Here is a 70,027-nt window from a genome sequence, read left to right as displayed (position 1 = left end):
GGAGGTGATCCTGCCCCTCTACTCTGCTCTCGTGAGACCTCACTCAGAGTATTGTGTGCAGTTCTGGTGTCCTCAACATAAAAAGGACTTGGTACTGTTGGAACAAGTCCAGAGGAGGCCACGAGGATGATCAGGGGACTGGAGCACCTCCCGTATGGAGACAGGCTGAGAAAGCTGGGGCTGTTCAGCCTGGAGAAGAGAAGGCTGCGTGGAGACCTCAGAGCAGCCTTCCAGTATCTGAAGGGATCTATAGGGATGCTGGGAATGGACTGTTCATCAGGGACTGTAGTGACAGGACAAGGGGTAACGGGTTCAAACTTAAACAGGGGAAGTTTAGATTGGATCTAAGGAAGAAATTCTTTACTGAGAGGGTGATGAGGCACTGGAATGGGTTGCCCAGGGAGGTTGTGAATGCTCCATCCCTGGCGGTGTTCAAGGCCAGGTTGGATGAGGCCTTGGGTGGCATGGTTTAGTGTGGGGTGTCCCTGCCCATGGCAGTGGGGTTGGAACTTGATGATCTGAAGGTCCTTTCCAACCCTAACTATTCTATGATTCTAGGTAACGCCCCTGCCCTGCTTGCACCCATTACCCTGTTCTTTCCTCCCATGCTCACCACTTACTGAGGACTTCCAGCAGCATTTTCAGGCTCTCCCTGTCTCCCATGTTGACAGTCACTTTGTAGATGCCACTGTCACTTTCCTGGACACCCTCTAGCAGGAGGGATCCATTGGATGGATGGAAAACAGCTCGTCCTGCGTAGGGCACGTGGATGGCTGGGCTGTGGGACCCCCTGTAGTACTGCAGGATGGTGTGGGAGCTGGTGCCATTGAGGTATTCCCACTGCATGGAGTAGACCTGTGTGATGTTACCCAGCCCAGGAAGCAGCACTGGTGATCCCACAGCAGCAACTTTACTCTGGAAGGGTTCCAAGACTTCTGCAGCCTGTTGCAAAGGCACCAGCAGCCCTGGAGTGCAGGAGAAGAGAAGATGAGCTGGGGAGATGGAGCAGGTTGGCATGGCTGAGGAGAGGCTTTGGTACCCGGATGCCACGGACACACACGTGGTACCTGGGCTACTTGGTCACAGCCTCTCACAAAGCCATCTCCCATCACACTTCCAGGCAGGGAGACATTCCAGCTGGAGCACATACAGATGCCGAAACACAGCCCAGGATGCTTGGAGCTCTGCTTGCAGCGCTGCAAGCTTGTTCTACTCCACTTTTGTGCGTGTTTTATGTGGAGTTCCCTCCCAGTCCATGCCAAAAACAAATTTTCTAATTCTGGCCTAGTTTCCATGGTTCATTCCCAATCCCCAGCCTCTTTGAGGCTGAAGGTGTCCATCCACTCCCAGAAGAGCTGCCTCCCCCAAATCACAGGGTGATTTCTGGGCTTGTCGTGACTTGGGCTCTAAGAGGCACTTGGGGACTTCAGGAGGAGTAAGTCATAGTGTCCCCCTCTTCGTTTCTTGGCCCCCCCTCCCAAAAAAAAAAAAAAACAACAAGAGCTTTCTAGAAAAGCCAGGCAGAATCACAACTAAAGCTCTGGTTTGGGAAAAAGATACATGTTTTAAAGGGTGAATGTAAAGGGTTTAAAGCAAGGAGCCAGCCTCAAGCAGAGGAAGCAGAAGGAAAGGTGTTTATCTGCACAGGCAGTGGTCCAGCTACTTGCTAGCAATGTTCCTGGTGCTCCTGGGGGGCTGCTCTGTTGGAGTGCCAGGATTTCTCCTAAAGCTCCTCCTCTCCCGTGTAACTGCTCCACGGGAGCATCAGCTCCGAGGCTCACAGAGACAGGGACCAGCATCAGCCCATCCCAGCCCCAGCCCCAGCCCCGCAGCCAGCCTTCCCGCCGGGACACAGGCTCCAGCAGCGCTGGGACGCTGGGCCGCTGGGGCACGGCGCCCTGGCTCCCCACACACCCTGTTTGCTTCCCGGTGCCCCCGTTTCCGCCTCATCAGTGGATGCTCACGAGTGTTTGCTGCCCGTGCAGACAGCCCGAGAGCGGCCCCTGCGTCCTGCTGCTGCTCCCGGCAGCTCTGCAGGTGGGAAAGGAACCAGTGAATCCAGCTCACCTGATGCCTTCCATCTCTCATCCCCACAGCATCGAGAGACGGCTCCTGCCGCTACCCGCTGTTACCCAGCCTGAGAGGAAGAAACAGCCTCATGGCTAAAGGTCCCCTCGCTCTAGGAAAACACTCTTCATACAGAACATGCGGCACCACCAGCAGAAGGGAAGAGGAAACACTTCATGGCAGGCAGCTTTCACAACTGCAATATCCGAAGCTCATCCGATAGGCACTTGGAGCTCACTAACACCACAGCATCAGAAATCTACGTACATTCTAACAGGCTTCTTTTCTCTTTTAGATGCTCACCCTGAAAACTCTTTGTGCCTGTGCACTTCAAGGCAGCCACTGCATATATAAGGCCCACACTGAGGCTTCTCACATAAGTAAAACTGCAATAAATGTTGTGTTATTACATACATCAGCCCCAGCATAAATCTGCAGCAGGCTTCTAGCCTTGGCACTGTACTTGGTTCTTGGGCTGCTTCTGCCTTCTCTGTCTTTGCACAGTGAAGCAGACATCCTTCCCTTTCAGGTGAAGCATTTGCCCCCCTAAAAAGCCTCCTATTGACCGCACATCCCCCTGCTCATCTGCAAAGCTCTGCTGAAGCCTCAGGCTCTCTGTGGGCTTGCACCAGGCAAGGATCTGGACGCAGACAGCATCAGCACCCAGCCCAGCCTGCGGACTGCTTACCTGCAAGGAGCACCCAGCCGGCCCCCAGCAGCTCCGTAGGATGACACGTCAGCATCTGCCAGGGAAACATGGCTCAGAACTGCCCTGCTTTCCCAACAGCCCTTCAGGAGTGCCTGCTCTGAGAACAGCTCAGGCTGTACCGGGAGAGGAGGTCCGGTGCTCCTGATGCAGCGCTGGGGGTAATCCCAGCCTGTTTTCCTGACGACTGCTCCTCTCCTCCCCTGCCGCCTCCTCTCCCGCTCCTCTGCCTGGGGACGCTTCCCGGAGCCTTCCCAGTGGCAGCTCCCGGCTCTTGCCCCTGCGTCCTCTGATGCTGCTGCAAGTGGGAAAGCAGAGCTGCCTGATCCCTGCCCACACGGCAGCGGGGAGCCGCAGCTCCCGGTGAGCAGATCCCAAGGCTCTCCCTATTGGTCAGGGAAGCCCTGGGAGCAGCCCCCACGGAAGGAAATGCTGAGCTTGATTGACGAGGCCAAAGCAAGGAGAATAACCCACCTGCTTCCAGGAGAGGTGCCTATTCCAGTTCTTGCAGCAATAGAGACTACAGGTGATGTCCCTGATCACTGCCCTGCCCTGAGGTCAAATGAGCACCCATGGCATGAGAAAGCACAGAATCCCAGCCTGGTTCGGACTGGAAGGGACCTTCAAGCTCATCCAGTTCCAATCCCCGGCCATGGGCAGTGACAACTTCCACTGGAGCAGCTTGCTCCAAGCCCCTGTGTCCAACCTGGCCTTGCACACTGCCAGGGATGGGGCAGCCACAGCTTCTCTGGGCACCCTGTGTCAGCGCCTCAGCACCCTCACAGGGAAGAGCTTCTGCCTCAGAGCTCATCTCAGTCTCCCCTCTGGTAGGTGAAAGCCATTCCCCTTGTCCTGTCCCTACAGGCCCTTGTCCAAAGCCCCTCTCCAGGTTTCTTGTCAGCTCTTTTGGGGGACCACGGCAAGGGATGGATGAGGGTTTGTGAGACCTGCAGCAGAGCATCTGCTCACCACGAGTCTGAGCATCACTCCCCCACCCCGCTGGCTCTACCTGGGGAAACCCTCTGGCTGTGCTGGAGCTGGGACCAGACATGGAGTCCCTCCACCTCCTAGGCATCACCTGCAGCTTGGGGGCTTCATTTTGGGCATGTCTCCTGTGCCATGCACTGGGTGGCCGTGCAGAGCAAGCACTAATGGGGAGGTGGGATGTGCTGGGGGCAGTGAGGGCTGTCGGGGGGGGGGTTGCAGCCGTGGGGCAGAGCCTCTGCCTCAGCTGAGGAAGTGAGGAGGTGAGAGAAGGTCAGGGAAGTTTTAGCCTGGCCCAAAGCGCTGGGGCAGGAGGGGCTGAGCTCCATGTAACCACTGTTATTTAATTTGTTTTTTCTAAATAAAACAAAGGAAGGAAGTTAATAAATAATGGAAAGTGGAGAATGCATTAATGAAAGAGAGAACGAGGGAGAGAGGGGGAGAGAGGAAGGGACAGGGCAGAGGGAGAGCGCGGGGCGGGGGAGAGATATTCCTGCCTGCATCGATGGGAACCTCATGCCGGTGCAATAGGAGGGAGAGGTGCCCAGTGCTTCTCAGGAGCTCCGGCCAGGCAGCTCCTCTTTGGCTGCTCTGAAATCTTGATGTGGGGCAGCGGGGGCAGACGCAGGGGAAACACCGTCTGGTGCAGCCCCAGCAACCTGCTGTTGAGGCTGCCCTTGCTGCCCGCTGCCAGCATTGCTGGCAGGTGCTCTGCCGCTTGCCCACCGCTCCTCAGTGTGTGCTGAGTGCCTGGGGCCTTGCTGCTGTTGGCTGCACGGACAGTGTCTGTTCTTGTTGAATTATGGGAGATGTCCTTGTGCTTTTCTGCATGTTTGTTCAAAAGTCTTACAAAAGCCACCTTGAGTCAGGTTTATGTTTCAAGCCTTGCCTTTGCAGGGCTGAAATTTCAGGCCTGTAGTAAGTACAGGCAAGAATCACAATGGGCTGAGCATCAGCATGAAAAGTCCTATATTTCTGCTGCTTTTTCTGATGTACAAGTGTCTAAAACAGCCTTAAACTGTCATCCTAGATACCCTGCCATAAAACGTCAGGTTAGGAGCAGCCTTGAGTAGGTGCTTAGGAGTAGGTCTCCATCCCCCATAGTCTGTCTCCATCCTCCAAGGTAAGATCAGCTATACTTAGGTCACTTGTTAACATCTGGAGAATTTCAGTACTTTGAGAGAGATTCCATACCATCTCCAGGTGATCTGTCCCAAAATGAACTATTCTTAGTGGTGGAAGTTTCCGTTGGTACCTAATCAGAAGCCTTCAGGATGCACTTTAAACCTATTACTACTTCCATCCCCATGAAAGAGATCCTTTCCTTCCTTCTTGTAGCAGCCATTCCTCTAAATCAGAGGGCCAAGTGTGTACCTTGCCCTCTTCATCTCATCATCTAAAAGGTAGGTTTGCAAGTTTAAGCCACCTATATGGGCTCCTCTAAGTCATGCAAAGAGCCAAGCTGGCTCATCCTCTCAGAGCTGAGGTGAATCACTTGTTGAAGGTACTTGTTCTTCGGATCTGTAAAGGGAAACCCAGGCATCGGAAAGAAATCCTACAGGGGTAGTGAGATTGTTTCAACTCCAGCCTCTAGGCAGATAATAATGTGTTTAAGACTCCCATATAAATTTGGCTGTAGTAAGTACTGTTGTGTTGTGGGCTGCCTAAGTTATCATCAGCAGAGCTTCAGAGATCTAAGGAATTCATTGTGTTGATGGGTGACAGGTACAGCCTTGCAGCACTGGTACTTTAATGTATGTACAGGTTTTACTGTGTTCTTCCTTCCATCAGATCATCAAAGATGGGGAGGAGCACGATGATCTCACTGAAGTAGCAAAGCTTTTCAACATCCACGAAGACTAAACTCTGGAAAAGAAACACCACAATAGGTGTGAGGAGGGCAGCGGGGGCCACTGTCTGTGTGCACCCCTTCCCCTTCAGACTCCTTCCTCTGAGTACATGAGAATATTGCCAGTCAGCTACAGTTCTGATCTTTGCAGCAATAAAGTCAGACTGTTCTAAGTTAAATAACTTTGTCCTCTAGCTGTGCATTGCTGGCTTTGAAAGGGGAGTATGCTGCACGCTGTTGCCAGGTTTTCCCTCATGTCAGTAGTGGAGAAGCCTGCGGAGCAACCTCTTTCCTTGCAGCACTTCCCAGCTGATGAGCTTGCAGTCCTGCTGGCTCTTGGCAGCGTGTGCTGCCCATGCAGGAAAAGCGCATCCCAATGGGATGAAACAGTGTGTGATGGAGTGGCTCCCACGTCAGCTGGCTTTTGAAGCCTGCTGCGTGCTGCAGCCCAGTGACCGGAATGAGAGGGATGCAGAAGGGATATGAGAATAAGGAGCGAGGCTTGGAGTTACTAAGGCCAGAGATAAGGAACTAAATTATGGGAGCAATGGAGGAGGTGCACTTGCACGTGTTTGGAAAGCACAGGCTGAACTGGGTGGGGAGAGCCACTCACGGGAGGTGCTGCACCCAGAGGTATAATGATGTCAGGAGCATGTTATCAGCACTCCAGCCCCCATGTAGGAACTTGGGATCTGTTATCTCGGAGCTGTTGGCTGTGCATGCCAATCCAGCAGGTGCTGTGGCAGGTTGCGTTTGACATGCCAGCCCCTACCCTGCCCCTGCTCCCGCTCCCGCCAGCACTGGGCTGTGGGAGATGTGGGCTTGGGGCCCAAAAGAGCGTGACAACACAGGAGCAGACACTCCGTCTGCCACCGTTGGTGACAATGGCACCACTTCAGTCAGAGAGAGCTGTCAGCAGGTGCTGCAGGCTGCTACCTGTGATGGGGAGCCAGGGACCCCGCTAGCAGCCAGCAGCACGGCCGGACCCAGCACACAGCAGGGCTCCAGGGGCACAAACAAGAACAGACGCTGTCCGTGCAGCCAACAGCAGCAAGGCCCCAGGCACTCAGCACACACTGAGGAGCGGTGGGCAAGCGGCAGAGCACCTGCCAGCAATGCTGGCAGCGGGCAGCAAGGGCAGCCTCAACAGCAAGATGCTGGGGCTGCAGCAGACGGTGTTTCCCCTGCGTCTGCCCCCGCTGCCCCACATCAAGATTTCAGAGCAGCCAAAGAGGAGCTGCCTGGCCGGAGCTCCTGAGAAGCACTGGGCACCTCTCCCTCCTATTGCACCGGCATGAGGTTCCCATCGATGCAGGCAGGAATATCTCTCCCCCGCCCCGCGCTCTCCCTCTGCCCTGTCCCTTCCTCTCTCCCCCTCTCTCCCTCGTTCCCTCTTTCATTAATGCATTCTCCACTTTCCATTATTTATTAACTTCCTTCCTTTGTTTTATTTAGAAAAAACAAATTAAATAACAGTGGTTACATGGAGCTCAGCCCCTCCTGCCCCAGTGCTTTGGGCCAGGCTAAAACTTCCCTGACCTTCTCTCACCTCCTCACTTCCTCAGCTGAGGCAGAGGCTCTGCCCCACGGCTGCAACCCCCCCCCCCGACACCCCTCACTGCCCCCAGCACATCCCACCTCCCCATTAGTGCTTGCTCTGCACGGCCACCCAGTGCATGGCACAGGAGACATGCCCAAAATGAAGCCCCCAAGCTGCAAGTGATGCCTCGGAGGTGGAGGGACTCCATGTCTGGTCCCAGCTCCAGCACAGCCAGAGGGTTTCCCCAGGCAGAGCCAGCGGGGTGGGGGAGTGATGCTCAGACTCGTGGTGAGCAGATGCTCTGCTGCAGGTCTCACAAACCCTCATCCATCCCTTGCCGTGGTCCCCCAGAAGAGCTGACAAGAAACCTGGAGAGGGGCTTTGGACAAGGGCCTGTAGGGACAGGACAAGGGGAATGGCTTTCACCTACCAGAGGGGAGACTGAGATGAGCTCTGAGGCAGAAGCTCTTCCCTGTGAGGGTGCTGAGGCGCTGACACAGGGTGCCCAGAGAAGCTGTGGCTGCCCCATCCCTGGCAGTGTTCAAGGCCAGGTTGGACACAGGGGCTTGGAGCAAGCTGCTCCAGTGGAAGATGTCCCTGCTCATGGCTGGGGTTGGAACTGGAGGAGCTTTAAGCTCCCTTCAACCAAACCAGGCTGGGGTTCCGCGATTCCCACAGTAGTCAGGTATGTCCCGGCAGTCCAGGGATGCTCCCCACAGCTGCTGCTGGTCCATGCTGCCCTGCCAGGGTGGGCTGAGCTCAGGGGCTTGCCTGGATGGGGGCAACCCCAGTGTCTGCCTTTGTGCCAAGCATCCTGACCACAACACCCCTCTGGGGTCACTCACTTGGACAAAGAGCCCCCAGGCTGCTGAGTCACATTCCTCTGCTCCAAGCGGGACCCAAGGGGCCACGGAAAGCCTGGGGCAGGGCCATGCTGTGCTGCAGGCAGTGGGAAAGTCAGGTTGGAAGGGGAAAGGGGCTGTGCAGCAGCCAAAGCAGTGACCCTGGGGTGAAGGGTATTCCTGGGGCAGGGGGGAGCTGAGGGGAGACCCCAGGGATGCCCAAGGGGGACGGAGCCGGGAGCAGGCAGAGCTCCAGAATCCCTGCTCCATGAAGGAGCCATAGGAGAGCTGCGGACACGAGACATGGGTCACAGTGAGACTCCAACCCTCAGCTCAGACTCAGGGAGCCACTGAGGTCCTGGGTTGAATGGGCCAGTCTCTGTGTGGCTCCCACCTGAATCACCACCTCCTTCCACTCATCCCAGGGAGCCCCTCTCCCCCTTCCCAGATTGCTGCCCTGGGCAGGAGGAGCATTCACCCAGCACAGGGGGGAGGCATTGGCTGTGTCCAGGCTCGCCTGCCCCTGTCCCCATGGAGGGAAGGGGACGGTGCAGATGCTGCCCCATCACAGAGTGTCTGTCCCTCCAGGGGAGGGACCCCATTCTCATTTTCCCAGGGGGGGTGATAAAAAAAAAACCAAGAGGGAAAGGAGCGGAGCTCGCGCAGCTCCTGCGTTTGAGTGTGGGATGAGGAATGTCGGACAGAGGTGGGGGAGTGGGCTCCTCTTCTGTGGAACGAGATCGGTGTGCGTGCTATGGGGAGTTTGCACATTGGAAGTGAGACTGCCCTGGTGGGGGGAGCGCCATGGGGTGGCTCCGGTGACTGAATTGGAACTAGACTGACAGGGACCTGGGGAATCTCCTCTAGCAGATACACTGGTTAAATTAAAACTAGGGACTAGAGGAAAGAAAGTGGAATTTTAGTGGGTACAGGAGCAACGTATTCAGTGTTAAATCAGAGAGAAAAGAATTTGTTACAGATGTGGGAGCTACTGGCCACCAAGAAAAAGGAAAAATGTTAGAAAAGAAAAGAAAAGAAAAGAAAGGAAAGGAAAGGAAAGGAAAGGAAAGGAAAGGAAAGGAAAGGAAAGGAAAAGAAAAGAAATCGCAGCCCCTGATTTCACAGTGGGTTCAGTGGGTAACTCCGTGGAGGTCTCCATCCAGCGAGGCGGTTGAGTCCCTGCTCAAATCTCCCCACAGATTTCTTCCCTCATGGCCTCAGCCTGACATCTTTAAGCCTTAATTCCTGCTGGTTTCATAGAATTATAGAATCCTAGAATGGGTTGGGTTGAAGGGACCTTCAAGCTTGTCCAGTTTCAACCCCCTGAAAGGGACAGGGACACCTTCCACTGGAGCAGGTTGCTCCAAGCCCCTGTGTCCAACCTGGCCTTGAACACTGCCAGGAATGGGGCAGCCACAGCTTCTCTGGGCACCCTTTGCCAGCACCTCAGCACCCTCACAGGGAAGAAGCCCTTCACCGCAACCCTTTGGATTTCAGCCATGCTTTGGGTGTCTTTGGGCTCAGCCAGCTTTCTGAGGGAATGCCCGTGGGGCACCACAACCTCATGGACCTCAGGCAACTTCTCTTTGTCCAAGCCAAAACCATCCTGAGATACAGTGGAACCAGTATCGCACCCACAGCCATTTGTAGGGTCTTGTTTTGTCTTTGGGCCATGCAAGGTTTGGCACAGAGAGAGGCCACCGCAGCCCTCGCTTCTGCCAGGCGTGTGGGGCACCAGAGCCCCTGGCTCCAAAGATGCTCAACACCTTCCTCCTCCTCTCCCTTCCAGGTCCTTTGAAATGTCCCAGCGCAGCAGCAAGGATGCTCTTTCCACCCATTAGAGGTGGGTCTGGGTGTTTCTCACTTGGCTGAGTCAACCCCATCTTCCTCCCAGGTTTAATAGGCTCTCAGTTTCAGTGGATTTCAGCCTCTGGAATGCCTGCAATAAATGGCAAAGAAATGAACTCATTTCTGCCTTTTGTTTTGAATAACACACTACCAGGGAGGCCAATTGCACTTTTCTCCCTTTCTTTCTCTTTAAAAGCAGCCCCTAAGTAGAGAAGAGCCGTCAGGAATAGCTGCGGGACTCACCCGACCCTTCCCACTTTTCTCCCTGCTCCCCGGTGCAGATAACTTCAGTGCATGGTGGTTTTTTTGGGAGGGTGTTGGGGAGTGTCAGGTTCTTTCCCCCTGAATCCACAGGCCTATGTGCTGCATGCCCCCATTAGCACAGGGCAGCATCCCCAGGGGACTGCTGTCCTCCAGATATGAGGCTGGGGGGATGGGGGGGCAGCAGCTGATTTGAGCCTTCTCTTTAACCATGCAAATCCCTCTGGGCAGCCCTGGCCTGTGCTGGGTGCTCTGGCATCATCTCCTGCCAGGAGGGGCTCTGCAGTGGAGGAGAATTGCGGTGCCAGGGGGGGTAGGGTTTGGATGCTGCCTGTGGCTGGGTGGGGAGGGCTCACTCTTTGGGCTCAGCAGGAAACTGAAACCTTATGAACTCTATTGTGGTCCTTGTTTTTTTTCCTGTCTGAAAAGGCAGAGCCACATCCACACCCCAGCGCTGCCTCCCTGCGCACCGAGAGAAGCATTACTGCTGGGCGCCCAAAAGGGCCGACGTGGGCTCAGTCAGCACCTCAGCACCACACAGCCATTTGCTCACCCCTTCATGTTCCTTGCCCACTTCTGATAAGAAAAGTCCGATAAATAAAGTATAAGACTACTACTAACGATAAGGGAAATAACAAGAGGAGAGAATACAAAACTAAAAGGGCAAAGGAAAAAAACGATCAAAACAAGTGATGCACAGTACAACTACTCAGCACCCGCCGACCCATACCCAGCCCGACCCAAGCAGCAGTTAGTCCCTTACAGGTAATTCCCCCCAGTTTCTATACTGGGCATGATGTGCTGTGGTATGGAATATCCCTTTAGCTAATTTGGGTCAGGTGTCCTGTCTCTGCTCCCTCCTGGCTTCTTGGGCCCCTCCTGGCTGGCAGAGCATGAGACTGAAAAGTCCTTGATCAGGATAAGGGCTAATGAGCAGCAACTGTGTGTTATCAGTGTTACCTGTGTTACCAGACTGAAGCCCAAACAAAGCACTGCACCAGATACAAGGAAAGAGAAAAAAATAACTGTTTCAGCTGAACCCAGGAGCCAGAGGTCCAGAGGATGGGGATGGGCTGGAGATGCTTCCTAGAGCTGAACTGTGTCTCATGGAGTGGAAAGCTGAAGGTCTAGGTGGCTGCAGCAGCGGGTGCAGAGGGAGCATCTCTGTGGGTGGTGGTCCCATTGCTGAGGCTGCGGCTGAGCCACGGGACAGAAACGGGATCACCGCAGCTTCCCGAGTGAAGCCAGCGGAGGGAGCGCGGAGGCTGCAGGGGGCATGGAGCAGGGTGGTCCCTTCACACACACGGCGGGAGCCAGACGCAGGCTGCCCGCCCGCTTCCGCTCGCCGCAGAAGCGGCGGCACAGTCCGGGCGCTGCAGTCAGTGTTGTGTCGTGTGGCAGGGGTTGGCTCCGGGCTGCAGGCCCAGGGGAGGAGGGGCCGGTGGCCGGTGGGGTGGTGGAAACAGCGGCTGCACCTGTGGGGCTGGGGCCTGGGGCGGTGGGGATGGGAACTGCAGCGATAGGGATGCCGACTGAAGCAGTGGGCACCGAGGGATCTCCCCCTCACCCCCCTGCTCCCTGCCAGGAGCTGCTCTCTGCTCCCCAGGCACAGCTTCCCCCTCCTACCCAGTCCCAGAAACATGAACTCAAAGGCAGGCAGGCAGGCAGAGTCATCGTAGGCCCTCAAGGTACTGTTCACACAGCTCCTAAAGAGCCCTCATTCTCCCCTCCCCAGCCCTTGGGCGGGGTAGCCTTTGCACGTGTAGTTTGGGGTACTCAGTCCCAGGGCTCTGATGAGCTCCATTCACCCTTTACTGCAGGATGGGGAGAGCATCAGGCAAGGCCAGGGCGAGGTCACAGAAGCCTCTGAATTAGCTCCTTATTGGTCTATGAGGAAGGTGGTTTTCTTGGTTTGCTCATTTATCCCTGACAGTTCAGGGCCAGGTTGGATGGGGCTTGGAGCAAGCTGCTCTAGTGGAAGGTGTCCCTGCCCGTGGCAGGGGTTGGAGCTTGGAGGAGCTTTGAGGTCCCTTTCAACCCAAACCATTCTATGGTTCTATCATGATTCTACAGCTGTGATGGTTTCCCCAAGCTGTTCTCCAAGCAACCTTTTTGCTCAGCCTGTGCTGCTGGTGGAGATGCCAGTGCTGTGGGGACATGTGGAGAAGGTTCCCCCATCGCTGCACCAAGCAGCCTTCACCTTTCCCAATCCCTGTGTAGCAGATGCCAACAGTGAACCCCTGTGAAGCAGATGCCTTTCACACTGTTCTTCAGAGACCCGGCCACAGCAAGATGTGTCTGGAGCAGCCACAGCAAGAGCCCCTCAGTGCAGAGAGCGTTCATCCCTTATGCTGGTCTGAAGGAGCTTTCAGGGCTTCACCATGTTACCCTGCCTGCTGGTGGACATCATGTGCTGTGAGTATGAAAAGGGACTTGTGTGGGGCTTGCACTGGCCATGCACCAACTTGGAGAGCTCATCCTTGCAGCATTCCTGTGCTTTCCTTCCCTCCCTGCTCCATCCAGGCTGTGGCAGTGCTGGTGAAGGTTTCTCCTTTGGGGAGCCATCCTGGTGAGTGCCTCCTTCCTCCAGTGCCGTACCTGGGTACCACCACCTCTTAAAGCAGCTTTCATCCACTTCATCCTTAGGGATTGCTCCCTGTGAGTCTCTTCTCTGCTCTCAGACCTTGCCTTGAGCTTCTTCACCTCCTCTCCGTCATCTTCCCTCTTTGCTTAGACTAGTTTTCCTTTTGGTTTCTGCTCTTTTAGCTTGTTTACTCTTCAGGAACCAGCACAGCCTTTTTTAACATGCTAAAAATATCTCCAAGGTGACGGTTCTGTCAGATTTAGGGGCTGGAAATATTAGATGTGACTTTCCTCTTGGCAAGTCCTTTTCTGCCAGTGGGGCTACAACAGGGTTCTCATGCCTGGGTTTTGTACAGTGCATTTCAGGGTTGCACTTGCAGCCTGGCCCTGATGCATAAGGTCACTGGGCATGTAGCTAAGTGGGAGCAGCAGCTTTGCAGGGTTTAACCTCTTCTCGAGGAGGGGGGTGAGACACACAGGCTGACTATGCCTGCTGGTTCTAGCAGTGTTCAGACAGGTCAGCTCTCACACACCAAGACTGTCAGCAGACTTATTTAGCAGCCAGGACTTCAGAATTCCAACAAAGTGCATCTCAGAGTTTGTTTTCCAAGCAATGCTCTTCTTTTCAGGTGCTGAGACCCAGGGGGGAGGTCACTCTGAGATAGCACCTGCTGATGTGCTTAAAGCCCTAGAAAGTCCAGATTTCCATCATTTTCATCCCAAAGGGCAAAACGTCATCTTAACCAGCTAAGAAGTGGTTTTATTACACAAACCAACAGTTTTATCTTGCCAAAGGAGGAAAGGAATCAGGCATGTGGTTTAACAGGTGTCAGGAAGTCAGTTGAAAACTTGTGGCAAGAATAAGTAAGATAAAATAGGGTGTACAAGGAGATGAAATTGCTCATTGGTTTTTGCTTCAAAACTAACCAGCTCTGGCATCTCTCCTGTTTCCAGACCTGTTGGTGATTTGGCAGGGGTCCTCAGCAGTGGGGAGAATCACAGAAAGGAGACTTGCAGCTGAAGGATCCGATGTACTGATGCATGCGCCGGATATCAAGAACATGAGCGGGAATATATAAGAAACACCACATCTGAAATCATCCTGCAGCACTATGCAGATGAGCAGTCTCCAGCAGTTTACCAAGGCAGAGTGATCATCTATCCAAAGAACAGCTCGATTCTTCTGCAGAGGGTACAAGAGGGAGACAGTGGCATCTATAAGCAATGGTTGATCTGATGCATGATAAAGACAGGACAACCCTCCTTGCAGTTATCAGTAAGCCAAAGGTGTTGAGAGGATGGTTTTCACAGAGATTCACCAGTCCGTGCAGCAGACAGCTCATAGAATCACCGAGTGGTGTGGGTTGAAGGGCCATTAAAGCTCATCCAGTTCTAAACCTCTGCCACAGCAGGGGGGCAGAGACACCTTCCACCAGAGCAGGTTGCTCTAATCCCTGTCCAACCTGGCCTTGAACACCTCCAGCTCCACAAGATGGAAACCAGAATAGTCATAGTATCATGTAGTATCTTGAGTTGGAAGGGACCCATAAGGGTCACTGAGTCCAACTCCCTGCTCCTCGCAGGACTACCTAACACTAAACCATATGACTAAGAGCATCATCCAGATGCGTCTTGACTTCAGACAGGCTTGGTGCCATGACTTCCCTGGGCAGCATGTTCCAGGGACTTACGTCCCTCCCAGTATAGAACTTTTTCCTCTTACCCAGTCTAAACTTGCCCTAACACAGCCTCGTCCCATTTCCTTGTGTCTTATTGCTGGTCACCAGCTCCCCCCACGTAGCTCCAGACTTTGCAGACTCTTCCTTCAAAGCAGCATTGCCATTCTCTGTCTCTGAATTTCCTTGAAAACTAAACAGAAACAAGAGCTAACCCTGTTTTGAACTGCCCTTTCCTAGAGCTCTGCATCACCACAGGAGCATACCTCATGTAGGACATTCAGGGACGAAGGAGCTCAGGCGCATGGTGTTGCTATCAAGTGGAAGTCCAGATGTAGTTAAGAGCAGGTACTTAGGGGTGAGCTGAGGGATGGAGCCAGTCCTCCTTCTGCAAGGGCAGGGGTCTCCAGCATGCCAGGCTTGCTTCTCTGTGCTCCAGCCCATATGGGGCTGAACCAGTTTAACTGCAGGGAGCAGCAGTGTCCCACGTTGCTGCTTTTTGGCAGAACTTCATGACTTCTTTGCCCCCTCCTATACTTTCCCCTGTCACTGCTGCGTGGGAAAAGCCCTCTCCTCTTGGGACACCCAGTGACCGGCAGTGTCTGGAAAGTTCCTGTCACTCCTTCCAGGCATAATCCCAACTGGCATCTCTTTTAGGTCAGTATCTGTGCGCCCAGGGTGCTGTGCCTCATCCCCAAGCATTGGTAGTATCCATCCTAGGGGCAGTGGGGTGGCAGGGATGGGAACATCTAATTTCTGCTTGAACTTGGTGGATGTTTTCCTGCTCCTGCAGTATCTTCTCTCCCTCCAAAACGTCCAGAAGTGTAAATTGGACCTGCTCATTCCCAAGGGGCTCGGAGTTCCTGCATGTTGTCCAGTTTTCAGGTCCAAAGCAAGGAGCAACTCATGCTCCCAGGAGTGCTACCATGCTTTTCAGAGCCCCAGCCTGAGCTTCAGTGCAATTTGAACCTGGCAGGTTTACCCATCGAGCTGGTCTGTGTGGTGGGAATGGTGGCTTCCGTATCCTGGAAGAAGGATGGATGTCTCCTTCCCCCTGAAAAGCACTTCCTGCTCTCTGGAAACCTCACTGAACTGCAGATACGGAATGGAGAGAAGTTGGACTGCGGCTCCTACTCCTGCAGCCTCAGCAAGCCCATAAGGTGGAAGGAGGCAGCTCTGAACCTGGTGGTCATAGGTTAGCCTTGGCCGGGCCGGTGGTTGTCCTGTTGTCACATGTCCCCCTTGCAGGGTACAACTGTCTACCATGGGTTTTCCCAAGCCAGGAAGACCCAGGGCTCATCCCTGGAGTTTTCCAGTGTTTTGCTGTTTCCTGGGATAGCTGATCTGGGTGTGGGGGTTGTCCCCAGCATGGGGTTTCCCCCCTGCTCTTGAGGTCTCACCTTGCAGGTCTCATCCCTCCCCTACTTAACATACATATGGCTTAACATACATATTCATTACATTTCCGGTAAACAACATACATATTCATCAGTTTTCCAAGAACAATTTCACATAATTGCACACCCATTTTCACATACTCAGTAGATAAATGCTTATGCCAGCTTAACTGGTTCGGTAACACATATGTGGATGATTTCTTCCTGTCTTTCTACTTACCAGTTAACTGAGCTACAGCACATCCTGAACGTCTGCTAGTTTTAGATACTCTTTATCTACGTGTTCTGTTTTGCTTACAATTAATATTGTATGAAGATCATAAGGTTCTAAAACTGTGTCAGCTACAACAATTTATCTTATACAAGGATCCTTATTATGTTCTATGGTTGGGCTTTTTAGGTTTGGAAAGTTCTGCTGTTATGTCAGCAACCACTAGTCTGGTTCTGGCTGATTCTTGTGATATATTTACCTAAGATACTTTCCACTGCTGTTGTTACAAAGCCACCAAGCTTAACATCACTTGGAACTGAATTTACTTATTTACAAAGGATTATATTTCATTTTGTACTTGCTTGTCTCAATTTACCACTTCTTTGGGCAACCTGTGGCAGTGCCTCTATCTTTCAAAGCAGAATCTCCTCCTGCTATCCCCCACCACTCTTTCTTGGCTGTACTCGCAGTTATGCTCTTGATTGGTGCTGAAAGGGGTTGTTGCTCCCTTGTGGTGCCTTTTGCCTCATTAGCCCCCTGCCGAGCTGTGAAGTGGTTCTGGGTGGGGACATTGCCGTCTGGAGGAAACCCCTTGCTGGTATTTGTTCGCTTCCTCCTCTTACTGTGTTTTTTTCTGGCACCAAGTCACCAACCCCCTGGAATAATGTCCTCTTTCCTTTCTGTTTGTGCTAGGGGAGACGCTTGTGGTCCCTGCACAACTTGGGCTTGGAGCCAGCAGCTCAGCTCTCTCTCAGCTTTCCTAATGTCTCTTAATCTCTTGTCTGTCAACAAGACCGCTCACTACTGGTGTCCCCCAGGGCGTGGTATTGTGGCAAGTGTTGCATAATTTCTTCATTAGAATCATAGAATCCCAGAACCAGACCATTGATGATGGGGGACGTCACTGTGGGGATCTGTTACGGACCGCCTGATCAAGAGGAATCTGTGGATGAAGTCCTCTATAGGCAGATAGGAACAGCCTCACGCTCACAGGCCCTTGTTCTCATGGGGGACTTCAACCACCCTGACATCTGTTGGAATGAAGGTACGGCCCGGCACAAGCAATCCAGGAGGTTCCTCGATTGTGTGGAAGACAACTTCCTTCTGCAAGTAGTAGAGGAGCCGACAAGGAGAGGTGCCATGCTTGACCTCGTGCTCACCAACAGCGAAGGGCTGGTTGGAAATGTGACGCTCCAGGGCAGCCTTGGTTGCAGTGATCACGAGATGGTTGAATTCGAGATCCTCGGGACAGTGAGAAGAGCGTGCAGCAAGCTCATTGCCCTGGACTTCAAGAGAGCAGACTTTGGCCTCTTCAGGAGCCTGCTTAGTAAGGTTCCATGGGATACAGCCCTAAAGGGCAGGGGGGCCCAAGACTGTTGGTTGTTATTCAAGGGTCACCTGCTACAAGCTCAGGAGTGTTACGTCCCAACTAGAAGGAAGTGCAGCAGGAAGGCCAGGAGACCTCCTTGGATGGATAAGGAGTGCTCAGGAAAATTCAAAGGAAAAAAGAGGCTTATAGAAGGTGGAAGCAGGGACAGGCGGCCTGGGAAGAATACAGGGATGTTGTCGTCGCGCACGGAGGGAACACATGCACAATCAATATGATTGATAAAAGTGATCCGTTTATTGTGCTCAAATAATGGGTATATATAGTGTCAAACTGCCACGTACACACAGCTTCCCGTAGTGATTGGTTGGCATATACAGCATTGGGTACATTCCAGGTGCATTTCGGTGATTTTCCCTTGCTCATATACACATCCTCCTCTCAAGGTCTCTGCTCCTAGTTCACAGACAATTTTTAGCTACAAGGTAGGCCAGCTGGTCTTCTATCTCTATTGGTTAACTTCCAGGGTTTTTCCACTGCTGGTAACTGTACACAACTGGTGTTTTTTCTCACTTTCACAGAATCTGTGCTTAATTAAGCTCAGACATGGGAACATGACCTTTGCTTGCTAACCATGTCTCCACAATTCCCCCTTTTTCTTTTTGAGCAAGTTAGACGGACGCTACACTTTTCTTAAGCATTGATATCACACATCGCAGCATACAACTTGCTATTAATATGAATAAGACTATTGCACATAATATAGTTGCACCTTGCATAAGCAAATCTTTAAGCCATCCAGAAATTCCCCATCCTCTAAAGAGTTTTGTCAACCAATCCAAACCATCATCCTTCATTAGTCGTTTGACCCCTTCTCTTAATTGTTGTATACTTTTATAGATTGATTCCGAATGATCTGACAAATTCATACAGCACATCCCTTCAAACTCTGCACAACCATGTCCTTGTGCTAACAACAAAAAATCTATTGCTGCTCTATTCTGTAAGGTGGCATGACGAATACTATCGACATCAGTTAAAAGTCCGCTCATAGCAAGTGAAGTAGCATTTGTCTGTCTTGCAAGCCAACAGCCTAGTTTATTTAATGTTGCTAAAGCTTGAGCTCTAGCTACTTTAGGAGCTAAAAATGAGGCAGCTATTATTTCACCCAGGTTCAAAAAATTTACTTTGTCATCACAGCTCAAATAAAAAGCATGCTTTGACCTTCAAGAACACAATCCTCTTTTGTATATTATCATAGTGCTATTAGGGATAAACATGCCTAAGATACCTACTGTACATGGGCAATTATATGGGACTTTATATGGGACAGCTAACCTCCTGCCAGGCCCGATCCTGTGGCAACTAAGGCACTGACTCCGTTTCTGGCTACAAACAAATCCCTTATTGAGTGAGCTTACAGGCTTTTATAGTATTCTGCCTAGCGGTTAGTAGTGGGTTAGTTCCTTTGGTACTTTTCCATCATGAAACAATCTTATTGATCACGCACTTTCTCAGCTAATCACATTACTGTCCACGCAATTTTGCTTGACCAATTATTTCTAAACATAGTTCTTTGCCATCACTACTCATTATATAGAAACTTTCACTTCCCCTTGACTACACATTCTTTATCATGTCTTAAGCATCCTCCTGTTTCCAAATTTACAGTCCTCAGAAATTATCTTGCTGTTCTCTCTTCGGTTCCACCCGATGTTCTTTCTCCGGTTCTTCCCAACTTGTCCCTTTCACTTCTTTCAAGGTTTATGGTTGATAACAGTCCAAATGTTCAGGATCTCGTCCAGGTCTACTGGTGCAGCTTCTTGTGCTGCACGTTGAAGACGGCTTTTTTTTTTTTTTTTTCACCCTCTTTATTTGTTCCATTACCTGCTTTATAACACTACCATTGTATTACAATCTTTCTAGTTTTTGTCTTAGCATTTTCTAGTATCTGCTGCAAATTTGCATGCTCTAACATCTTTTACAAGTAACAAATCCACACAACACAAGGTATAGTTTCTCATTAGTAACTGGCTAGTAAATACAGGTGGTTTTATACACAAAATCACAGCCTCTAATAATAGCTACGTTACAAGCACACATATTCAAGTTATTACTTTTCAGTTACCCCCAAGTGATGTCCTGCAATCATTTATTTTTCTCTTCCTCTATCTCATTCTGCTCGGGGTATTTACTGTCAGCTCCTATAGCTGAGGTATCAGGTTTCTCCACTTGTCTGTCCAGCTTATGGTAAGGGTTAACAAACTTTGCAGGTAGCCACCATGGATCTGTAGGTAGGAGGATACAAACATAGCCCCTCTCAGCTCCTGAGAAGGAGCTGGGTTAGAGTGATTCAAAGGCATTCTGATGGGAAAGGAATGTGAAGCTACAGCTGCCTGCCTGTTTAGCAGCAGCCATAAATACCTGCTAGCAACCACACTTTTGCATTAACCCTTTCTTGTCCAAAATGTTAATCTGTTACCCATTAAAACTTTTACACAAACCCAACAACAAAAAATACACAGAACACTGTCTGCCCTCAACACACACACACACACAGACACAGACACATGGGATCCCACAAGCACACTCCATACAACTACAATATTCAAAACACAAAGCCCAGACAATCATTACTTCCACTATACGGTCCCTCATATGGAACGTGGCGTTAAGGACCCTGTCAAGACAGTCAAAAATCAGCTCCAAGCAGCATCATCGCAGTGTGAGGTGGCAGGCTGAACTTCAGCGGGCGTCCCCGCAGAGGCTCTGCCTCCCCACATCGCATGAGCCTTGGGCTTTTACACTGACCAAAATGCACACTCATTCCGATGCAGGTGGCCAGCCTACATGGGAAGAAGTGGTCAGCAATATCCTTAAAAAGTCTCCAAGGGCTAATAGAAACACAAATATACATGGATATATATTTCCCAACTTCTAGTACATGTGGATAACAAAGAGACTATCAAATGAGTTGTATATGGGGTTTTAAGTCCCCAGCCTGCCACAATACTCATATAACATATTCAAAAGGCTATAAGGGCACTCTTTTTTTTTTTTTTTTTTTCTTTTCTCTGTAGGGGCCAATTTGTCGTCAGCAGGGAGGATTCCCCCAGGGTAGGCTTTGAGGGTTGCTGTCACTCGTTGTGGGGAACCCCCCTGTCCCTCGCCCTGTCGCACAAAGGGGAGTGTTACCAGGACTCCACTTCGCGTTTTCCTGCTGCTGCCGTTGTTGCTGTTGCCGTTGCCGTTGTTTCTGGCAGTCTCGCTGCAAGCTCCAGCACTGCCCGCTCGGCCGCATGGCCCGAGAGCTCCGGCCTCGCCTCCAGGGGCACCTTCCTCCACAGCTCCCGCGCAAAGCTCTGCACCCGCGGCTCCTCCACTCGCAGCGCTCCAGCAGCTCCTGTCCTGGAGACAACTTTCTCGATAGCACCCCACGTCTCCTTCCATAATCAAAGAGGGCAGTAAGCCCTTTTCCTAGATCCCACTTCTCTAAGAAGCACTTAAATAAATCAAAGGCCGCTTGTCTTTCCATTTTTCACTACTCTCTCTCTTTTTTTTTTTAAGTTTTGGTACCAATGCAGCTCACCAGCAAGCAGGCCAACTTAGCAGGCGGCGGAGGCTCCTCTTCGTCCTCCAGGCTCAGAGGCTCCTATTCTCTTTCAGGATTGACCTCTGTCTCTTCTCCGGGCTTTACCTTAGGACTACTTAGTAGTCCGATTCTTTTTTTTTTTTTATCATAGGCTCCTCTTCTCTTTCAGGATTGGCCTCTTTTTTCTTAGGCTTCTCTTCTCTTTCAGGATTAGCCTCTTTTTTCTTAGGCTCCTCTTCTCTTTCAGGATTAGCCTCTTTTTTCTTCTTTCACTGCCCGTTCTCTGCCCGGCATCTTCGACCAGCAAAACCGAGCATTTTTTTTTCTTTCAGCCCTCCGGATGCTGCTTCTCCGGTGCTTTCCCGCTCCGTGCGCAATTCTCCCAGCCGCTACGGGTACCTGGGTTCCTCTGTTGGTCCCTGTTCGGGCGCCAATATGTCGTCGCGCACGGAGGGAACACATGCACAATCAATATGATTGATAAAAGTGATCCGTTTATTGTGCTCAAATAATGGGTATATATAGTGTCAAACTGCCACGTACACACAGCTTCCCGTAGTGATTGGTTGGCATATACAGCATTGGGTACATTCCAGGTGCATTTCGGTGATTTTCCCTTGCTCATATACACATCCTCCTCTCAAGGTCTCTGCTCCTAGTTCACAGACCATTTTTAGCTACAAGGTAGGCCAGCTGGTCTTCTATCTCTATTGGTTAACTTCCAGGGTTTTTCCACTGCTGGTAACTGTACACAACTGGTGTTTTTTCTCACTTTCACAGAATCTGTGCTTAATTAAGCTCAGACATGGGAACATGACCTTTGCTTGCTAACCATGTCTCCACAGGATGTTGTCCGGGAAGCTAGGGACCAGGTTAGGAAAGCTAAGGCACAGTTGGAATTGAACTTGGCTAGGGATTTGAAGGATAACAGGAAGGGATTCTATAGTACATAGCGAATGAAAGACAGACTAGGGGCAACATAGGCCCCCTCCGGAAGATATCGGGAGAACTGGCTACCCTGGATTTGGAGAAGGCTGAGGTTCTTAATGATTTCTTTGCCTCGGTCTTCACTGGCAACGTCTCTGACCGCACCACCCAAGTCTTGGAAGGCGGACGCATGGACTGTGAGAATGAAGACCCTAGGCCCACTGTAGGACAGGATCTGGTTCGAGACCATCTTAAAAACCTAAACATGGGACCTGACGAAATCCATCCGTGGGTCCTGAAGGAGCTGGCGAATGAAGTTGCTAAGACACTGGCCATCGTATTTGAAAAATCATGGCAGTCAGGTGAAGTTCCCAACGACTGGAAGAAGGGAAATATAACCCCCATTTTCAAGAAGGGGAAAATGGATGACCCGGGGAATTACAGACCAGTCAGTCTCACCTCCGTGCCTGGCAAAATCTTGGAGCCGATTCTCCTGGAAGGCATGCTAAGGCACATGAAAAACAACAAGGTGCTTGGTGACAGCCAGCATGGCTTCACTAAAGGGAAATCCTGCCTGACCAATTTGGTGGCCTTCTATGATGGGGCTATGAAACTGATGGACGGGGGCAGAGCAGTTGATGTCATCTACCTGGACTTGTGCAAAGCGTTCGACACTGTCCCACACGACATCCATCAATTTGATGGATGGACCACTCAGTGGCTAAAGAACTGGCTGGATGGCCGCACGCAAAGAGTTGTGGTCAATGGCTCGGTGTCCGGCTGGAGACCGGTAACGAGTGGTGTCCCTCAGGGATGGGTGTTGGGACCGGTCTTGTTCAACATCTTTGTCGGTGACATGGACAGTGGGATTGAGTGCGCCTTCAGCAAGTTTGCCGATGACACCAAGCTGTGTGGTTCGGTTGATATGCCGGAGGGAAGGGATGCATCCAGAGGGACCCTGATACTCTTGTGAAGTGGGCTGATGCCAACCTCATGAAGTTTAACCATGCCAAGTGCAAGGTCCTACACCTGGGTCGCAGCAATCCCAGGCACAGCTACAGGTTGGGCAAAGAAGAGATTCAGAGCAGCCCTGCGGAGAAGGACTTGGGGGTGTTGGTTGATGAGAAAATGAACATGAGCCGGCTGCAGTGTGTGCTTGCAGCCCAGAAAGCAACCGTATCCTGGGCTGCATCAAGAGCAGCGTGACCAGCAGGTCGAAGGAGGTGATCCTGCCTCTCTACTCTGCTCTTGTGAGACCTCACTCGGAGTATTGTTCTGGTGTCCCCGACATAAAAAGGACATGGAACTGTTGGGACAAGTCCAGAGGAGGCCACAAGGATGATCAGGGGACTGGAGCACCTCCTGTATGAAGACAGGCTGAGAAAGTTGGGGCTGTTGAGCCTGGGGAAGAGAAGGCTGCGTGGAGACCTCAGAGCAGCCTTCCAGTATCTGAAGGGGTCTATAGGGATGCTGGGAATGGACTGTTCATCAGGGACTGTAGTGACAGGACAAGGAGTAACGGGTTCAAACTTAAACAGGGGAAGTTTAGATTGGATCTAAGGAAGAAATTCTTTACTGAGAGGGTGATGAGGCACTGGAATGGGTTGCCCAGGGAGGTTGTGAATGCTCCATTCCTGGCGGTGTTCAAGGCCAGGTTGGATGAGGCCTTGGGTGGCATGGTTTAGTGTGGGGTGTCCCTGCCCATGGCAGCGGGGTTGGAACTTGATGATCTGAAGGTCCTTTCCAACCCTAACTATTTTATGATTCTATGATCTAGATGAGAGGGTCAAGTGCCCTCTCAGTAAGTTTGTGGAGGACACCAAGTTGAGTGGGAGTGTTGATCTGCCGTAGGGCAGGAAGCTCTGCAGAGGGATCTGGACAAGCTGCATCAATGGGCTGTGGCCAGTGGTATGAGGTTCAACAAGGCAAAATGCTGGGTCCTGAACTTGGCTGGGAGCATCCTGGCCTGTATCAGCACCGGTGTGGCCAGCAGGACCAGAGCAATGATTGCCCCCCTGTACTGGGCTGCCCCTCGAGACCTGTGTTCAGACCTGGGCTCCCGCTACAGGAGAGTCATTGAGGTGCTGGAGCTGGGCCAGAGAAGGGCAAAGGATCTGGTGAAGGGCCTGGAGCACAGGTGTGATAAGGAAAGGCAGAAGGACTAGAGGAGGTTTAGTCTGGAGAAGAGAAGGATCAAGGGGGACCTTATTGCCCTCTACAGCTACCTGAAAGGAGGCTGGAGCCAGGAGGTGCCTGGTCTCCTCTCCCAAGGAACAAGGGATAGAACAAGAAGAAATGGCCTCAAGCTGAGCAAGGGGAGGTTTAGACTGGAGATCAGGAGATCACTTCAGGTGTAGTCAGGCATTGGAACAGACTGTCCAGGGCAGTGCTGGAGTCGCCCTTCCTGGAATGTTCACATGCTGTGTAGACGAGGCCCTCAGTGCCATGGGTCAGTGGTGGCCTTGGCAGTACTGGGGAACGTTTGGACTTGATGATCTGAAAGGTCTTTTCCAACCCGGTTGACTCTACGATTGCCTGGAGCAGCCCTGGTGTGCCCAGTGCTCATTGACACAATGGAAACGTCTTCCCGACCCCACAGAGATGCTGACGGGCGGGCGGCGGGTGCAGGAGGGAGCAAGCTGAGCCCCCCGTGCCGTGCCCCGCAGGCTGCTCGGGCATGCCGCAGGGGCTCTGGGCAGTGGCCGTGGGCTGCGGGTGGCCAGCCCTCTCCCCAGCCGGCTCTGGGAGCAGGTGGCAGCTGCCTGTGGGGCTGAGTCCTGCCCTGGGGCTGGCAGGGGAGCCCAACTGCCTGAGCTCAGCCAGCTGGGTTGCGGGCGCAAGGGACACCATCACACAGCCTCTCTGCTCGGCTTCTTTTGCAGATGGGCAGCCTTGGGCACCGAGTGGTGCTGTCCAGCACCAGCGGGTTGAGACAGGAGCAGACACTCCATCTGTCACCATTGGTGACAATGGCACCCCGGCCGCCACCTCGCTCAGGGAGAGCAGTCAGCAGCTGCTGCAGGCTGCAACCTATAACACCAGCAGCCTCTGCGGCTTCTGGCAATGTGAGCAACTCGGCTGTTGGCAGCGCAAGCAGCAACCAACAGCAGCTTCTCAAAACTGCTGCCCAGCTGTGCCGTGTCCCCCGTTACGGCAGCAGAGATACATGGCCAGAGACCTGTCAGCCTGCTCTAGGCAGGTCCAAAGCCTCTGCTCCCACAACTAAGAACTCAGGCAGCACGAGCACAGTGCCGCACAGGTACAGCACTGGGAGCCAGGGACCCCACCAGCAGCCAGTTGCATGCCAGGAGCCAGCACAAGGCAGGGCTGCAGGGACACAAGCAAGAAGAGACACTATTCGTGCAGCCGACGGCAGCAGGGCCCCAGTCACTCAGCCCACACTGAGAAACACTGGGCGAGCAGCAGAGCACCTGCCAGCAATTCAAGCGGCACGCATCGCTATGTGCAACAACAACAACCTCCTCAGTGTGCACTCCAGGCCTGTTGCACAGCATCTGCTCTCTCTGCCCAGCAAGATCAGGCCTTTGGAGTAGATGAACAGGAGCTGCCTGGTCAGAGCTCCTGAGAAAGAGAAGCACCAGGCACATCTCATTCCCATGGCACCGGCACGGGCTTCTAATAACATTGGCAAGAAGGAGGCAGCACCAGAGAGACAGAGACATGCACCTGACCTACAGAACGTCGAAGTCAGGGACGCAGCTGTGCAGGTCACGTCCACGTTCAAAAAGATGAAGCCACTGCTCCCGCCTGTAGCTGTGGTCCAGAGAACCACCAAGAAGCAGGAGGAACAGCAAGAGAGAAGCCAAAGATTGAATGTGGCGATGGCAGCGTTGTCACATGCAGCACTTAAGGACATGGAGACTCCTATGGCTGCAGAGCCTCGAGGAAAGCCCAGCTCAGCCCCTTTCGCCCCACCAGCAGATGAGGCTGGAGAAGACACGGTGTCTCCCGTGTCTGGAGACCATCAACAGGAGGCCAGCAGAGCCATTGTCTCCCCAGCACAACATGAGGAGGAAGTTCTGGCTTCAATGACAATGATCCCTGGGGCAGAGTCTGGGATACCTCACCTTGCGCCTGGAGCCCATGATGAAGGTGAAGCAGCAGCTTCACCTTTGACTCAGGGCTCTCAGCCCCAGGTGAGTGACACCCATGTGGCCGGCACTGGAGATCCCAAGGTGCTGGAGGCAGCCGCGGATCCCAAAATGCATGTGCCAGGGACATTGCTGGTGCTCCCTGGGCCATCGTGCTGAACATTCCCTCCCTCCCATGCCTGTGCTCTTGCTCTCCCATCTGGCACCCCTCCTCTGGAGCAAAGGCACTGAAGGAGAGCAGCCCGGGAGGGACCTCCCCAGTCAGCAGTCACCAGCAGCAGCCCCAGAGCCCAGGTGACGGGCCAATGCACCACCCAGCCCTGGTGCTGGTCACAGGGCAGCAGGGGAGAAAGCAGCCCACGGCACAGCACCCACACAGCTACCTGCAGCCCTGGGAGGGACAGGGCTGGGGAGAGCTGGCAGCTCCTGAAGTTCTGCTGTGTGTTTACAGGAGGAGCCAGCAGCCTTCCCTGAGGAGAAGGATGAGGAGGTGAAGGAGGAGTTGGAATGTGTTAGTGACAAAGAGCTACCCCAAGGGGAAGCCGTCACCATGTACAACATCTGCGTCAGCCCTTTGGTGCCAGAGCTCTTCCAGGACCCCCGAGCGGACATCCAGGTGGGATCCAGCATCCGTAGCAATGTGGGCACAGATGCGACATCAGAGGCAGCTGGAGACCTGCAGAGCGTGCCTCCTGTCCTGGCCGGTCCCATGGACACCGAGCTGGCAGCTCCTCCCCTGGCTGGAGCTGATGAGGAAGAGCAGCACCGCGCACCTCTCGCTTCCGTGGAACAAGAGCAGAAGGAGGCACCGGCACCACCTTCCCCTGGCTTTGGCGAGCAGGAGGCAGAAGCAGAGGCCCGGAGAAAGTCATTTGCTCTGCTCAGCCCCACTGCCTACGAGCTCTTTATGCAGGAAACAGCCAGGCGCTTTGTGATGAACGTTGTCCTCAAAGCTATGTCTGCCATGCAAGAAACAGATGAGCAGCCTCAGGAGAAGGAGGATGTGGCCCAAAGCCATGTGGATGTGTCAAAGACACCAGTGATGCCACTAACACTTGAGGACATGGAGACTCCTATGGCTATAGAGCCTCGAGGAGAGCCCAGCTCAGCCCCTTTCGCCCCAGCAGCAGATGAGGCTGGAGAAGGCACGGTGTCTCCCGTGTCTGGAGACCATCAACAGGAGGCCAGCAGAGCCGTTGTCTCCCCAGCACAACATGAGGAGGAAGTTCTGGCTTCAATGACAATGATCCCTGGGGCAGAGTCTGGGATACCTCACCTTGCGCCTGGAGCCCATGATGAAGGTGAAGCAGCAGCTTCACCTTTGACTCAGGGCTCTCAGCCCCAGGTGAGTGACACCCATGTGGCCGGCACTGGGGATCCCAAGGTGCTGGAGGCAGTCCCAGATCCCAAAATGCATGTGCCAGGGACATTGCTGGTGCTCCCTGTGCCATCCCGCTGACATTCCCTCCCTCGCCTGCCTGTGCTCTTGCTCTCCCATCTGGCACCCCTCCTCTGGAGCAAAGGCACTGAAGGAGAGCAGCCCGGGAGGGACCTCCCCAGTCAGCAGCCACCAGCAGCAGCCCCAGGGCCCAGGTGACAGGCCAATGCACCACCCAGCCCTGGTGCTGGTCACAGGGCAGCAGGGGAGAAAGCAGCCCACGGCACAGCACCCATACAGCTACCTGCAGCCCTGGGAGGGACAGGGCTGGGGAGAGCTGTCAGCTCCTGAAGTTCTGCTGTGTGTTTACAGGAGGAGCCAGCGGCCTTCCCTGCGGAGAAGGATGAGGAGGTGAAGGAGGAGTTGGAATGTGTTAGTGACAAAGAGCTACCCCAAGGGGAAGCCGTCACCATGTACAGCATCTGCGTCAGTTCTTTGGTGCCAGAGCTCTTCCAGGACCCCCGAGCGGACATCCAGGTGGGATCCAGCATCCGCAGCAATGTGGGCACAGATGCGACATCAGAGGCAGCTGAAGACCTGCAGAGCGTGCCTCCTGTCCTGGCCGGTCCCACGGACACCGAGCTGGCAGCTCCTCCCCTGGCTGGAGCTGATGAGGAAGAGCAGCACCGCGCACCTCTCGCTTCCGTGGAACAACAGCAGAAGGAGGCACCGGCACCACCTTCCCCTGGCTTTGGCGAGCAAGAGGCAGAAGCAGAGGCCCAGGGAAAGTCATTTGCTCTGCTCAGCCCCACTGCCTACGAGCTCTTTATGCAGGAAACAGCCAGGCGCTTTGTGAGGGACATTGTGTGCAAAGCTATGTCTGCCATGCAGGAAACAGATGAGCAGCCTCAGGAGCAGGAGGATGTGGGCCAAAGCCATGTGGATGTGTCAAAGACACCAGTGATGCCACTAACACTTAAGGACATGGAGACTCCTATGGCTATAGAGCCTCGAGGACAGCCCAGCTCAGCCCCTTTCGGCCTGGCAGCAGATGAGGCTGGAGAAGGCACGGTGTCTCCCGTGTCTGGAGACCAAAAGGAAGCCAGAAGAGCCCTTATATCTCTGGCAGAAGACAAGCAGGAAGAAGCAGCTGCCTTGACACAGATCCCTGGGGCAGAGGGTGAGAAACCCCACCTTGCCGCAGGAACAGATGAACAGACAACATCTGTGGCACAAGAGCAGAAGGAGGCACTGGCATCAGCCTCCCCTGGCTTTGACGAGCAGGAGGCAGAAGCAGAGGCACAGAGAAAGCCGTTTACCCTGCTCAGCCCTACTGCCTCTGAGCTGATAAAACCGGAAACAGCCAGGAGCTTTGTGAGAGGCGTCCTGCGCAAGCCTGTGGCTGTCATCCACGAAACGGACGAGCAGCCCCTGGAGCAGCAGGACATTGATGAAAACCATGTGGGTGCACCAATGGCAGCAACGAGGCCTGCAGCAGTTGTGGACACGGAGTCTTCCGCGGCTGCAGAGCTTCAGGCAGAGCCCGGCACAGCCCCTCTTGTCCCAGCAGCAGGTGAGGCTGGAGAAGACATGGTGTCCACCGTGTCTAGAGAACATCAAGAAGAGCCTGTAAAGGCAGATGTCTGTCCAGCCGCTGAGGAAGGGAAGCATCACGCACCTCTCGCTGCCATGGCAAAAGAGAAGCCACCGGCACGAGCTTCCCATGGCTTTAGCGAGCAGAAGGAAGAAGAGGAATCCCAGAGTACGATACTTTCTCTGCTCAGCCCCATAGCCTCTGATTTGGTTCCACAGGAAGTAGCCAGCCACTTTGCAAGGGACATCATTCGCAGGAATTTTGCTATGATCGAGGAAACTATCCAGCAACGTCTGGAAGAGCAGAACATGGCTGAAGCAGTGCATGTGTCAATGGCAGCAAGGAGACCTGCAGAAGTTCAGCACACCAAGTCTCCTGTGCCAACACTAGCACAGGCCCAGAGAGAGACATCAGCACAGGCCAGGCGCCTGCGCACAGACAGGAAGGGACCAGGGCAGGCCTGGGCACAAGGACCAGTACCGAGCTGGAGCCAGCAACCACCACAGGCCCCGAGACAGGACCCACAAAGTGTCTTAGTTGTTGACAGAGCTCTGCAAGTTGTATTCAGGCGCAAAAAGAGGAAAACACCTGAAGAGCATCAAGGAGAGGCCAGCAGAACCTTTGCCTCCCCGCGATTCTACAGGGATGAAGAGGCAGTGCCTGCAGCAGCTCAGGACACCAAGGAGGAGCCAACTACATCCTCGACTCGAGTGGCACCCAGGCCAGGCTGGTGGCACCGTTTGCGCAAGTTCAACAGTGCCAGGGCCTCCCCTACCTGGGAGAGGACTGAAAGCCAGCAGTGGAAAACCCCCATGAAAATGCAGAAGTGGCAGCCGCAAACACAACGTAACCTGCTACCCGTCTATCCCCGCTCCACCAGCCATACTTGGGGAACCGCCAACCCAAACGAAGCATTGTATGACACCAGTGAGAAACACGTCCAAGAGCAACAACTATCCCGCTTCAGAAGGGCGCTGAAGGCTCTGCGCAGGGCTTTCCACAGATCCTGAATCAGCCCCCAAGTGGAGAGATAGTGCCCCACTGCCAGCTGCAGGCGCGAGGGAGCTGCGCTGAGGACATCGTGCTGCAGCCTGCGCTCACTGTAGACCCTTTCTCTGAACAATAAACCAGATCCCTTTCCCCGCAGTGCTCGCCTCTGCCTGCTCCAGCTTTTCCCTTGTGTCAGTAGCAGAGAAGCCTGCGGAGCGACCTCTTTCCTTGCAGCACTTCCCAGCTGCTGAGCTTGCAGTCCTGCTGGCTCTTGGCAGCGCATGCTGCCCATGTAGGAAAAGTGCATCCCGATGGGATGAAACAGTGTGTGATGCAGTGGCTCCCACGTCAGCTGGCTTTTGAAGCCCCGTGCATGCTGCAGCCTGGTGCCCGCAATGAGACGGGTGTAGTAGGGATGGGAGGAATAAGGAGCGAGGCTTGGAGTTGCTAAGGCCAGAGATAAGGGACGAGAGATTGTGATTCTCCTGCTCCTCCTGCTCGCGCAAGCACTGGAGCAATTCAGTGAGAAGCTGGCAGTGTTTCTAGAAGCAGAACTGTAAATGGGCAGCAGATGGGTGACCCCGCTCAATCCCCCCTGTCCCCATCCTACAGCTTCCGACCAACCAAGCGCGGGGGGTCTTGCAGCTGCCCTGAGTGCGAGCCCCTGGGTCACTCTCTCCACACCAAACACCCCCATTGGCAGACTGGTGATCTCTCCATTTCTCTGCCTCCCCACCATCCCCCTTTCTCTCTCTCTCTCTCTCTCTCTCTTTTTTGAAAGCTGCTGAGTAACACAAGGCCCACCTCGATTTCTCATGAAGCCGCAGAGCTCAGGTGGAGTCTAACTGGGAGAGGGTGACCATTTACAGAATATTTGTTCCATTAAAGCTGGTGTTTATGGAGGGACCTCGGGTGTTATCTCAGCTGAATCCACGTAGAGGGGCTTTTGAGGGAGACTCTCATTAAGACATTAGGCAGAAGCGCTTTCCTGTGAGGGTGCTGAGTCGCAGGCACAGGGTGCCCAGAGAAGCTGTGGCTTCCCCATCCCTGGCAGTGTTCAAGGCCAGGTTGGACACAGGGGCTTGGAGTCAGCTGCTCTAGTGGAAGGTGTCCCTGCCCGTTGCCAGGGGCTGGAACTGGATGAGCTTTAAGGTCCCTTCCAGCCCTGGTCTCTTCCACCAGAAGGGATGGAGTATTTTAATTTGTAGAAGTCATTAGGAACTCGCCAACAAAGTTTATGTTGACAAGCAGGTATTCTTTATTGCAGTGCTGGGAGACATAGGGGAGATCTCCTCCTAACGTGTCCAGTCTGAGCATCAAATAGACCATGATTTTATTGTTGCTTAACATATATATTCATTACATTTCTGGTAAACATCATTCATATTCAGTAGTTTTCCAAGAACCGTTTTGCATAATTTTGGGCTGTTTTTGCATGCGCAGTAGATAAATGCTTATGCCAACTTAATCGGTTCAGTAACACTGCTGACATAAGTGAATGACTTTACAGATTCATAGAATCATAGAATAGTTAGAGTTGGAAAGGACCTTAAGTGGTCCTTAAGAGATTCAGATTAGACATCAGCCAGAAGTTCTTCCTTGTGAGGGTGCTGAGGCACTGGCACAGGGTGCCCAGGGAAGCTGTGTCTGCCCCATCCCTGGCAGTTTTCAAGGCCAGGCTGGCCACAGGGGTTGGAGCAACCTGCTCTAGTGGAAGATGTCCCTGCCCGTGGCAGGAGCTTGGAACTGCAGGAGCTTTAAGGTTCCTTCCATCCCAAGCCAGGCTGAGATCCAATGATTCATGAATCAATATCTTGTTGAGGAGGGGATGCCCTGGAAGGGAGGATTGAAAGGGAACTCCCAGGCTTTTCCAGAGCACACAGAGCATCTCCCAGTCTGAAATATAGGTAATATTGGACCAAGACCATACAGCCAAAGGGAGGCAGAGCAGTGCTGATGGGCTGCAGGTACAGGGCACACCAGCACTCCCAGGACCAGGTGTCTGTCCAGTGGGGATGGTGCCTCCTTCCAGAACCATCAGCCCAACCACAAGCACTCAGCCCACATGGCTTCTGGAGGAAGCCAGGCGAGGTCAGGAGCTCTGGAGCACAACAGCCACATCCAGCCCTGCCAAGGATGTGCTCGGTGCCAGGGGAGGAGCAGGACAGCACAGGAACAGCCCAATCTGGGGGTTTTACACAACAATATTCGTGGGGTTCAGCCCTTGAGCAATTCAGAGGTGAGCCGAGAAGAGGATGGCCAGCATCGGTCGTCCGGCGCTCTGCAGGCAGCACCCACCATCAGCGGAAGGCAGCAAGGGCACAGCTCTTCAAGCTCTCTACCTGCAAGGAGAAGAGACATCTCCATCCAAGGCATCTCCTAGGTGCAGATCCATTCACTCAGATCCCATTGGTGACTTCCCAGCACTGCAGTGCTGGCACTGGCAGTGCTGGGAAGGTCTGGGCTTGTGCTCTACTCCAAATTCCAGGGGCTACCTTGGCCAGCTTGTCTCCATGAGAAGTTACCTACGACCTGGCTGCACAAGACAACTGAGAGCTCTGATTTTCAACTAGCCATGGTGTGGTTTTCCATCCTTAGGGGATCACACCCTTGTCCTTACTCTCAGCCCGAGTTTGCTGTGGTCACAGAGAGCGAGCACAACCCGAGAAGGTTTCGAGACTCACTTCCCAGAAACCTCCAGAGCTCTTTGGAGAGTTCAAAGCAACCCACCCAATAAGGAGCATTTTTCAGAGTGGGTCTGCTCATGCTCTGCATCTGCTGCACCCTGGAGGCAGCTTTCTTCCTGCCACTCTGGCAAGTGTTAGTGGAAACCAGAGTGTGGCCTCTTTGGGAATTGGAATGCTTCCCCTCCAGGCAAGGTTCCACTCTCCCCAAAACCACAGCACGAGCTGATGACTACTTTTGCAATAGCAGGAACTGGGACAGGACCATCACTTCCCCCAGCACATCCCGCTGCAGAAAATGCACAACAGGAATTAAAAAGCCAGCACTGATGGACAGCAGGTGATGGAGCAAAGGGGTGATGGGCTGGGAGCAGCTCAAAGGTTCCCCCCTGCAGAGGTGCTCAGCAGAGGCTGCTGGTGTCACAGGAGGCAGCCTGCAAGAGGCCTGTAGTGCACACCAAGGAACTTGCTGTTGAGGCAGGAATTGACGGTTGCTGCCGGCATTGCTGGCAGGTGCTCTGCTGCTTGCCCCATGTTCCTGCTCTGAGAAGCACCGCTGCTGCCATGGGTGTGAGAATGACGTGTCAGCTGAGTGGCTGGGGCCTTGCGGCTGTCGGCCACCAGGATAGTGTCTGTTATTGTTCCTGTCACTGCAGCCCTGCTTTGTGCTGGCTCCTGCTGAGCTGCAGGCTGCTGGCAGGGCCCCTGGCTCACCGTCACAGGAGGCAGCCTGCAGCACCTGCTGACAGTTCTCTTTGAGTGAGGTGGCGGCCGGGGTACCACTGCCAACAGACGGAGTACCTGCTCCTGCATTGTCACGCTGCTGCGGGGCAGCACCACTCTGTGTCCCACTTCCAGAGACAGTGATTCCACTGCTGCCTTGGACAGCCTGTTCCAATGCCTGACTACACCTGAACTGAATAAATGATTCCTAAACTCCAGTCTAGACCTCCCTCGGCTCAGCTTGAGGCCATTTCTTCTTGTCCTATACCTTGTTCCTTAGGAGAGGAAACCAGGCACCTCCTGTCTCCAGCCTCTTGTCAGGTAGCTGTAGAGGGCCATAAGGTCCCCCTAAGCCTTCTGTTCTCCAGACTAAACCCCACCTGACCTGGTCCCTCAGCCGTTCCTCATCACACCTGTGCTCCAGGCCCTTCTCCAGCTCCATTGCCCTTCTCTGGCCCCACTGCAGCACCTCAATGACTCATCTGTAGTTGGAGCCCAGGTCTGAGCACAGGATTCAAGGGGCGGCCACACCAGTGCCCAGTACAGGGGGACAATCAATGCCCTGGTTCTGCTGGCCACACCAGTGTTGATACAGACCAGGATGCTCCCAACCAAGTTCAGGACCCAGCACTTTGCCTTGTTGAACCTCATACCACTGGCCACAGCCCATTGATGCAGCCTGTCCAGATCCCTCTGCAGAGCTTCCTGCCCTACAGCAGATCAACACTCCCGCCCAACTTGGTGTCCTCCACAAACTTACTGAGGGTGCACTTGATCCCCTCATCCAGATCATCAGTGATCTGGTTCTGTGTTTCTATGATTCCTATGATGATATTAAGCAACACTGATCCCAATACCAAGCCTTAGGGGACACCAGTAGTGATGAGTCGCCAACTAGATGTGATAAAATTCACCGCTGCTCTTGGGGCTCAGCCATCCAGCCACTGTCCAACCGAGAAAAGAATAAACCTCTCCTGGTCACGAGATGGCTGTATGGCCAAAAGCACCACAACAGAGGAACAACCTGCTCCCGCACCAAGGAAGAGGAAAACTGCTAGTGCAGCCAAGAACCAGTGGCAGTGGATAGCAGTAGGAGATTCTACTTTGAAAGGCACAAGAACTGCAACAGCTTGCCCACAGAACTGGTAAATGTTTTGTCCCTTCCTGTGGAAGAGACCAGGTTTGGAAGGGACCTTAAAGCTCCTGCAGCTCCAACCCCCTGGCAATGGGCAGGGACACCTTCCACTAGAGCAGCTTGCTCCAAGCCCCTGTGTCCAACCTGGCCTTGAACACTGCCAGGGATGGGGCAGCCACAGCTTCTCTGGGCACCCTGTGCCAGCGCCTCAGCACCCTCACAGGAAAGCGCTTCTGCCTAATGTCTTCATGTGAGTCTCCCTCAAAAGCCCCTCTGCGTGGATTCAGCTGAGATAACACCCGAGGTCCCTCCATAAACACCAGCTTTAATGGAACAGATATTCTGTAAATGGTCACCCTCTCCCAGTTAGACTCCACCTGAGCTCTGCGGCTTCATGAGAAATCGAGGTAGGCCTTGTGTTACTCAGCAGCTTTCAAAAAAGAGAGGAAGAGAGAAAGGGGGGTGGTGGGGCGGCAGAGAAACGGAGAGATCACCAGTCTGCCAATGGGGGTGTTTGGTGTGGAGAGAGTGCCCCAGGGGCTCGCACATGCCCCTGTTTATTGGCCCCGGTTCCTGCACTTCTGGAAGCTTCTCTCGCCCAGTTCCAGGAGTGACTGACACAGCAGTCAGTCAAGAGAAGCTGCTCCAGGCCCCTCCCCATGACTTCCCTTTCTGCCTTTGGGGACCTTCTGTCGATGCATTCTGTCTCTGCCTTCACAGCCACAGAGCCCGAGCGAGGAAATAGCCGGGCATATGAGGGCAGGGAGGGAAGCGAAGGCCATGCGCGAGCTCACGCTACAGCTTCCCAGACGCAGTCTTTAGAGCTGGTTTCCAGGATGCAGGGGTGTCGGTGGGCACTGCACCGGGGCAGCAGCGACAGCGGTCCGGCCCGGCCCTTCCCGAATCTCCACGCTCATTCCGGGGCCTCGGTGGTGGCCAGGCCCCCTTCCCCTTCCCGTTGACACCAGCCTGGGTCCATGGCACGGGCAGCGGAGACTGGCGGCTGTGGCAGCACCACCGTTACTGAGATCGGTGCTGCCGAGCCAGAGAACTCCAGCCTGACGCTGAATCTGCGCAAGCGGAAGCTGGGCAAGAAGGTGGAGTGGTCAAGTGACACCGTGGACAACGAGCACCTGTGCCGCTGTTCCTCCAAGTGCTGCTGTGTGGGGGTTGGAATGTATTGAGACTGCCAGAGACCAGGCAGAAGGGGATGTAGAGTGCTTGAAAGCGCTCGCCATGCCTGTCCTTTTACAAGCAAATGGGGCAGCGGAATGGGAAGGATTCCAATGGAGCCTGATTAAGGAGATTCGACGTGGTGTAAAGGAGTCTGGGCTCCACTCACCATAAATGAAAGGTCTCATTCAGTCAGTTTTTAATACCATCTTGATGCTTCCCAATGCCTGATGCACTTTGGCGCAGATAATATTAACCCCGACTCAACATATGATGTAGCAGCAGGCTTGGAGGGATACCTGTGAGCGTGTTGCCACAGAAGATGTGGGGCGCCAGCAGGGGGATCCCCGATAAGGTATCGGGCCCAATGTTCTACTGGGTGAGGGACCCTTTCGTGAGCATAATGTACAGTTGTGGATTGTTAGAGAGGCTCTGGTCCACGGACAGAATGAAGCGTTGAAAGCCATGTTTAGCCTTCCTGAGGGACATGGGGGTGATTCAAAGTCCTTCGCCACTATAAAACAAGAAGCTACCAAACCATATATGAGGTTTATTGACCGGCTAAATGATGTGTTAGAGTGACAGACTGAACACCCTGAAGCCCGTCAAGTTCTTTTAAAGAAACTTGTGGTAGCCAACACTAATGTCGATTGCAAAAAGATCCTTGATTCGCTACCAGCGGCTAATCCTGATGCAAATATCCCCCAGGTGGTGGAGGCTTGTAATGTAGTGGGAACCCAGACGTGGCAAATGCAAACTGTGACCCAAGCCTTTGCTGCTTGTCAAGTACAGGGGGCTTGTTCTTCCTGCAGCCAGATGGGCCATATGAGATGGGACTGCCCAAAGGGCCCCCGAATATCCCCAAGGCGCGGAAAAGGCAGGCACTATGCCAATCACTGCAGGTCAAGGTACGACAAGGAGGGGAAATTCCTACCAGAATCCCTGGTGTAGGGAAACTTGACACCGAAGCACCAAGGGGAAGGGCGCGAGGATACCAAGTGTTCCCCAGGGCCCCCAGGGCGCGTGGATAGGGGTGACAGCAACCAACTCAGGGCAGCCAGCCGAAGCAGTGCCAGGTTGGACTTGGCCCCTCCCAGTCTACACACTTAGTAGATTCAAAGCCTGTAGCTATACCCACTGGAGTACAAGGGCCCCTGTCGGAAGGACAAGCCCCGCTCCTGGGACGCTCCTCCACCACCCTTATGGGCCTGTTCGTGCTGCCAGGGGTAATTGATGCGGACTATAAAGGGGAAATAAAAATTACGGTGTGGACCCCTCAACCCCTGTGTTTTATACCAGTGGGATCCCAAATCGCCCAGCTCATCCCGTTTTTTGCGATGCAGGATGAGAATCAAAAAACTTTGACTGATTCCCAAAGACTAGAGAAAGGTTTCGGCTCCACCGGGGTCCCAATGGTTTATTGGACTGAGGACTTAAAACCAAAAAGACCAATGTTCAGCTGTAAGGTCTGTAATTCCGTCAATCAGGAAATAACTGTCAATGGTCTGATAGATACAGGCGCGGATGTTACCATCATTGCGGTCCAAGATTGGCCTCTGCATTGGGATTCGGAGCCGGCCCAGACCTCGGTGACTGGGATAGGCGGCCACATAAGTCCCTACCAGAGCAAATCTCTGATACTAATTGTAGGTCCTGAGAACCGAGCGGCAACGCTTAAGCCTCTGCTCCTCCCAATTCCGGTGACACTGTGGGGACGAGAGGCACTATCCCAATGGAACGTGCGGCTACAAAATTTTATCTAGGAGCCACTGATGAGCAGCTTACCCTAAAACTGACATGGCTTACGGCTACACCTGTCTGGGTTGATCAGTGGCCTCTGACTGCAGAAAAGCTGTGACATCTCAACGATCCTGTGAATGAGCAACTGCGGATGGGACATACAGTTCCAACTCAAAGCCCTTGGAACACACCGATCTTTGCTATCCAGAAAAAGTCAGGAAAGTGGAGGCTTTTGCAGGACCTCTGGGCAGTAAATGCTGTTCTGGAAGACATGGGCCCTTTGCAGCAAGCCTGCCCTCACCCACTGCTATTCCTCAGGACTGGCCGCTCATTGTTATAGATTTAAAAGATTGGTTTTTTACAATTCCACTGCACCCTGACGATGCTCCGCTTTTTGCCTTTTCTGTCCTGTCAATAAATACGGCTGAGCCTAGCAAAACTGTATCACTGGACAGTTCTACACCAGGGAATGAAAAACAGCCTAGTAAGGCTGTTATATATATAAATATACTTCGAGAGCTCTGCAATCTTCAGCTCTGGAGTGGAGAAGCAGGTGGGGCAGCCACAGCTCCAGTGTTGAGAAAGCATGGAGGAAAATCACAGGTCTTCGATAAGCAAAGCTCCCCGAGTCTGTGTCTCCCCAGTGGTGCCACATTTCTGTGCATTTGAGACCAAAGCGCTGTTAAATCCTGCTGGGTTGAGACCTGCCCTCCAGGAATGGATGACCAGGACAGGGTGCTCTGTGTGGCTTCACATCTTAATGCTTGGAAGGTTTTGCCCTTGAATTGAGGAGTCGTTACAGATCTCCCTCTGAGAAATGGTCCCATGATCTCCAGGCAAAGATTAACCCTGGTTGGATTCTCTTCCGTGCTGGTGGTGTCCTTCAGCGGCAGCAGAGATCCTCCTCGTCCTCCTCCTCAGTGTTTTGGTGCTCTTCTAGAACTGACCTAATCCCTGGTTTCCTCCAGTTCCTGTGCCTCTACCCAAGGTCACTTTCCCTCTGTCCTATAGCTCTGTAGTTCTGGCCAGGAATGGGGAATTCAAAGTGGGGAGGCCAGAGAGAGGCCAAGACCTGCAGCAGATGAGGCTTTGGCAGCACGTTGCAGTCCCTTCTGGAATTGCTTTGCCTGGTAAATCCTGGGCGTTCATTTGTTTCCCAGGACTGTTTTCTGCTGTGATTTATGGGAGTCACAAAGCAGGAGACACCCTGTGTCTGTTGCTGCTGCATTGGATGGGCTGAGGTTGGTGAGAGAGCTCCCTGAGCCCCTGACAGTTCATTGCTGTCGGTGAGTGATGGGCAGGAGCTGGGGGCAAGCAGGGCTCACGTGCAGCACCAGCTTCCCTCCTGCTCCTCTCCTGCCCTTATCCCAGAAAGGGGGGGAGGCCAACAAGAGAGAAGAGCCTGAAAATGGGCCTCCCAGCTCTCATCAGCCTTTCCTTTGATCCCACCCACTTCTCCCCTCCTCAGTGCACGAGCTCTCTCTCACCTCTTGTGTCCATCAGTGGTGATTGTGGGGATGAGTCCAGCTTTCCCAGAGTGCTGCCAGTGCCTGGCATGGGGATGTGGGGCTGGGGCTAGGCTGGGCAGCAGCAGCAACCCCCGTGTGTGTGTGTCCCTGTGTGTGTGTCACCCCCTGTGTGTCACCAGTGTCACCAGTTCTGTCCCATCTCTCCCAGCAGCTCAGGATGTGGCGTCAGAGGCTGGTGGGGCTTCTCCGGCTGTGTGGCAGCTCCAGCCCTGCCTTGCTGCGGCCGCCCGGTGACACCAGGCCCGTCCTCGCTGCTGCCACTCGCTGCCACCACACGGTGCCGGAGTCCCTCAAGTGTGCCTGGCAGTTACACCACGACCACCTCGGTACGTGCTGGCTCCCGTGTCCCTGCTCCCAGCCAGTCCCTGGGAGTGATTTCAGTTACCTGTGTTCTTCTGAAATGGGCTGTGCTAGAGGGGTGCACGCTGGTCTCTGTGTTCCATGTTCCTTCTGGGAATTCCCAAAGGCAGGACTGACTTTTGTCCTGGGTTTGGAGGTGACTTGGCAACCGAGGCACAGATTTCCCCGGGACCTGTTTGGTCTGGTCCAGCCTCTGTCTGCTGAGGCCAGTTAGATGTTGGTACTTGGGTCACTCAGAAGCAAGGGGAATTGTTTGTTCTTTTATCCCACACAGTGGCCCCAAGAAAGGATATTGTTGCTTTCCCACTGCAAAGTGACCTTGGATACTTGGATTCAGAGCTGAGTGGGACTCGAGCAGGAAGCGCTCTCCTCTTTTCCCTGCTGGCTCCCCCTTCTGAAGGGCTTTGAGCATTCCCAAGCTGTCCTGGAATGGAACAAGGAGGAGAGGCTTTAACACTAAATGGATATCAAGGCCTTGCCTCAAGGTCTTGGTGGGGTTTGTAGCCTTTGTGTAGCTTGGATGTTGGGGTGATTATTTGTTTGACTCTTACCTGTATTACTGTACTGGGATCTGCAGCTAGGTTATGTACAGCTCTGAATTTACTACTTGAAGAGAAATGAAAGAGGTAATTACGTGAGCAGCATGTTAGCTCTACTCCTTCCTGCTGCAGGGTGAGCTAGGTAAGAAGGGAGCCCATGGTGAGCTCAGTGACAGCCAGGCCTTCCATGAAGACACTGCGTAGTGTGACAAACCAGCTGTGCATCCCCTGTCAGTCAGTGGGATCCTAACCTGTGGGCTCAGTTCTGGGTGATGGTTCCGCCTGTTGGCACCAGTGCAGCTCTGAGCCCGGCCTCCTCTGCAGAGCTCAGGTACGCCAACACACTGATGCGGTTGGACTTTGTGTGGCTGCGGGACCACTGCTGCTCCGGCTCCTGCTACAATGCCAAGACCAACCAGCGCAGCCTGGACACAGCCAGCGTGGACCTGGCCATCAAACCTAAGGCTGTGCGAGTGGATGAGACCACGCTCTTCCTCACCTGTAGGTAGCAAAGCGCCTGCTCCATGGGTTCTGGGCCACCAGCCCTGCTTGGAGGGAGCCTCGGTGATGGATCCTGGTCTTAGGTGTGCTGGGAGAGGACAGCCTTGTCTCTAAATCAGTAGCTGTTTTGGGAAGAGATCTGGCCCTAAGCAGATTTTAAACAGTTGGGGTTGCTGTAACATGTCTCGGTCTTAAATGTGTGGCTGTGTTTTCCTCCCCCTCCTCGCCAGCCGTTTTTGGGTAGAGATGTGAGTATCTTCAGTGTCTGGTGTTTCACTGGTTGGTTTGAACCCAGCAGCAATGCAGGGAGTGAGCAGACTGGTCAAGAAACGGTTGGGTTCCTTTTTCCTGCTGTTTGAGCGGGTATCCCTGGTCAGAACTCACGTTTTCTGTCCGTCCTTCTCAGTTGCTCTCTCCCTTCTGTTGTAACTTACCCTTAGTTATGGGCTGGTCTTCAGTGCTCAACTTCCTCATGGAGTTCTGTCAGCAAAGCCCAGAACCACTGAAGTTGAGGCCCTTGGCTCTGAATTTGGCTCCTTGCAGCAACAGTGATGCTTTCAGGACTTGTAGCCTGAACCAGACATTAGTGTGGGTGGCATCAGGGTGCAAAGAGTCTGTCACCAGACAAATTAACAGGGTGAGGACTGTCTGAGGCTGGTGGGTGTGCTGATCATGACCTGGGGCTGTGGCATGCACTGGTGGTGACTGTGACTCTGGTCCCTCGCCTCAGGGCCGGATGGGCACGTGACGCGCTATGGGCTGGAGTGGCTGGTGAAGAACAGCTACGAGGGGCAGAAGCAGCAGGTGATGCAGCCCCGCATCCTCTGGAATGCTGAAATCTACCGGCAGGCCCAGGTGCCCTCCGTGGACCGCCGGAGCTTCCTGGAGACAGATGCGGGGCCGAAGGAATTCCTGCAGAACTTCCTGCTTTATGGCATCGCTTTTGTGGAGAATGTTGCGCCCACCAAAGAGGACACAGAAATCGTGGCAGAAAGGATCAGCTTGATCAGGTAACAGGGGCTGCCCTGGGAATGCCAGTGACAGCTTTGTCAGGAGCTGTGAAGGGCAGACTGCTCAGCTGGTTGGGAAGGTGCTGCTGCCTTGTCCTGTGTGTCGTGCAGTGTGGCCTGGTTTGCAAAGCAAACATCTGCGTCTTCCACAGCCTTGGCCACTGTGCTGGAACCGAGCTGGAGTGTTGCACTGTGGGATCTGCCTCTTCCTGGGTGAGGGCTGGATCATGAGGCTGTGCAGCTGCCTCGGGAGCGTGTGGTGACTTTTGTGACAGTGGGGCTGTGCACAGAGAGGAGGAACTGGAGGAAGTGGCCTGTTTGGGAAGAGCAGAGCTTTGCCCAGAGAAGCATTTCCTGTTATGACTTGGAAGGTCAGGAGGGCAGCCGTGGCCCTGGGAGCCAGGGAGATCAGAACCAGTTTGTAGCTCTCACTGAAGAAAAACAGTGAGAAATGTTTCTGCTGTGTTTAAAACAGCCCAACAGCATGGCAGGACAGGGTTTGTGTTTCAACTCTTGTCCAAGCTGCAGAAACACTTTGACTTGCCTTACGCCGCTGGGAGAGGAGGGATTGCTTCTAATGAGTAGAAATAAATAGAAATGAGGGGTTCCAAGGAATATGCAGGCAGCTTTTTGCTCCAGGTACCCTCCCCCTTAGCCCCTGAGCACAGTTTGTCCCTCTGTCTGTCTCCTTCTGTGCATGTTGTAGGGGGGAAGGTGGCAGAAAACACAAGATCCTGAGAACAGAAGCAGGCTTGGTGGTGGGTGGGTGCAGGCAGGGGCTGGCTGTGCCCTGGCAGCTCCTCGTGCCGCTCAGGGGCTTCCTTGGTTTGACAGTTCCCATCAGTCTTTTGGGGAGGAGAGTGAGAAGTTGAACACTGGAGGAGGCACAAGAAGCACCAGCTCTTGGCAGTGTGAATGTTGTTGTTCTGCTTTAATTTCCTCTGTGCAGAGGCTGGAGGGGAGTGACCTCAAAGCAGGAGGGGATCTGCTTTCCCACCCGCTGCTCCCTCAGCCCATGCTGTAACTGCCTGTCCCTTTTGCAGGGAGACCATTTATGGTAGGATGTGGTACTTCACCTCGGACTTCTCCCGGGGAGACACTGCCTACACCAAGCTGGCTCTGGATCGTCACACAGACACAACCTACTTCCAGGAGCCCTGTGGGTGAGTGCTTCTGCTGGGGCTGTGCTGTCTCCAGTGCTGATGCTGGGATGTACTTTGATTCAGAGACAACTCCAGGAACAAACTTGCCAACAAAGTTTTCAAGTTGACAAGCAGGTGTGTGATGTACTCTAGGTTACCCTGCTCTTGCAGGGGGCTTGGACTAGATGATCTTTTGAGGTCCCTTCCAACCCTCGGGATTCTGGGATTCTGTGATTCTTTATTGTGGCGCCGGCAGACACGGGGGATAGCTCCCCCTAACGCGTGTCCCCGTATTGCTGCACAAGCCGTCCTTATACAGCCACTGGGCATACATACATATTCATGAGGCTACGGATGGATTACATCGTTTTCTAAAAAGTTCCCCACATGCATACAAAAATGTGGTGGTGGTCTCTGAGGGTCGTTTATTTCTTCCAAGAATCTTCATCACTTCTGGCAGCCTTTGAAGCACCCAGTAGATGTTTATACCAGCTTAATTGGTTTGTTAGCACCAGAGACACAATAGTCCTCCTATCCTCCTACTTACCACTTAGTTTAACTGCAGCCCATCCTGGACACCTGCCATTCCCAGATACTCCTTATCCTTGTGTCCTGTTCTTCTAGCCTGTTTTTCTTACACTCATTTTGTACTAAGGTCATAGGGCCTAAAACTACGTCAACTACAGCGGTTTATCTTACACAAGAATTCTCAGTATGTTCTCTAGCTGTACGCTATTTTTTTTCTGTGTGTCATGCACCTCAGTAATTTTCCATTGCTACTGTTACAAAGCCGTCAAACTTAACATTACTTAAAACTGATTCTAAACGTTTATATGTTTCATTTTGTAATTTTGTGCCCCCCTTGTCTCAACTTGCACTGGTCGCTCAGCAATTCCAGGTCGTGTCTGATCCCTGTGCAGTGGCGGAAGTCTGTAGGTCACTTTTCCCTATGCTTGGAACTTCTGGGGCTTCCAGAATGCAGGCAGTGAAGGACTTGGCTGTTAGATAGTGACTGCAGCTTGGTATTGCTGTGGTTCAAGTAGCCCTTGTAGTCACAAAGGCGGCTGAATGCTGTGGTCGTTCCTGTGCTACCCTGAAGCTTCTCTCACAGTCTCTTCTCAGAGCCTCTGAGGTGCCACACAGCATTTGTGGGGGTGAGCAGCTGGGTTGAGGTGTCTTTTGGGTACATGTGGCAAAGCAGAGCTTCCCCTGCAGCAAGCGCCCCTCATGAGCTGTTGAACAAAGCTGCTGCTGGACAGGTTTGCTTTGCCTTACCCCTGCTGATTGGGGCGAACCCTCCTCACCCTCATCGGGCCAGCTGTGCGGGCTGAGGAGCTTCGGGAGAGGAGGGAGAGCAGCTCCCCTTGGCACAGCGTGGAGAGGTACCTCAGAGGCCCTGCTCACCTTGCTCTGCACCAGTTCACACAGGTTGGGGGCTGCATTTTGGCAGGGTTGCAGCCCTGCAGGTGGGCAGAAGCCAGGCTCCCCCAGCTCACACCCTTCTGTGCTTTAAAAAGCGTTTTGTAGCTGCAGCATTGGTTCACAAATGCTGTTCTGCAAACTGCTCTTCTGGTACAGCCTTTGGGTGCGAGTTTGATACGCAGCTGGAGGCGGAAAGGCAGCAGATCAGGGGGAAGTGCAAGAGACTTCAGGCTTAATTTCTAGCCTGAGTAGTGTTTTTGTCTGCTTTTATCTGAGTCAAGAGGGGAAATAGCCTGGGGGAGATGTGTGGAGGTAATGTGATCTCCTGCAAATGAGGCTGCAAAGAGAAGTCACCCAATCCACACCTCCTGCCCCGGGGCAGGATCAGCTCTTCCCAAGTGAGGCTGTAACTTGCTAAACACCCGAATGGGAAAGGTCTGCAGTGCAGAGCTGGGAAAGCAGAGGGGGACTAAGGGGGGAGATGTGTTGACTGCAGGTGGATCTCAGAGCAGCCTGAGCCCTGTCTGTGCCCTGCCGGGCAGGAAGCTTTTGGGAAGCAGCTCGATGTCAGGAGCAAAGTCAGGGGATTTGATTGTGCTCTGTGCAGCTGAAGTACACAGAGCACAGGTGCTGCCCCACACTGCATGTGGTTGGCTTCTCTGTTTCCAGTTAACAGCTGAGTGCAGAACCCATGGTTTGCAGAGACCTGCCTGGTGTGACCTGCTTGGCTGACTTGGTTTAGGAGCTCACAAAATCTCCCCCAACATCAAATAAGACCAGCACTTCAGCCTTCAAAAGGGCTTTGATGTGACTGCTCGGTGCCAGAACTATAGAGCTCATTAGCTCTTTTTGTATCTTTCCTTTCCACTTGGAAGGGTTCCTTTCAGGTAGGGAACCTTCCATCTGCAGCCAGCTGAAGTGCCTCAAGCAAGGGCAACATGGGCTTAATTAGTAGAGCTAACCATTGATGCTTGTAGTTCTGCAAAGCCAGAGTTGTGCAGGAAGAACATGAATTTTTGGCTTTCCTGATCCCCCATCTCTGCCAGAAATCCTTTCTTCCCAGCCTCTTCCAGACTTGCTGCCAAAACGCTTGAGTCTTTGACCTGCTTCTGAGTGAAATGAGGTGTTTTTCAAGAAAGATGGGTTCATTTCAATGTCTGCTTCCTCCCCACTGCTTTGGCTGAGACCTGACAAGTCTCAGGTTAAGTTATTACAAAGGGTAGAGGATAGAAAATCCCCAAGCTATGGGAAAGACTGCAACTTATTATCCAGCTCCTCAGGTACCAAAGAGCCTGCCCAGAGAAGAGGCTTCTTCAGAGCCCTGAGCTGCAGGAGGAGGTTGTTGCCTTTGAGGCACAGAGTGGCCTTTGCTCCAGTGCTCCTGCACTGACTTTGTAAAGGGTGAATAGAGCACCCAGGTGAAAAGGTGTTGGTGAGTGTGGAGCTGGGAGGTGCTGCCCCATCCCCTGCTGTGGGACTGGGTTCAGAGGCCCTGAAGGGAGAGCAGAAGGTAAAGGCTTTCCCAGAAGGTAACAGTTCATTTTCTAACAAGGGGAGGTGGCTGGAGGCAGCTCCTGGGTGTTTGCTCCTAACAGCGCAATGCCCACCTTGCTTGGACAGAGGAAGAGGGAAGCTTCGGAGAAGTAATGGAAGGACAGAAGCTGAGTTGGACGGTTTCCCACTAGGGAGGGATGTGCCTGTAGGTAAGATGCTCGCTGGGGACTCCTCCAGGCTTTCCAAAGGGTCTTTAATGTGTTGCCCTGTGGGAGACCATAATGTTTGTGCCTTTGAATGAGAGTCACCCTGGACACCCTCGTACTTCCTGACAACTCCAAAAGTACAACCAGCATTTCTTCACTGTCCTCTTGTTCTGAGTTGGTGTAGATTAGGCCTTAAGAACCGGCAGGCACAGCTGTTAATTGCTGGTCTGTCTCCATTCCCTGGCAGGCCTCAGTGAAACCAGAAGGGTGGCTGCATCCACCTACACCTGATGGGGAGCACTTTGGCCACGGGACAGGCAGCCAAGGGGTCTTCTTGCTCTGGTTTCTCTTGCTCATGCAGCATCCAAGTGTTCCACTGCCTGAAGCACGAGGGCACGGGTGGGCGGACGCTGCTGGTGGATGGTTTCTATGCGGCAGAGTGGGTTCTCCAGCGTGCCCCAGACCAATTTGAGCTGCTCACCAAGGTCCCGCTGAAGCACGAGCATGTCGAGAGTGTGGGAGACTGCCACAACCACATGATTGGAATTGGGCCAGTTCTCAGTGTCTGCCCCTGGAACAATGAGCTTTATCTCATCAGGTAACACCCATGTGAAGCCTCTTGCTAATGGGGAGGCAAGGGGATTGTGGTAGACAGGGGAGGGGTTTCAAGAGGTATCCTAAACTGACACCTTCTAATGGAAGGTGCCCCTGCCCAGGACAGGGGTTGGAACTGGATGAGATTTAAGGTGCTTTCCAACCCAAACCAGCCTGTGGTTCTATGAAAAACCAATCTATACCTGAGGGGCAGGGGTGAAGCCGCAGGGACAGCCCATGTTTCCTCCTGGGCTGTACACGGCTGCTTTAGAGAATGTGTCAGAACCACCCAGACAAGGATGGGTGTCAGTGCTGAGCTCTGGCTTTTCACTCCTCTCATCCTCACTTCAGCTCCATGCCCCCATCTCTTTTCATTTGAGAGGCAGTAGGATTCAGCCCTTCTTTGAAAAAGCCTCTAGGAATCAGCCTGGCATACAGGGAGAGTGTGGACTGCACCACTTCCAAAGGAAATTTGGGCTGCTTTCTGGAACGCCAGCCTGGCTGAGTGCAGGAGCCTGTTCAGCACTGCTTTGCACTCTTATTCTGACAGCCTGTGGCCTCGCCCTGTGCTGCGGCACATCCTTCCATAGGACACCAGCAAGAACAGTTTTACACTTGATAGTAAACTCCTTGCTCCCAGTGCTGGGTATTCTCCTGCCAGTCCTGCACTTGCAGTGTAACCTCTCATGTCATCTCTCTGGCCTCCCTTAAATACTGCCTGGTCCCCCAGGCTCCTGCGGTTCCCTGTGCGAATACCTGGCTGTGCTCGTGGAGCCATATGGGCTGTCTCTGTCCTCTTCTTTGCTTGTAGATACAACAACTATGATCGTGCTGTCATCAACACGGTGACGTACGACGTTGTGCACCGCTGGTACGCTGCTCACCGCACCCTCACCACTGAGCTCCGGAGGCCAGAGAACGAGCTCTGGGTCAAACTGAAGCCAGGCAAGGTAGGGCTTGGAGCTGGGAGACTCGCCTGGGTTTTGTGCAGGGAGGGAAGCATGGTCCTTTGGATGTGCTTGCTGCCACTAAGGTGACTGCTTCAGGCAAGCTCCACATACTGCAGCTTTCTTTGCAACTCTTCTAAGGTGATCTGTATTACAGTGCTGGCGTCTGTTGCAGGGGGATGTGTTCCTCCTGTTCTAAACGAATATGAGCTTCCAGGTAAGGTGGAAATGTTTAGTTCAAACCCTGCCTCAGGGCAAAGTTGGGCCCAGCTAGAGGAGAGGAGAAAGATCTTCTCAGTCACTGCAGTGAGGATCCTCAGAAGCAGAGGGGCTGGGAACACCTGGTGTTCAACCTCAGACTTCTTCCAGAAGAAACTTCCAGTGTGATGGAAATACAGAGGTGTAGGAAGCTGAATTTACTTCAGCTCTGAGGTTATCTTTGAACCCTCACATTGGCAGTGAGTCACAGGAGAGCTGGGCAGTGTCCCAGAAGCAGCTAAGATGCCTTAGCACACCTTGGTATTGGAAGGAAAATGCTCTGCCCTGTGCTTTGAAAGGCTGATGCTGGGTTCAGCATTGGAAGAGCTTGAAGAGCTGGAGCCAAGGTTGTAGACCTGAAGGTGTTGCAGTGCATAGCTTCTTCATTCAGCTGTGTGTGCTTGAAGGGGTTTTATTCCTTCAGGCCTAGATTCAGCCTGAGCCCAGGGCCCCAGAAATGAGAGGATCCAGCAGGGAAACGGATGATCTTAGAACCGCCCCCCCCTTCTGTTCCTGTTGATGCTGGGGGGAAGTGACACTCTAGAGGCAGGAGATGGCCCCTCTGTTGCTGATGAACTACTGCCCAGCCTCTCCAGTAGAAAAGCAAAGAAACAGCCCGTAATGTGACTGTGCTTTGCTAGCCCTTGTGTTTTAACTCCTGGTGAGCAGCAGAGCAGAACTGCTGCTTCAGGTAGAGAGCTGTGCTAGATCCCATGAAACATCTGGCTGTGGTCTTGTGCTGTGTGACAGTGATGAGCAGGAGTGGACATGCCCACCCTGGCAAACCCTCACCTGCTCTTCCAGTCTTGAGGGGCCTCCAGCTTTCAGACCTGTCCTGCCAGAGGGTGCTGGCCGTGGTGGCTGCCCTGCTGATGGCCTCCTCTCTGCTCCTGCAGGCCCTGTTCATAGACAACTGGCGTGTCCTGCACGGGCGGGAGGCGTTCACCGGGTACCGCCAGCTCTGCGGCTGCTACCTGACGAGGGACGATGTGCTCAACACCGTGCGCCTGCTGGGACTGCAGGCTTAGCCCGGCCACGTGCACGGGGCCCTGCTGGTGTCACCCCGGCGATGTTGCACATACCTCAAAGCCCTCCACCCTCTCTGAGCCATTCCCGGTGCCTGCTCAGGAGAGGGAGCAAGTGGAAGCCAAAGGAAGTTGTGGGAGCTCTGCGGGACCCTGTTCTGCCTTTGAGCACAGCCACCTCTTGCTGTCTGCACCCAGCCTGCTTGCTCCAGCCCCTCAGACTGTCTTGGCTCTGCCCAGGAAGGGCTAATCACTCCACGGGAAGTGCTCCTCCAACCAAGTGCCTTCAGGATCTGGACTCTGCATTTATCCCTGCTGTTCAGCCTACTGCCAGCTGGAGTTCCAGGTTTCTGGATTGTTTTCTTCAGCAGAGCAGAATGGAAATCTCTGGGGCTTTGTCTCACCCCAGGCTGGACTTCAGCCCTTCTAGAGAAAAGGAAAACCTGGCCCCTGTTTGATGTGAACATGCCACTACTCAAACTGAGGGGTGCTGGCAAATTTCAGTGGCTTCTTAAACATACCACATACCCCAAGAGCAGTGACTGATACAAGCCATGCTGCTGGAGAGGTGGCCTGCAAAGGGAGAACCCCCTCTTGGGAGGGTTTTTCTGAAGAGCTTTAGGTTAGAAGGAACAGGGGAAGTAGCAAGAGCTGCATGTTGGGAAGGAGAGCTGTGTTAGATGAGGGATGTAGGTCTCGTGTTTCCTTGACTTCCAGTAACGCCGTATGTGTGTTCTTGTGCTTGAATTGAGGGCGAAGGCTCAGCAGCCACAGGATTTGCTGTCAGATCTCCCCCTGTGCCTGCTCCTTCACCTTTCCTGAAGAAAGGCTTTGTGTAAGGTTGTCATTTCACCAGCTGCTGGATGGGGCTGACCAGTTTGGGTGGTGTTTTCACCAGATCCTCCTGCGTATGGAGGCAGTGAACACAGAGGTGCCTTTTGGCTCCGGCCAGTTGGGGGATAAACTGATCTAGCACATCAGAGGGATTCAGTGTAAAGAAAAAGGGCAGATCCTCCTGTTATTAGCGGAATGCTAGAAACATGGGAATTTAAGAACCAAGAGGGGATTTTAGGATTTGTGTCTTTGGAGGTGTCTGCTCTGCTATACTAGACCTTAAACCAGGGCTGGTCCCTTTCACCCCTGGCCCTCCTGTGCAAGCAGGATGCTCTTGTGTCCCGGGTACAAGTGCTGCCTTTGCTGCCTTCATTTAATCTAAACACTGACTGTATAGATTCTAGTGCTGAGAGACCCATGCAAGTGTGGCCTGAGCTGCCTGAGGCTGACTTTCACAGTATTTCCCAGTGCCGCAGGCACCAGGAGCTTCCCAGTGAAGGCTTGGCAGGGAGCTGTGGATCAGAGGGTAGAGGGGTGAGGAGGGGAAACATGAGCCATGGTGGCTGGTAACAGCAGCCTGAAGTGAGCTGGTTCTGTGAGGTTCATCTCTCCAGGATGGGTTCCCATCTCTGTGAACAGCAGCCTCGGGCACAGTCAGGAATTGAGTATTCCTCTAGGCTGAGGCAGTGAATTCCCTGAGCAGCCTGCAGCATCCAGTCTGTTACTTTCTTTGCCAGGTTCTCCTTGGGTGCCAGTTACACCAGCGCAATGCAGCTGGGGCGTTTCACACATCTTCATTGATGGTGTGGAAGTAGCAGCAAACCCAGTGGTTCCATACACGGTCACACTCTGGTGCTCCGGGGGTGGCTTTCCCCTGTGCTGCTGGGTGAATCCATGGCTGGGAGTGTGGTGGTGACAGCAAACCATCTCTGTGTTCTGAACCAAAGGATCTCTATTGGAAAGCCTGGAGTGGTGGGGTCCTCTCACAAGTTATTTGGTGGTACCGAGGGTTCCTGAGCTCTTTTTGCCTCCGTGTGCCTCCAGGATATGAGGGGAATACTGTGGACATCAGCTTTACCTGCCGCTGCCCTGAGCTGGAGCGGGCAGGTCTGGGGCTGGCACAAGTGTGTTGGTGACGGGTCATGGTGACATAGGTGCCTTCCTGCCAGGGAACGTGGTGGCTGTCATTGCTCACCCTGCTGCTGCCGAGGGCTGTGCTCTTCAGACGTCAGCCTCCTCTTAAGAGCCGAGCCCAGGCCACACTCCTTGGGGGGCCGGAGTAACCTCTCTGGGGGCAATTGCTTATGGTGAATGTAGAAGAACACATTTCCTCATCGGTGTTACTCTAATGTAGCCACTCCAGCACTAAACCATGGAGTGGAGAGGGCTTTGTTTAAATCCTGAGCTCCATCTCCCCCTACTTCCCATGAGGGCTAAATTCTCCCTGTGCAGCTTTTTCTGGAGGCCCAGGGCTTTTTGGCAGTCAGTGCCTGGTGAGCCGGGCACTTGCTGTGCGTGTCAGGGAACAGGCCCTCTCTGCTCTAATGCTACCGGATCAGGTTTTGTAATCGAGTTCTTTCAGCCAATAAATGATGAACTGCTTCCTTCTCCTTCCCCTTCCCTGGTGATCCAATGGATGTGTTTAAGGCCTTTTCCAAAGCTAAGCACCAAGTCTCTAGATAAATTATTTATAAAGTGATCATCTTAACAAAATACCCATTTCAAGCAATTAGGAGCTTGAAACTAAGTCTGTATTGCCCATCAACGTGGAATAAACGTGAGGAGCAGTAACCACGGCAGCTCGGTTGCATTCTCATCGTTCGTTCTTGCATCGGCCACAAGGTGGCAGAAGAGGCACGAAATTGTCCTCCTGACGTGGGTTTGGGATTAGCGGTGCCCCTTTGAATCCCAGCCTGGTTTGGGAGGAAGGGACCTTAAAGCCCATCCGGTTCAGCCCCAGCACTGGTGTTTTGTCTCCTCCGGATGCCCTTGGGACCCCTGCCTCTTGGCTGTGCAGCCAGCCCCTCATTCAGCGCTCGGTGCTCCCAGAGTGCTCGATGTGGTGAAACCAGAGCCCCCCATTTACGTGCTGGTAACATCAGGAACCCCATTTGCCCCCAGTACACCTCAGAGCTTCCTGTTCCCCCACAGTGTGCCCCAGAGCCCCCAGCTCCCCTGCGGGTCACAGGGCTGCGCTGGTGCATCCCCCACCTCAGTCCTCCCCGTTAGCTCTTGGGTCCCACTGAAGGCTTTCCGTGGGGAAGAGAAGCACAGGGGGCTGTGCACAAAAGGAATGGGAGGTGAGGGGGTTGGGAAGGGGTGTCTTTGTGAGCAGTGAGAGCTCACTGGGCTCTCTGATGGGGTGGGGGATTTTTGAGGAGGAAGCCAGCAGGAGCCTGCTGCCTGTCCCATTTACGTGATCCTCATAGGAAAAGGTACCATTGTTAGCTTTGATTGCTGGCTGTTTCCAGGCTCAAAGGAAAAGGAAGGGACTTCACTCTTTCCAGTTTGTCCTTCCCCAAAACTGGGTGTTTTTTGAGACCTTCAGCTTTCCCTGAGCAGGGAAAATCCTATGGAGCCATGGAGGTGCCCAGGGGTTGTTCTGCCCACCCTGAGCTGCATCCTGCATCCTGAGAGAGGAAGATGCCTGGTGCTGGCTCCCAGCTCCTTCCCGGGCCCTGCAGAGCAGCTTCCACCCTTGTGACTGTGCCCTGGGCCAGGAGATGTGGGCACTTCCCACGGGGATGGCCGCTTGCTCCATCCAACTCCTCCCCAGTAAGCCCAGGAGGGTCTGAGCGCAGGGCTGGGGACCAAAGGGTGCTGAGAAGAGGGTGGGTGTTCAAAGAGGCCTCTCTGCAGCACCTGTGCCCTGGGGTTTGGGGGCTATTCCTGGGCATGGGAAGGGAGGCATTTCCTGCTGGGAAGAGTTCTCTTGTGCTGTGCTTTCATGAAAGCAAGCACCTCACTGGCTGTTTGCCTTTAGGTATTAGAGAAGTGGGTGGTTTCCCTGAGCTGGAGGAAAGATGGATTGGTTTTGGCCATGCAAAGCTCTTCCCTGAGAACAGGTCCCTTCTGCTGCTCACAGACAGCGTCACCTTCAGGTGCAAACCCAGACAGGACACATCATCCAGCCAAGTGCAGGCGACGTGAGTGGAGGCAGCAGTAATTGGGCTGACAGTGATGGCCCTGGCCATGCTCATGGGCAGGAAGGAAGGGGTGAGAGCTGGGACGTGTTGTGTTCGCCTGTAGGTGATGGGCTCTGCTATGAAGGTTGGTGATTCACGGTGTCATGGGCATTGCTTATATAGTTGCATTTTACCATTTATGCACTTTTACTCCCTGTTTGTTACTCTTGGTGCTTTGCAAATCCTCATCACAGTTCTCTTAGGGCTTCTGAAGCCCTGCTGGAGCTGGAGGAATGCTTAAATCCTTCATCTTCCACTTCCCAATGAGCCTTGTCCTGCCTTGGCTGCAGGTGCTCAAGGTCCCCATCTCAGAGCCGGGGGGAGGCTTCCCCTGCTGCTGATGGGTGATGCTGCTTTAGCAGCGCTGAGCCCTGGTGCTCTCACCTCCTGCCCTGGTGTCACTCGAGGCTCTAAAATAAGATCACAGAAGGGTCACAGACCCTCCCCCTCTTCCCCAGGTCCCACCACCAGCAGTTGTAGCAGCCCCTGAGCTGAGGCAGGAAGAAAAGCTGGGCCCACAACGAACCCCTGCGCTGCACCAGGGCCCGAGGAAGAGTTGCCAGCTTCCTCCCTGGCTGAGCTGACAGCCCTGGCACCAAGCAGAGGTGTGGTGACCATCAGCCCGAGCTTCAGCTCCTCTGCTGTGACCCAGAGATGCTGTCGTCCGGCCGGCACTGATGGAGCCTCGGCTCCATCCTGCTGCTCCTTGGTGAGTCTGGGCTGGGCCAGGGATCCCATGGGATGGGCTGTGCTGCCGGGAGCAGCCCAGCGGAGGGGTGACGCTGGTGGGGCTCCTTGGCTGGGTGACAGCGACAGCTCAGTGGTGACCCCAAGACTGCCATTCCCATGAGGTTTGCCCTTAGGGACCTGCCCTGGCTTCAGTCCCAGCAGGGTCATGGTGGCAGCGGCTGCTCCATCCACTGGTAGATGAAGAGCAGGAGCGGGGTTTGCTTTTGCCTTCCCACTTCCTGTTGGAGCACAAGGACTGAGAGCTCCTTCACGTGTAGGTGGCCAGAGGGGCAAACCTGGCTGTGGAATGGTGCAGTGCAGTGCCAGGGGACAGATAACACTGAGAGTGTTGAATGATCAGAGCTTGTCTCTCAGCCCTCTCTGGGGCACTGCTATGGTTCACAGCCAGCTCCCTGCAAGCCCTGAAGAGGCAGACCCCTTTGCTGCCAGAGCTTGGGTCCCCTATAAAGCATCGAACCACAGGGTGGTTTGTGTTGGAAGGGACCTTCAAGCTCCTTCAGCTCCAACCCCTGCCATGGGCAGGGACCCCTTCCACTAGAGCAGCTTGCTCCAAGCCCCTGTGGTCAACCTGGCCTTGAACACTGCCAGGGATGGGGCAGCCACAGCTTCTCTGGGCACCCTGTGCCAGTGCCTCAGAACCCTCACAGGGAAGAGCTTCTGCCTAAGAGCTCATCCCTCTCTGCTTCCTGGCCTCATGAATTCGTGTGAAGCACTCCCTCCAGGCTGGGTGTACCTGATGGGCTGAGCCGGTTTTGCATCCATGGGGTGCTGGCACCAATGTTCCCCCACCACTATGGTGGGTAAAGCCATCTGGGCTTTACGCAGCTGCTGCCTCTGCCAGCTCTTTGTTGCATGCAGACGGTCAGCAGCTCTGGACCCCTCCTGATCCCAATACGACCTCTGGAGAAGTCCCACCTTTGGTGTTTTCTTTGTACTTCTCTAGGCCTTGCATGTGGAGGAGTCTCACGTGGAAAGCATGGAGGTGGAGGATGTGGTGAGCATTTGCATCCGAATTGGAGGCAGCGTTGACCAGCCGCAGCTGAGGGTGACACCAGAGGTCATGTATGCACCCATCAAGGCATCCTGATCCACCAGAACCAGGCACTGGACCTCCCACCTCCTGCTGTGACTGTGGGAGCTGTCTCGAGCAGGAGCCTTGCAGAGCATCCTTGTGCCTCCAAGCAGAGAGGATGTCTTTGTTGCTGATGCTGCACCCCCACGGCTCCCCCTCCAGCAGCTACACATGCTGAGCCTTGGCTGGAAAGGATTTGGAGCAACAGGAATGCATTAGTTTGCCTGGAAAGTCCCTCTCGAATTTGAAGGATGAGCTGGTTTCAGCTTCTCCTTGAGACTTCCTGGGAATACAGAGTCACCCAAAGGAAAAGAAAGATGCTGAAGGCAAATCAATGGGAGCTTGCTGCCACAGACTCCCCTTAGTTACAGGGTAACAGAGAATATTACATGGATTTTAATCATGAGTCCCGGGTTCACTACCCCAAGCCTTGTCATTAAAAGAATATATGAAGATCCTTTGTCCTGAGAAGTTGTCTGTATTCTTGTAAGTATGTGAGTAATTGCTGAGTAATGCAGTTTGCTTGAGTTCACAATCCCGGGGCAACAGTTCCTGTGTTGTTCTGAAATGTCCCCATTGTAGCACAAGCAGATGGGGCTTTCTGTGCAGTGGAGTTCCTGGCACATAATGCCACTTGCTCAGAAGGGTGGGATGCACGTGTGGAAGGCAGCTGAGCCACGTAATTCCAGTTTAAAGGGCTGCATCTCCCTCAGCAGCACCAGGATTTTCAGGCATCTTTAAAAATGCAGGGAGGGCACACATGGAGTTTTGTTTCCCTCTGGCTTTCAGGGAAAGCCAGGCACTATGTACCCTGCATGCTATGGAAGGGTGAGAGCCTTGGGCATCTCCTGACCACAGCTGCTCTTGGCACATGCCGTGATGGAGAGGGCTGATGGGCACAGGTTACTGCTGGGGAGGTCCCAGCTGGACACAAGAGGAACGTGTTTCACCATGAGAACTATCAGCCATTAATTCATCTCCCCAGGGAAGTGGTGAAATTCCCAGGGGAACTGGACCCTGCTGAGATCCTGCTGGACAGGGTGCTGGGCCAAGCCGCGCTCCAGATAGCAGCGTTGGTGGCATCATGCTCTCGCAATGCTGCACTTGGGGCTGTAGTTCAGCCTGGGGAGGAGCAGCTCTCGCGCAGCTGAGGCCGGGAAGTGCTCTCAGGGAGCCGCAGGGCTGCAGCCGGGCTCTCGCCTCCCTGCGCACGGAGCAGGGAGGAGCCTGCAGGACTTAATCTGGATGGAAGAGGTGAGAGGAGCCGAGGCTGCCCCATGTTCTCCACAGCGCTCCCTGGTCCCTCCTGCTTCCACCTTCTCTTCTCCACTTCTCTGCCCACCCCCCCAGCTCCCACCTGTGTGTTTAACCCAGGCTGCAGCCATACCAGCTGCCTCTGCTCTCACTTCCTTCCCTGAGCAGCTCCTTGCAGGGCTTGCCCTGCCCTGGCCCTTCTTTGCTCTTTGGAGCTCTTAAAAGTCAGTGTGGCTTTCCTTGTGGCTGCAAATGGCTCAGTGCTGGTGGAGATCAGGCCCTCTCTGGCTGCATCTCAAAGCAATCTCCCTCTCTGGAGAACTGTAGCTTTGTATCTGAGACCTCAAGTGTCACCCTGGTTCTCTCATGGCCTTGCTGCTTGTCATTGTTTATTCCTCCCCATTCATCCATCCGTCCATCCCAGGTGCCTGAATATCATCCTTTGAAACTAGTGCTGAATGGGGGGGAGACCTGGAGACAAAGGACGTGGTCAAGGCACCCCATGTCTTCACCTCGGCTTTTACCAGCGAGACTGGCCTTCAGAGAGCACCCACAGCATGGAGAGCTCCCTCAGTAGGACGGGATCAGGTCAGGATCAGCAGAGGACATGCCAGTGGGCCCTGAGGGGATGTGCCCCTCGGTGCTGAGGGAGCTGACAGCACCGTGAGACCGCTCCTGGTAACCTCTGAAAGGAGGTGGGAGACACTCAGGGGCTGCAGCAGCGTGGGAGGGGGAAGAGAGAAGGGCTCACGCTCATCAGCTTCACATCTGCTGATGGTCACCTGCCCCTCTCACCTCTCCCCAACCACAAGAAGCTGCTGGCACCAAGCAGCAGGCGAGCAAACGCTTTCTGGCAGCTGCTGTGAGCAGGTTGGTGCTGCTTTATCTGTTGTTGGTTGGGTTCTCCCGGCCCCTCAGAAGGTGCAACACAAGAGCCAGGAAAGCTTTTAATGTACTTGTGAGAGGAGTTAACCACGAGCAGGAACCTGCCCTGGTCTGGCTTGTAGCTCTTCTGAGATGAAGAGAGAACATGGTCTTAGAGTTTCCTTCCAGCAGCCTGGAAGGATTAACGTGGCCGGAGCGGCCTGACTGACAGAAACTGCTCCTTGAAGCAGTCAAATTAAGAGGGGGACATGGGTGATGGCAACATGGTGGGTGGGCAGCGCTCATCTACGCCAGCTCATCCTGCCTGCAAGCAAGTGAACGATGAGCCTGGAGAGCCAAAGCTTCACCCTTCAGTGTCTTTCTGAAGACATCTCTGAGTGAATGCTTACCCTGAACGTTGCTGTTGCCCGGTGGTGCATCCATTGCTGCTGCCAAGGGATACCCAAGAAATGTGCTACTTCCAGGGAGGGGACAGGGCTGTTCCTTTTCACATGTCCTACTCGTGTGCCCAACTTCCAGTTGCTTTTAGCTCAGTTACTGCATGCAGAACGTGACATGTGATATGACCCTGCAAGAACCTGGCACTGCACTGAGGAACTACGTGCATGGGAATAGAGAACCTGCTGGGCACGGGGAGAAGGGGAGGTTAAAACAGAAATGAGAGTGCCCAGCTGGCCACAGCCAAGGGGAGAGGCAGGGTCTGAGTGGAGCATCCTCCCCTTTAACACCAACCCCCCTTCCAAAAAAGTGTTGCCCTCTTTGTACTGGGCCAATTGCAAGCTCCACTCACCTTAAAGGTCATTGTCCTTCCACCAGTGGCTGCAGCTGGGGCTGCAGGTGATGCAGTGGCTGCCTCACGCCAAGCAGCCTGGCAAGGGACTAGGAGCCTACTGAGACACAGATGTGGCAGGTTAGGGGGGTAGACACAATATAAATACCTGAAGGAACTCACTTGGTGTGAGAACAGCTTAGAAAAATGGAAGTATAAAGTTTAACCATCAAAACTTAACCATTGCTCTAATGACACACTAATCTCTTACAGAGTTTGGGTTTGTGCTTAATGTCCCTCATCTGTGGCCATGGCCCCATCCTGAAGTGGGACAGCCCTCCAGGTGCTGGGCATATGGGATTTCTATTTTAAGTGCCCATGAATGCAAGCAGAATGAGGCCCTGGTCACCTTTCTGCCTCTTCTCTTAAGCCTCTCATCTGTCTAGAAATATGTAATGGGGTCAGTATTGCTGTAGACATCAGCTCCTTGGTTCTTCACCGTAGCAGTGTCACAGCCTGATGCACTACAGCTGAGAGACAACCTTAAATTAGTTAAACACTGCACTCTTCCAGAGAGATTTTGTTCTTTATCTAGCCTTAAATAGATGTTCAGTAGCCATTAAATAGCAGGAGCTGTCTCGACTCAGGAGCCTGCAGGGAAATGCTGGTGTGCTCTTTATGGGGGCTATAGCCCAAAGCTAAGACAACTCAATAGGAAGATCAAACTTCTGGGATCTGCTGCTCTTTGTTCTGCACAGGGGGAAAGTAAATAAATAAGTTCTCTATGACCCAGGTTCCAGCTTTACCACAAAACCAGGTTCTGGAAAAGAACCTTCTCCATAAAGAAAAAGCTTGAACAGGGCAGTGCTGTAAACCTGCAAAGCTTTATGCGGGGGTAGAGAGAAGCTTATTGATGTAGAGTTGGTTGTGACACACTCACGTGTGGCAAAGAGGGGTTTGTGCTCTGAGAATGAGCTGCTGCGAAGCTTCCTCTTTGCCAGTGGTTTTTCCTCTATTTTGTTGTGCTTGGGCAACTTGTGGATGTTATTCTAGAAAAGCCATGAAACGAGGGCTGTGAATGGAGTTTTCCTTTGCTACCCCCCACCTCATCCTGATGAAATCCAAGAAGATTAAAGGCAAATATCAGCACTTGCAGCACATGAGACTTCCTCTGAGCCCTGTTTACCTGTGCAGAGTGGTAGAGGTGAAGAAGACAACTCCTGCAGGCTGCTCATTCCTAGCACAAAACCAGTCACAGTCAGGCTCAGTTTGAATAAAGCAAATCTATTCCAGCACCATAACATTTTATTAAACTGCACTGTCAAAATCACATTGATGGCAGGGAGAATACTGCTATCAGTGCATATTTCCTGTACTAAGATGCATTCAGAGCATCCAAAACTTGCTGAGGAAAAGGACACTGGAACAGAATCCTTCATAACCAAAGAGACAGTAGAAAACTCTGCCACAAAACCCAGGGCAGGTGGGAGCTGGCTGGAAAAGGGAACACTTCAAGTCAGATCAAGCAGGGAGGGTTATTGTTAAAAAGCACACTTTTAACTGGTATTTAACTTTTCATCTGAGTTAAGATGCTGCTGAACGGCAGGTTTTAAATAGCAGCCCCTCTCCCTGCAACTGCCTGTTCACAAACTCAAATACTGTGTACTGTTCCTTCATTTGTGAACAATGACACACACTGACCACAACAGCTTGAGATGTTACTATAGTTATAAAACCCTGCTTTGTTTTCTAGAACAAACAATAAAAAGGAGCAGGAACACATTCTATACAGAAGTAAAAAAAGAAAAAAAAGAATTCAAACCAAAAACCAGTTGAGTTTCAGACAGTTGAGAGAACATGAGGTTGAGTTTGAAAAGCCACTTCTGAAGTCTCTATAACTAGTTCTAGTCTCCCCAAGCTGCTGCTGCTGCTGCGGAACAACACAGCGATAGCTCCAAGCTGGAGCAACAAAAGGAAGAGTAACGCAGATGGCACAGGTAGTGTAAGAACAACTCAGGATACCAAGCCTCTTAAGGTGTCCTTAGAGTTGTTAGACAGACAGAAGGGAATCAGCTGCAGGGGTGCACATAGAGGACCTTCACACGGACCTGCTGACCACTGCTGGGTTCTGGGAATTTGGCTGCTTGGCACCTGCAGATCCGACTCCAAGCTCCAACTACTCCTTATGGACTCCAAGAAGTGGATGCTGGTCCTGGCCAGGTTGGGCATGCTGTGCCTCACCTCCTCTGAAACCAAGAGCAAATTCTCTGTTGCTGCTTCTGGTAGCAATGGGTTAGGCCCTCTTTTAAAAAAAATACATGCTTAAAAGTAGACAAGTACCACAGAACACCAGGTTGGAAGGGACCTCAAGGGTCATCTGGTCCAACCATTAATCATTGGTGTGTAACTAATCCTAGAATCCCAGACTGGTTTGGATTGAAGGGACTTGAAAGCCCATCTGGTTCCAGGGCCCTGCCACAGGCAGGGACACTTTCCACTAGAGCAGCTTGCTCCAAGCCCCATCCAACCTGGCCTTGAACACTGCCAGGGATGAGGCAGCCACAGCTTCTCTGGGCACCCTGGGCCAGCGCCTCAGCACCCTCACAGGGAAGAGCTTCTGCCTAAGAGCTCATCAGAATCTCTGCTCTGGCAGGTTAAAGCCATTTCCTCTTGGCCTGTCCATACAGGCCCTTCTCCAAAGCCCCTCTCCAGGCTTCTTGTAGCCCCTTTAGACACTGGAGCTGCTCTTAAGTCTCCCCTTAAGAAGCCTGCTCCAAGCTGAACCAGCCCAGCTCTCTCAGCCTGGCTCCAGAGCAGAGCTGCTCCAGCCCTCATTCACGTACCAAATTAAAGTTTAGCATCCTCCCTGCCCGCATTGCTCAGTGCAGGTACCTCACTTCATCCTTTCGGGAAAAATTGCAGCACCAATTCGATTTGTATTCCAAGCCCCTCGCCCGTTCCGGAGGGCAGTGCACCATGTTTTGGAGAGGGGCAGGGAAAGAGAAACCGCTGTACAAACGACCCTCCAGGGAAGCAGCGGGTGCGCCCCAGCACGCTGATACCCCCGGGGATAACCGCAGGCAGTTACCGCGGTCCGGTCGTTCAAACCATGCCCCAAGCTCCGCCACACGCCGCTCCAGGGCCAACTGCAGTGAGCGCAGAAACGACGGCCTTTACCACCCCCCACTCCTTTCCCCGCACGCCAGCAGCCGCTCTCCGAGCTCCCCAAGCCCCGCTGATACCGAACAAGGCCTCCCACCGCCGGCCCGGCCCGGGGAGCCTCCAGCCACCCTCCCACCTCCACGACTCCCGCCCTCCCGGAGCCAGCCCCTCAGTCAGTGCCGGCCCCGCCGCGGCCGGTCGCAGCCAGAGAAAGCCGAGACAGAGCCGCACGCTGCGAGACCACCAGCCAGCTCTGCCGCGAGCCCCCGTTCCCCCTCGCAGGTCCCGGTCCCGGCCCCGCCACCGGCAGCAGCAGAAGCCGCTCCCTCGGCCCCACCGCCCGCCGAGGAGACCCGACGCGGGCGTCACTTCCGGCGGGATGGCACCGCGCTGCCTGATGGGACCTGTAGTGAGGAGGGCGGGAGAGAACGGAATGGGACGGGAGTCGGCCCTAGTCCGCCGGCGGCCTCTGCTTTTCTGCGGCAGCGGCAGCCAGAGCTCCCCTGAGCTGGGCCACTCAGGCTGGGCCCGCTGGGTAGGAGTTTGCCGGCGCTGGGATAAATTGCGACAGTGAGAATAGATCCAAGAGAAAGGGGACCTTGAAGCTCTTCCAGTTCCAACCCCTGCCACGGGCAGGGACACCTTCCACTAGAGCAGCTTGCTCCAAGCCCCTGTGTCCAACCTGGCCTTGAGCACTGCCAGGGATGGGGCAGCCACAGCTTCTCTGGGCACCCTGTGCCAGTGCCTCAGCACCCTCACAGGGAAGAGCTTCTGCCTAAGATCCCCTCTCAGCCTCCCCTCTGGCAGGATCGCTCAGCACTGTGTAACGTCAGGCCTTTGGGTGGCTTTGCCAGCAGCGGCTTCGTCTTCTTTCTTTTCACCCCATTCCTTCAGGCCGCTGAGTCCCGCTCCAGAGCCGCTGCAGCAGCACGAGGCAGTAGATGGCACTGCCCTGCAGGAAAACTGCTGCGGGCTGCCCGCTGGCACTTCCCTAAGTCACAGCGACAGCGAAAGCTGGCACAGGAGCATCGGGTGCTCCCTGCGCCTGTCTCTGGGAACTGGGCAGAGCTGAGCTCCAGGGCAGCCAGATAGGAGGAAAGTGGTCTCCCACTCCAGGGGCTGGCTGCTGGCATTGTGGGTTCATTACACGTGGGCTCAGCAGCCTGAGGCTTGCCAGTAGCTTCTCCAGGCTCCTCCTAGGTGTGTGAATTTGGGCTTATAGTTGGTTTTGAAGTGGGATAAGCTTTCCCTGCTGACAGCCGGCACACGTCCCTGGGGAGTTTTTGACTGTCCCTCTCATTGCTGTCTAGCCCTGGTCTGGTGGCAGGACCTGGAATCACACCAACCTGAACAGTCACAGCTTTTTTTCCACCATAGGCCCTGAAGCTGCAGCATTCTTTGGGCTCCTCTTCTCTCCTGTGAGGAGCAAGGGTGCACAGGCACTTTGATAACCAGGGGGAGGTTTCTCTGAGCTCGATAATTTTGCCACCTTCCCTCCTCTGTGAAGTTGCTCTTGGTCACACTCCAGCACTTGAGACATGAGCCACAGCAATGGGCCAGCCAGAGCTACAAGTCCTGTGCTGAAGCTGAGCACAGCTGTTGATTTTTCACCCTGGGGCTGGTGTTCAGAGAACCTTGCAGCATCTCTTCCCTCCCCATTCATGGCAGGTCCAGGCAGATGGGAACTGCGTCACGTTTGCATTGCCTGATGAGGACCACACACTTGGCAATGCTCTCCGATACATGGTCATGAAGAAGTAAGTGGAGTCTCCACAGTGCCTGGTACCGCTGGGGGTTCCTCTGTCTCCTATTCTGCCCTTCTCCTCACTAAGTTGCACCTCAGTTGCTGCTGGAAAAAGGCAAAACTACCTCTGTGCATGCCTGTTGGAGTATTTATATTGGAGCTGGTGCCAGAGGGTCCTTATCTACCCCCTCTCTTAGCAGGATTCACTTTCTCCTTGTGCTGTTAGTCCCGAGAGTGCTAATAGGCCTTGATGAGTCTGAACAGCCTCACCTGGGGCCTCCACACACACCCTGCCCACAGGCTCAGGAGCCCCATTTAAGCTCAGCTCAGGGCTTTCAGTCTCTCCTGAGCTATGTTGTATGAATATGGGTCTTTAGCTCAGCCTGTACTGGGCTGTTGGATGCTGACCCATGGACTGACTTCCTGACCCGACATCAGCCTCTGCTCATTGTTGTACATTGTACATCTGCTTGGTGGTCATAGGTTTTGTCTGACCCTCATTACCCTCAGCTGACCTGCAGATTGTCTTCCTGGCCTGGCCTCAGGCCTGTTTCACCCCCACAAACCTGCCTGGTGACCTGGACCCTTGGCTGGCCCCGGCTACCACCTTTGCACCCGCCTTACTCCCTTGCTTGGATGCTGTGCGACAGGGCTGGCCAGTGAGTTCTCTGCCCTATTGGCTGGCTTACAGTTCATGCTTCCAGCTCCCATCCCTTAAGGAACAGCCAACCCTCACTGCGCTTATGGTTAGTTACAGAGGAAATGGAACGACAGACATGTGACAGACTTCTGAATGTCTTACGTGGCTCTGGGTAAAATGATGTGCGACTCTGTGTAAGTACAGGTGGTCAGGCAGTATCTATGTCACCTCTGGGACAAGTGCTGTCAGAAAAGAGGGTAGGAACAGCCAGTATTAAGCAAATTGATCATCTTTAATGCTTCCATAAAGATGCAGGAATTGATGCTGGAAATTAATAATCCTGCTGCCCCCATTAAAGTATACAAATGGCTTCACTCTGATTTTATTGAGCTGGGAGGCACTGGGGGTTTGTGAATACTCACTGGTAAGGCTCAGAAGAATTCCAGCAGGAAGTTCAATGCTTCATCTCAAATGACAGCTGCATTGCAAATATCATGTGAATTCCTCTGATAGATCACCATGACAAGAAAAAGAGCAGCCTTCTTGTGAGGGGTGTGCTTTCTGCTGTGTGCACAACTGTTCTACCAACCACCTCGGCTTGTGAAGGCAGATGTCGTGCAGTCTGCAAACATCTTGTGGTGCCCTAGACCTATCTGCCTCCTCTGCCCAGCAGAACTGCAACAGGTCTGTGTAGAGGGAGGTTTCCAAGCAGCCAGGATCCCCTGTTTGAGCAGGATGCCAGCCAGGTCTTTCCCCTGCAGAGTTCCAGCTGCAGCTCAGAGATAGATGGAAGGGTGTGAATAAGGTTATATGGGTAGTGTCCTTTCAGCATATCCCTCCTATAAGACCCTCAGTCATGTCAGAAACATTGAGCCCCAGCGGGTCTGAGGTGGCCCAAGCCCCTGACTTCCCTGAGATTTGCTGTGGATTGGCCTGGTTTTCACTGCTCTCTTCTCCTCTCGCCCTTCCTGCAGCCCTGATGTGGAGTTCTGTGGCTACTGCATCACTCAGCCCTCTGAAAGCAAGATCAACTTCCGAATACAGACCAGAGGTATGGGATGTGCACTGTTTTCATGTTCAGGGCCCTTCTTTTGTGGAATCTCCTCTGCTCATGTCAGGTTTCCACCATGAGTCATTTCAGTAAAGAAAACCGCTCTTCTCCCTCTTCTCTGCAGGCACAGTACTGTAGTGCTGGGGTAAGGTAGATCTGCTACATCCTGTCAGAGGTGATTGATGGGTGCTTCATGTGCCCCTAAATCAGCAGAAGTTTTGGAAAGCCAACCCAAAGTGTGCTGGCATACGTAGCTGCAATGAGATAATTTGCTTCTGCTTCTCCTTCTTGCTTGTCTGGAAGCTTTGGTCATCAGGTTGTGAACCAAAGCTCTCTTGAAAGGCCACATCAGTCTGTGCTGTCTTTTGACTTGCCTCCCAGAGGGGTCTGTGTTCCCTGTTAATAGGCAGCACTGACAACTCTGAGCCTCTGGCCATCACTCACTCCTCTCAGCACACCAACCCCTTCAGCTCAGTCCACTGCCCTTCATCTAGGCTCCACAGCTTTGTTTGCTGCCGCAGGAGGTCAGCGTTATTTCATTCCTTCCTCATGGGGCTGTTCCCCCGAGTATCTAGTTTGTGCTTGCTGACTCTTTAATGTCCTAAAAATGAGTAGTGCTGAGGCTCTTCTTGTCAAGGGAACCCCTTCTCTGTGGGGCTACCTGCAGGATTTGTCTCTGCCCTTCCTGCACCATAGCCTGGGCCTGAGCTCAGCTCTCAGGGTGCTGATGGTGGGCTGGTAGGAGGGAAGTGTGTGGCATGTGCCTGGTGTAAGAGCCTGTTCCCATCACAGGGGAGCAACCACACTGCCCAGAGTGGTGAGGGAAAGGGCCACCAACCCCTTTGGAAACCACTGACCCATCTTCTTTCCCAAAGGGGCCCTTCCTGCTGTTGAGCCAGTCCAGAAAGGGCTGAACGACCTGATCGGTGTTTGCTAACATGTGCTCAACGCCTTTGAGGTGAGACTATTCCTGAAGAGTTCAGGGGGCTTTTCTGTCTCTTGGTCTCAGAGGTGAGAGGAAGGGGCTGACAGCTGTGTTGTAGGCATAAAGAACCTACAGTTATCTCAGACCTTCTCTGCGTGACCTGCGGCATGGCCTGGCTTCCCGTTCCTTGGAGTGAATGTAAAGCTCAGTCACTTCTGAAGGTACCTGGAGCTCTGTTGGAGCTGCTCAGGGTCCTCTGTGCTGGACAGAGAAGTCACAGCACAGAGCAGGGTGGTGGCATGGGATGTATGAGCCGCTCAGGTATATGCTGTCAACATTTGCTCTTTGCTCTTGCTTGCAGAGGAGCATGAAGGAGTACAGGGCCCAGAGGGAGGAAGAGATGCAGTAGCATTTAGGGATGGCAGTCTCCATGGACGTGTGTAATGTCTGTGTGTTGAATTCCCTGTGCCAAGTATTTCTGGTTGTGTGTTTTACAACTGCGTTGATGCAATCCTGTATTTTCTCTAATAATAAAGATTATGGAGGCTGATGTTGCAGAGGTGACACTGTGTTCAGCTCAGCAGGGTATGAAAAATGATAGAAGGCAGTTCTTCTACTCTTCTATCTTATTTCTTTCCCTTTCCAGGCATCATTGCTGTTTCCTGCCCAGGATTTCACAGTTCTCAGGTAGCCTTGTGCACAGAACTAGTCTGCCCCACGTCCACAGAGAGCAGAGGGGATCATCACTGTGAAAAGTCCAGCTTTTAGAGAGGCAGCACCCTCTCCCAGTTTCAGTCTTTCTGTTGCAGGCACCACTGCAGTTGACTTCAACAGATACAACCGGCCTTCCTTTTTAAACAGCACGTTATTCACTTGCAGCCTGGGCTGCATCCCCAGAGTGTGAGCAGCAGTCCAGGGAGGCGATTCTCCCCCTCTGCTGTGCTGAGGGGAGACCCCCCTGCAGTCCTGATCCAGCTCTGGGGCAACAGCACAAGAGGGACGTGGAGCTGCTGGAGTGAGTGCAGAGGAGGCCACAGAGATGCTGTGAGGGTTCTGGAGACAGGCTGAGAAACCTGGAGAGGGGCTTTTTACAAGGCAATGTAGGGACAGGACAAGGGGGAATGGCTTTAACCTGAAAGAGTGGAGATCGCTGCTTAATGAGAAATGCCCAATAGAAAGAGAGTCTCATTTCAAACACCACCATGTTTTATTAACATACAGATGTATAAAAGGGTGGATGGAAAGTGTCAGGTCTTCTCTAGAAAATCACCCTTTCAAATAGAAATTGATAGGCTTGGTCTCACTGACAGGCTGGCGGTGGTTTTTGTTCACAGGCCTTTAGCTCCTGCCTGGGCTGGTTTCCTCATGTTGAAAGTTGCTCCATCACTTGGAGCTTTTTAAGAAGGTCTTGAAACCCAGCTGGTCACTGATCTGCTGGTCACTTCCTCTGATATCCAGGCGATGCTGTGGGCCAGTTGCATGTTTGTTGGGCTGAGCTGAGCTGCAAGGACCACTCTTTCTGAGTGGGGAAGCAAGGGAAGGATGTGCATGCCTGTAACTGTACAGCTCTTCCTGTGAAGGGCAACAGAAGCCGAGCAGCAGGGCGCTGGCTTTGCACTTGCATTTCCGTGAGCAGCTAAAATCTCCTTTTCTGATAGTTGTTACTTTCCCTTTGAGCTGAAAGCTGCTGGTCCTGGTCATGCGTGTAGCTTAAGGGAGACCTCCTAGGGCTGGGAAAGTGCCATTGGATGCCAGTGCGATAGAAGAGCTTTAAAGAGGTCCTGTTTCCTCCTGCCCATTTACAGTTCTGCTTCTATATACACTGCCAGCTTCTCACTGCATTGCTCCAGTACTTGCATGTGCAATAGGAGCGGAGCTCCTTTCAGCCTGGCCTTGAACACTGCCATGGATGGGGCAGCTACAAGTTCTCAGGGCTCCCTGTGCAAGGGCCTCAGCAACCTCACAGGGAAGAACTTGTGCCTAATGTCTGATCTGAATCCCCCTCAAAAACCCCTCTGTGTGGATTCAGCTGAGATAACACCCGAGGTCCCTCCATAAACACCAGCTTTAATGGAACAAATACCTTCCCAGTCCTTCAACACCCCAACTCATTGCCCCAGGGCTTGTAAAGCACCAAGGCCTCAGAGCTCATTTTCTTCACTCCCCACAACCCACAGCCTCAGCAATGGGACCACCACCCACAGAGATGCTCCCTCTGCACCCGCTGCTGCAGCCACCTGGACCTTCAGCTTTCCACTCCATGAGACACAGTTCAGCTCTAGGAAGCATCTCCAGCCCATCCCCATCCTCTGGACCTCTGGCTCCTGGGTTCAGCTGAAACAGTTATTTTTTTCTCTTTCCTTGTATCTGGTGCAGTGCTTTGTTTGGGCTTCAGTCTGGTAACACAGGTAACACTGATAACACACAGTTGCTGCTCATTAGCCCTTATCCTGATCAAGGACTTTTCAGTCTCATGCTCTGCCAGCCAGGAGGGGCCCAAGAAGCCAGGAGGGAGCAGAGACAGGACACCTGACCCAAATTAGCTAAAGGGATATTCCATACCACAGCACATCATGCCCAGTATAGAAACTGGGGGGAATTACCTGTAAGGGACTAACTGCTGCTTGGGTCGGGCTGGGTATGGGTCGGCGGGTGCTGAGTAGTTGTACTGTGCATCACTTGTTTTGATCGTTTTTTTCCTTTGCCCTTTTAGTTTTGTATTCTCTCCTCTTGTTATTTCCCTTATCGTTAGTAGTAGTCTTATACTTTATTTATCGGACTTTTCTTATCAGAAGTGGGCAAGGAACATGAAGGGGTGAGCAAATGGCTGTGTGGTGCTGAGGTGCTGACTGAGCCCACGTCGGCCCTTTTTGGCACCCAGCAGTAATGCTTCTCTCGGTGCGCAGGGAGGCAGCGCTGGGGTGTGGATGTGGCTCTGCCTTTTCAGACAGGAAAAAAAACAAGGACCACAATAGAGTTCATAAGGTTTCAGTTTCCTGCTGAGCCCAAAGAGTGAGCCCTCCCCACCCAGCCACAGGCAGCATCCAAACCCTACCCCCCTGGCACCGCAATTCCCCTCCACTGCAGAGCCCCTCCCGGCAGGAGATGATGCCAGAGCACCCAGCACAGGCCAGGGCTGCCCAGAGGGATTTGCATGGTTAAAGAGAAGGCTCAAATCAGCTGCTGCCCCCCCATCCCCCCAGCCTCATATCTGGAGGACAGCAGTCCCCTGGGGATGATGCCCTGTGCTAATGGGGGCAGGCAGCACACAGGCCTGTGGATTCAGGGGGAAAGAACCTGACACTACCCAACACCCTCCCAAAAAAACCCCCATGCACTGAAGTTATCTGCACCAGGGAGCAGGGAGAAAAGTGGGAAGGGTCGGGTGAGTCCTGCAGCTATTCTTGAAGGCTCTTCTCTACTTGGGGGCTGCTTTTAAAGAGAAAGAAAGGGAGAAAAGTGCAATTGGCCTCCCTGGTTGTGTGTTATTCAAAACAAAAGGCAGAAATGAGTTCATTTCATTGCCATTTATTGCAGGCATCCCAGAGGCTGAAATCCACTGAAACTGAGAGCCTATTAAACCTGGGAGGAAGATGGGGTTGACTCAGCCAAGTGAGAAACACCCAGACCCACCTCTAATGGGTGGAAAGAGCATCCTTGCTGCTGCGCTGGGACATTTCAAAGGACCTGGAAGGGAGAGGAGGAGGAAGGAGTTGAGCGTCTCTGGAGCCAGGGGCTCTGGTGCCCCACACGCCTGGCAGAAGCGAGGGCTGCGGTGGCCTCTCTCTGTGCCAAACCTTGCATGGCCCAAAGACAGAACAAGACCCTACAAATGGCTGTGGGTGCGATACTGGTTCCACTGTATCTCAGGATGGTTTTGGCTTGGACAAAGAGAAGTTGCCTGAGGTCCATGAGGTTGTGGTGCCCCACGGGCATTCCCTCAGAAAGCTGGCTGAGCCCAAAGGCACCCACAGCATGGCTGAAATCCAAAGGGCTGCGGTGAAGGGCTTCTTCCCTGTGAGGGTGCTGAGGCGCTGGCACAGCGTGCCCAGAGAAGCTGTGGCTGCCCCATCCCTGGCAGTATTCAAGGCCAGGTTGGACACAGGGGCTTGGAGCAACCTGCTCCAGTGGAAGGTGTCCCTGTCCCTGTCAGGGGGTTGAAACTGGACAAGCTTGAAGGTCCCTTCAACCCAACCCATTCTAGGATTCTATAATTCTATGAAACCAGCAGGAATTAAGGCTTAAAGATGCCAGGCTGAGGCCATGAGGGAAGAAATCTGTGGGGAGATTTGAGCAGGGACTCAAGCGCCTTGCTGGATGGAGACCTCCACGGAGTTACCCACTGAACCCACTGTGAAATCAGGGGCTGCGATTTCTTTTCTTTTCTTTTCTTTTCTTTTCTTTTCTTTTCTTTTCTTTTCTTTTCTTTTCTTTTCTTTTCTTTTCTTTTCTTTTCTTTTCTTTTCTTTTCTTTTCTTTTCCTTTCCTTTCCTTTCCTTTCCTTTCCTTTCCTTTCCTTTCCTTTCTTTTCTTTTTTCTTTTCTTTTCTAACCTTTTTCCTTTTTCTTGGTGGCCAGTAGCTCCCACATCTGTAACAAATTCTTTTCTCTCTGATTTAACACTGAATACGTTGCTCCTGTACCCACTAAAATTCCACTTTCTTTCCTCTAGTCCCTAGTTTTAATTTAACCAGTGTATCTGCTAGAGGAGATTCCCCAGGTCCCTGTCAGTCTAGTTCCAATTCAGTCACCGGAGCCACCCCATGGCGCTCCCCCCACCAGGGCAGTCTCACTTCCAATGTGCAAACTCCCCATAGCACGCACACCGATCTCGTTCCACAGAAGAGGAGCCCACTCCCCCACCTCTGTCCGACATCCCTCATCCCACACTCAAACGCAGGAGCTGCGCGAGCTCCGCTCCTTTCCCTCTTGGTTTTTTTTTTATCACCCCCCCTGGGAAAATGAGAATGGGGTCCCTCCCCTGGAGGGACAGACACTCTGTGATGGGGCAGCATCTGCACCGTCCCCTTCCCTCCATGGGGACAGGGGCAGGCGAGCCTGGACACAGCCAATGCCTCCCCCCTGTGCTGGGTGAATGCTCCTCCTGCCCAGGGCAGCAATCTGGGAAGGGGGAGAGGGGCTCCCTGGGATGAGTGGAAGGAGGTGGTGATTCAGGTGGGAGCCACACAGAGACTGGCCCATTCAACCCAGGACTTCAGTGGCTCCCTGAGTCTGAGCTGAGGGTTGGAGTCTCACTGTGACCCATGTCTCGTGTCCCCAGCTCTCCTATGGCTCCTTCATGGAGCAGGGATTCTGGAGCTCTGCCTGCTCCCGGCTCCGTCCCCCTTGGGCATCCCTGGGGTCTCCCCTCAGCTCCCCCCTACCCCAGGA

General features: G+C 53.4%; 1 protein-coding gene and 1 pseudogene across 2 annotated transcripts; both read left to right on the top strand.

The window, feature by feature from the left end:
* Positions 1–35,403: 35,403 nt before the first annotated feature.
* Positions 35,404–48,369, top strand: LOC308224705 (trimethyllysine dioxygenase, mitochondrial-like; the record flags this gene model as incomplete). The annotated part of the gene is made up of 10 exons (XM_080624878.1): positions 35,404–35,589; positions 36,412–36,507; positions 37,087–37,245; positions 39,017–39,194; positions 40,092–40,268; positions 40,999–41,278; positions 42,322–42,441; positions 45,904–46,140; positions 46,948–47,086; positions 48,238–48,369. The coding sequence occupies 10 exons, from the start codon at positions 35,404–35,406 to the stop codon at positions 48,367–48,369; spliced, it is 1,704 nt and encodes a 567-aa protein (XP_080481004.1).
* A 12,287-nt stretch (positions 48,370–60,656) lies between these two features.
* LOC308224704 (DNA-directed RNA polymerases I and III subunit RPAC2-like) lies at positions 60,657–65,046 on the top strand (annotated as a pseudogene). The gene is made up of 5 exons: positions 60,657–60,812; positions 61,946–62,034; positions 63,636–63,712; positions 64,588–64,670; positions 64,999–65,046. The product of its transcript is annotated as a DNA-directed RNA polymerases I and III subunit RPAC2-like (transcript).
* Positions 65,047–70,027: the final 4,981 nt, after the last annotated feature.

The sequence above is a fragment of the Psittacula echo genome, assembly GCF_963264785.1.
Source record: "Psittacula echo genome assembly, chromosome: 8".
In the NCBI taxonomy this organism is placed as follows: Eukaryota; Metazoa; Chordata; class Aves; order Psittaciformes; family Psittacidae; genus Psittacula; species Psittacula echo.
This window is presented reverse-complemented; position numbering and strand designations above follow the sequence as displayed.